Consider the following 72,089-nt stretch of genomic DNA (forward strand, 5'->3'; position numbering starts at 1 on the left):
CAGGTATTCCACAAATTTGCATACAAAAAAGGATGCCAAACAATCTCATTGTGGTTCATGTCCCTTAGCTTCCGGAATGTGGGAATGGAATGTGACGCCCCTGGACTATCAGTACGCCACAGGGTATTGTACAATCTACCCTCCCGTGCAAGTATACACCTCCCTCTTGGTAATGGGTCCCTAACCACATGGTGTTTCCTACATCAGCTAATCAAAAGTCCTAGATACACCCTGCACCACACCCACCAGACACACCAGTGGACGGCTTGAGTGGAATAGAGTCGCCCACCTGGGGGGAGCCAGGAAGGGGAGGTGAGGAGTGTAGTCAGTAGTCAGTAGTCAGTCTGGAAGTAGCCCTCGAGCAGTAAGGAGCTCTGAGGAGGTCGGGAGTGGGAACTCCCGTTGGAAACTGTCTAGGTGGCAGACGGTGGTCTGGGCCCAGAGGAGTGGACCCCCGGTCGCAGGGGATCGTGGCAAGGGGTACGGATCTGTCGAGGAGGACATCTGGCAGCCTTGAACTATCACCGGGCTGGGACTAAGGCACGACTGGGTACATGGACCCTAGGTCGGGGAGTAGCTTCAAGCAACCCGATAATTTACCCGTGGAGAACGGAAGCTTCAAGATTTGTACCCAACTGCTCCAAAATCGGGGTACTAGCGCAACGAGGGGGATAGGACTTTCCACTCAAAACGGTCCAGAAAATCCCAAACGTGAACCCTGAGAGCAAGCTATAGTGGGGAGTGGGACCCGACTAGTTTTATGCTACCGGGACCAACAAAGAAGTAAACTTAGTGCCAGGAGGCAGGTCACAGATCACATCCCCCCTACCCATGGAGGGTCCCAACATCTGGCTGCCCCCGTCACCACCCCGGGTACTCCCCAACGGCAGCGGTGGTATCCCCCTCTAGTTACCGTGCACCACGGGTGGCATCATGAACTCTATAACAATCCCCTGTAAATATCCCCCTTCAATTGAGTGGCCGCACGACCCCCGGGTCCGGAGACCCTCGAGCTACCGAGAACCTGGATCCGAGCAGCCCCGGCTGCTGCCATTGGGGCGGCACACTTCCATCTGGCATAATTAAGAAAAGTTCAATTCCGAACAAGTGGTGAGATTTTCCTCACTGACGCTGAGATGTCACAATACCCACATAAATACCCCGCAGTTAATTCCTCAACACAAACTGCCCCCAAGGTGCCCCTCATTTGTACATTATGAGGACGGTAGAGTGCTCCAATTTCAGTACATTGCTGCAACAGTGACTCAAAGCAGTAAGAGTATGGCCACAGTATGGCCAGTATACATTCCACCATAGTTCCACAACACAGTATGATGCCCCCAAAGTAATCGAAACCAGAGAATGATGGGCCCAATAGTCCCCTATCTACAGTATAATTGTGCGACTCCTCCCACACAGTATGATGGGCCTTACAGCCACCCCCTACAAAGTAGGATGGCCCCCACAGCTACATACACAGTATGATGTCCTCACAAAATCTTCACACAGTCATGGCCCAACAGCCCCCCACACATATCCCCAGTGCCCCCACACAGTATTATGTCCCCACAAGCCTCAAATATTATGATGACCGCACAACCCCTCACACAATATGATGGCTCACATCCCCCCACGCAATATGATTCCTTAACAGCCATTCCCCTTCCTGTATGCAGTATCATGGCCCCCACAGCCACCCCTACAGTATGATGGCAAAAATAATTAAAAATGCTGTGAGGTAAACTGTTTACCCTTAAGGTTCTTTTCAGGAATTACTGCAAAGTGGAATTACAGAACTGAAAAATTATATTTATAACATTAAAAAGTCGCTAACATTTGCATAGGCCACTATATCTGGCAGACTCTATGGTCATTCTTTGGCCTTTGATTGAGATGGCAACCATCAGGATCACACAATCGCGATCTTGGGGTGTCAACTGGGTTAAATCGGGAGCCCCCAAGTTCTGTAAACCACCTAAATGCTGCTGTAGCAATTGCCAGCAGCATCTATTGGATGAAACAGCCATAGTCGGTGCCATCACTGATCGTGACCAATGTAGCAGGGTGTTAGCTGTAGCGTACAGCCGACAACTGCTGCACATTCATTCATCAGAAGATATTATATTCTTATATCTCAGGTCTGTAAAAAGGAGAATTGGTGGTCATTAAGTGGTTAAAGCCTAAATCTGGAGTGCATGCAAAAAAAGGGAAGTATAAATATAAATGTTTCCATTATATTTCGTCTATGTTAACCTGACTTTTTTGAATTTCTACCTTAGATTTAGCTTTTTAGTATTTGCTAACATAAAAAGCAGGGGGGGGGGGTTTAAGAGGGATTGTTGTCATTGGTTTTTGCAAGGGTAGATGCAACCCTGGGAGCTGTGATGGACACGGACACAGCAGAGGACAGCGTTTAATCAGGGCACAAACTGGACGGTTACTCAAGAAACATGGTACAACTCATGGAGGTTCCACTAAAATACTGAGGCACCGAGTCTGGTGGTCACAAAACAAACATGGTTGGGTTACATGGAACAAATCGTTGAGGTTACAGTAAGTAGTAAGGCACTGAGTCTGTTGGTTGTACAACAAGCATGGTACAAATCATGGAGGTTACACTACTATATGAAGACACTGGGCTTTGTGGTTGCACAGTAATTAATCATGGTACAGATCGTATAAGTTCAATAAAAATACTAAAGCAATGAGCTATGTGGTCACACAACAAACAAAGTGCAGACAGGTTATGTGACGCCTTGGACTAACCAAGTAGTCACAAACACAACATCACACCCCCCCCCCCTCCCCTGGATAGTCAACAACAGTCAAACAAAATCCTTGTTGCCTCCTACAGGGTCTGATGTCCACACTAGGTGGGGCGGAACCAGGCGGTTGGCCCCACCCACCGAGGAGTTCACAGGCCTGGAGGCGGGAAAAGCAGTTAGTTTAGTTTGGAGTGGAGTGGAGAGGAGTTAAGTTTGGAAGTTCAAGTGCAGTGGAGTGGAGAAGTTGAGTAGAGAAACTGTTGGTGTCTGGGTCGGAGCCCAGGCACTGTCAGCAAGGTCGGCAGACGGTGGTGGCCGTCTGCAGGAGTTGGCGCAGGTCAGCGGAACCGTAGGACCGGGGATGGGCGGTGGCCTACTGGTACCGAGTCGGGGAGCAGATCTAAACCAAGCACAAAGGCAGGGCCATCAGACCCCGACCAGGCTAGGAGCCGCCAACAACGGTCAAATCAGATAGTGACCGGGACCTCAGGGGGTTCCCTCACACCCAAGACCTGACAGGAGGCAACCGTCCACACAGTGAGGATAAAAAGCCACCGTCATAGGCTAGAGATCCAAGGGCCAGCGCCTGCGGGCAACACGGGCTCCTTTGTTACATACACGCCTGGGAGCGGACTACCAGTGGGAAACCATCGGAGTCAATACATTCTACAACGGTGCAGGGAAAGACAGCCACCATCAACCTGTCCGGGGAGAGCAAAGACACTGCAGCCGGCTGCGGGACCCGTCCATCCAGCAGTTTGGTTTAATAGAGACTCTGTGAATCTGTGCCTGAGTGAGTACAACAGTGCCATCCGGCACCGCGCCGCGCTGCCTCCGCAACCCTGCACCCCAGCTACCCTGCCTCCTCGTACCACCACCGGGCCCCGGGATCACCAACCTCTACCCACAGAGAGGGAACCAACATCCTAGCTGCTCCCTGCCATTGCTCCCGGGATCCCCGTCACCAGCAGCGGTGGTGCCCATTATCACCACGACCCGTGGGTGGTGTCACGAACTATCTCCCCAAACAAACCATCCCTTTTCACTCATGGGCGAGGAGCGCTGCTCGAGTCCCCGGGTCCGGCCCACCGCTCGAGCCACCGAGCAGCAGCAGCCCCGGACCCGAGCGTAGCGAGCGCGGCCCCTCCGCCCGCGAAAGTTACACTGCTGTATTAAGGCATTGAGCTTTTTGGTTACACAACAAACATGATAGAAATAGTTTAGGTAATACTACAGTACTAAGGCATTGAGCTTGGTGGTCACCTAAAAAACAGGTTACATCATACAGATCAGTGTGCAGAATTATTAGGCAAATGAGTATTTGATCACATGACACTTTTTATACATGTTGTCCTACTCCAAGCTGTATAGGCTGAGAGCCAACTACCAATGAAGTAACTCAGGTGATGTGCATCTCTGTAATGAGGAAGGGTGCAGTGTAATGATATCAACACCCTATATAAGGGGTGCTTAATTATTAGGCAACTTCCTTTCCTTTGGCAAAATGGGTCAGAAGAGAGATGTGACGGGCTCTAAAAAGTCCAAAATTGTGAGATGTCTTGCAGAGGGATGCAGCAGCCTTGAAATTGCCAAACTTTTGAAGCGTGATCACCGAACAATCAAGCGTTTCATGGCCAATAGCCAACAGGTTCCCAAGAAGAAGAAGCGTGTGGGGCAAAAAAGGTGCAAAATAACTGCCCATGAATTGAGGAAAATCAAGCGTGAAGCTACGAAGATGCCATTTGCCACCAGTTTGGCCATATTTCAGAGCTGCAGCATTACTGGAGTATCAAAAAGCACAAGGTGTGCCATACTCAGGGACATGGCCAAGGTAAGGAAGGCTGAAAAACCACCACCTCTGAACAAGAAACATGAGATAAAACGTCAAGACTGGGCCAAGAAATATCTTAAGACTGATTTTTCAAAGGTTTTATGGACTGATGAAATGAGAGTGACTCTTTTTGGGCCAGAGGCTGGATCAGTAAAGGGCAGAGAGCTCCACTCCGACTCAGACGCCAGCAAGGTGGAGGTGGGTACTGGTATGGGCTGGGATCATCAAAGGTGAACTTGTGGGACCTTTTTGGGTTGAGGATGGAGTGAAGCTCAACTCCCAGACCTACTGCCAGTTTCTGGAAGACAACTTCTTCAAGTAGTGGTACAGGAAGAAGTCGGTATCGTTCAAGAAAAACATGATTTTCATGCAGGACAATGCTCCATCACATGCATCCAACTACTCCACAGCGTGGCCGGCCAGTAAAGGTCTAAAAGATGAAAAAGTAATGACATAGTTCCCTTGTTCACCTGATCTGAACCCCATAGAGAACCTGTGGTCCCTCATAAAATGTGAGATCTACAGGGAGGGAAAACAGTCCACCTCTCGGAACAGTGTCTGGAGGCTGTGGTGATCGTAAACAGATCAAGCAACTGACAGAATCTATGGATGGTCGACTGCTGAGTGTCATCAGAAAGAAAGGGGGCTATATTGATCACTATTTTTGGGGGGTTTTGTTTTTGCATGTCAGAAATGTTTATTTCTAAATTTTGTGCAGTTATATTGGTTTACCTGGTGACAATAAACAAGTGAGGTGGGAATATATTTGGTTTTTATTAAGTTGCCTAATAATTCTGCACAGTAATAGTCACCTGCACAAACAGATATCCTCCTAAGATAGCCAAATCTAAAAAAAAAAACCCAATCCAAATTATAAAGTAGAATCTGTGAGTAGGACCTGTTGAAATGCACCCATGAGAAATACAGCCGCTGGCCACAACGTCATCTGTCCGCTTGCACCTGCATCCATGTTTTTACAGAGTTGTGAATAAGAAGTTTATTTTCCTTCTTTTTACTTTGTTATAGTAGAGATCGTTGACAGGAATGAGCAAACCCAAACTGTACAGTTTGGGGATCATACTGGACACCTAATGACTAGTGCTTAAATTCGAACTCATACTTTTCACGGACATTTGTATTCAAGTTCTGAGTTCAGATGCTGTTCGTATGTTAATAAAGTTTGTTAATAAACTGCTGCGCTGCCAATCAACAATCTTTTTGGCATAGAAAAGATGCCTGTACACTGCTGTGAACAAAATAAATAATAAAAAAATGACTTGGAGACCCCCCCCCCCTCTTTTTCATAATAAGACAAAGTAAAGCAGACAGCTGGGGGCTGTTATTAACAGGTTGGGAAGGCCCATGGTTATTTGTCCCTTCTCAGTCTAAAAATAGCAGCCCACAGCCACCCCAGAAGTGGCGCATCTATTAGAAGCACCAATTCCGTTACTTTCCCGACTCTTCCTGATGCAGTGGTAATCTGGGTAATATTTTGGGGTTGATGCCATCTGTTAATTGACAGCTGGCACCAAGCCCAGGGGTTAGTAATGGAGAGGGGTCTATCAGACACACCTATTACTAAGTGTGCAGTTAAAAAACACAGACACACGGAAACTATAATTTATTTGACTAAATGCTTTCCCACACCTTGCCCACCTTGCGTACCCATCTAGGACTTTTGAGCTCAGCTACCCATGTACCCACCTAGAACAAAGTGAGCTCAGCCAGTCCATGGACCCACCTACAACATGTGAGCTCAGCCAGCCTACATACCCATTTAGAACATGTGATCTCAGCCACCGATGTACCCATCCAGATAGAACATGAGAGCTCTGTCAGTCCGCATACCCACCTAAAACGTGAGCTTAGCCATTCCCCATACTCACCTTCAACACGTGAGCTCAGCCAACCTGCATACCCGTCTAGGTCACGCGAGCTCAGCCACCCATGTACCCATCTAGATAGAGCATGTGAGCTTAGCCAGCTTGCATAAACAAATAAAACATGTGAGCTCAGATGCTTCTGTACCCACTTAGAACATATGAACTTAGCCGGCCTGCGTACACTTCTAGAACATGTGAGCTCAGCCAGTCTGAGTATCTACCTAAAACATGTGGCCTCTCTTAGCCCACGTACCCACATAGAACATGTGACGTCAGCCAGTCCACATAGCCACCTAAACCATGTGATCTTGGCCAGCCAACTTACCCATCTTAAACATGTGAGCTCAGCTAGCCTGCACACATATATAAAACATTTGGCTTCCGACCTCCAGCACCCTATGTACACATTGCTCACAAAACCAATGAACCACAGTGCCCATAATTGTGCTCTGTCCCAAAACATAATATGTCAAATAATAATCACTATGACCATCAACTTGTTACGTCACCGCCGGAGTCTCCTCCAGCGACTTCTGCTCCGATCGCCAGGCGACGCCGTGTTCCTGCCGTGGATAGTGCTGGTGATGGGAGAGGAGTCGATGCCAGTGGCACCAGTGGGCACAGGTTCCGATCATCCACTGGGCTGGGTTATCTTGGGATCTGCAGTACCGCTGGCTGACAGTGGGTGGCGTGTGTCTTCCAGCTGAAGTTGCCAGCGTTCAGCTACAGCCAATGGGAAGACACCACACCCATGCTCTTGGAGGACATTCTGGTACCATTCTTTATTCATGGCTGTGTTTTAAGGCAAGACTGTGAGTGGTGCGATTCCCTTGGCTGAGAAGCAACCCCACACATGAATGGTTTCCGGATGCTTAACAGTTGGCATGAGACAAGACTGGTGGCAGCGCTCACCTCTTCTCCTAATAAGCTGTTTTCCAGATGTCCCAATCAAAAAGGGGATTCATCTGAGAAAATGACTTTCCCCCAGTCCTCAGCAGTCCACTCCCTGTACCTTTTGCAGAATATCAGTCGGTCCCTGATGTTTTTCTGGAGAGAAGTGGCTTCTTTGCTGCCCTCCTTGAAACCAGGCCTTGCTCAGCAGTCTCCGCCTCACAGTGCGTGCAGAAGCACTCACACCAGCCTGCTGCCATTGCTGAGCTAGCTCGGCACTGCTGGTAGTCCCATCCCGCAGCTGAAACAGTTTTAAGATACGGTCCTGGCATTTGCTGGTCCTTCTTGGGCGCCCTGGAGCCTTTTTGGCAACAATGGAAGCTCTCTCCTTGAAGGTCTTGATGATGCGATAGATTGTTGACTGAATCTTTGTAGCTGCGATACTCTTCCCTGTTAGGCCATTTTTGTGCAGAGCAATGATGGCTGCACGTGTTTCTTTAGAGATAACCATGGTTAACTGAAGAGAAACAATGATACCAAGCACCAGCCTCCTTTTAAAGTGTCCAGTGGTGTCATTCTTACTTAATCATGACTGATTGATCGCCAGCCCTGTCCTCATCAACACCCACACCTGTGTTACTGGAACAATCACTAAAACAATGTTAGCTGCTCCTTTTAAGGCAGGAATGCAATGATGTTGAAATGTGTTTTGGGGGTTGAAGTTCATTTTCTTAGCCAATATTGACTTTGCAAGTAATTGCTGTTAAGCTGATCACTCTTTATGACATTCTGGAGTATATGCAAATTGCCATTAGAAAAACTTAAGCAGTAGACTTTGTAAAAATTAATATTTGTAGCATTCTCAAAACCTTTGGCCATGACTGTGTGTGTATATATATATATATATATATATATATATATATACACACATACAGTACAGACCAAAAGTTTGGACGCACCTTCTCATTCAAAGAGTTTTCTTTATTTTACTTTATTTAGCATTACATTGAAGGCATCAAAACTATGAATTACCACATGTGGAATGAAATACTTGAAAAAGTGTGAAACAACTGAAAATATGTCTTATATTCTAGGTTCTTCACAGTAGCCGCCTTTTGCTTTGATTACTGCTTTGCACACTCTTGGCCTTCTCTTGATGAGCTTCAAGAGGTAGTCACCGGAAATGGTTTTCCAACAGTCTTGAAGGAGTTCCCAGAGATGCTTAGCACTTGTTGTCCCTTTTGCCTTCACACTACAGTCCAGCTCACCCCAAACCATCTCGATTGGGTTCAGGTCTGGTGACTGTGGAGACCAGGTCATCTGGCGTAGCACCCCATCACTCTCCTTGTTAGTCAAATAGCCCTTACACAGCCTGGAGGTGTGTTTGGGGTCACTGTCCTGATGAAAAATAAATGATGGTCCAACTAAATGCAAACTGGATGGAATAGCATGCTGCTGCAAGATGCTGTGGTAGCCATGCTGGTTCTGTATGTCTTCAATTTTGAATAAATCCCCAACCGTGTCACCAGCAAAGCACCCCCACACCATCACACCTCCTCCTCCATGCTTCACGGTGGGAACCAGCCATGTAGAGTCCATCCGTTCACCTTTTCTACAAAGGCACGGTGGTTGAATCCAAAAATCTCAAATTTGGACGCATCAGACCAAAGCACAGATTTCCACTGGTCTAATGTCCATTCCTTGTGTTCTTTAGCCCAAACAAGTCTCTTCTGCTTGTTGCCTGTCCTTAGCAGTGGTTTCCTAGCAGCTATTTTACCATGAAGGCTGCTGCACAAAGTCTCCTCTTAACAGTTGTTCTAGAGATGAGAAGGTGTGTCCAAACTTTTGGTCTGTACGGTATATATATACACAGTATATACTGTATATGCTGATAATTATATGCTGAGAATTCAGCTCTTTTATTGACCGTTGTGTCTATTTTTTCTAAACTTGGTGTCTTTCCATGTATTCACTCCACTTTATATATATGCAAGGCTTGGTTGCCAGTGTCCTGGTTTGCATTTTTATATATCTTTGATTATTTGCCACATTTTATATGTGTATTTTTAATTGTTTTAGCCATAACAATGCATTTATTTTGTTTTTATTTTCACCCCCTCTACATGTAGGAGTCATGAGCTGCGCTGCATACAATTCTCCGGTTTGTATTTCTTGTATAATCCGCACTCTTTTTAGTATAATTTTAGTCTATCTTTCAGTATATTTCCTTTGAGTCATCCGACACAGGAAATGGTGTAGAAATAATTATTTCGGGTCTACATTGGGGATTCTCGCCAGCACGAAAAGTCTTATCTTAAAGAACAGAAAATGGAGATGTTATTTATATAGTGAAGGGTGTTAAGAAAAAAATGACGAGTTTTTGCTCACAGCTGCGATCTTAGAAGTCAGCAGAAGACCGGAGGATCAAATATGAGGCGTCAGGAGCAGACGCGTTTCACTCCATGGCTGTTTTTGCTTGTTTGTGTGAATAAGGTAAAGACAGGTAAGACTAATAATAATAATAATAATAATAATAATAATAATAAATAATAATAATATTTTGCTGTTAACTGTTACTACTATTTCCATTGAGATTATTACTAGAATTCCTTCCATTGCTACTCATCATCAAAATTACTATTTCCACTGTTAATGCTAATACTAGTTATTTCACTGCGACCAGTATATAATTCTACTAGACCTGATAATCATAATACTGATAATACTAATTATTTATTAATACTAATATTCCATTTGTTAATACTACTTTTGTGACTAGTCTTCATTTATGTATTATACAGTATATGACTAGTAGAGATGAGCGGATAGATTGCAAAAAAAAAGACTTCTCCGGCACCATTCCCCACTGCTGAAGCATCAGTGAGTGGGATAATGTCATTTTGCATTGATGCGCGTCCATCCCATAATGCCCTGCAACTGTGACTAAAGGCTACTTTACACACTGCGATATTGGTCCCGATATCGCTAGTGTGGGTACCCGCCCCCATCTGTTGCGCGACACGGTCAAATCGCTGCCCGTGCTGCACAACATCGCCCAGACCCGTTACACATACTTACCTGCCCGGCGACATCGCTGTGACCGGCGAACCGCCTCCTTTCTAAGGGGGCGGTCCGTGCGGCGTCACAGCGACGTCACTGAGCGGCCGCCCAATAGCAGCAGAGGGGCGGAGCTGAGCGGGACGTAACATCCCGCCCACCTCCTTCCTTCCTCATAGCAGCCGGGAGGCAGATAAGGAGAGGTTCCTCGTTCCTGCGGCGTCACACATAGCGATGTGTGCTGCCGCAGGAGCGACGAACTACATCGTTACTGCTGCAGTAACGATATTAGAGAATGGACTCCCATGTCACCGATGAGCGATTTTGCACGTTTTTGCAACGATGCAAAATCGCTCATCGGTGTCACACGCAGCAACATCGCTAATGCGGCCGGATGTGCGTCACAAATTCCGTGACCCCAACGACTCCGCATTAGCGATGTCGCAGCGTGTAAAGCCCCCTTTAGCGGATTAACATACCTTGTACAGAGATGGTTAATACCAGGACAACCATAGATCAGTGGTTCCCAGTGGAGCACAGTTTGTAAGGCAGAATCATTTTCCATCTGTAGAGTGTAAGTTCTCATGGTCAGTGGGATCTTCTCTTTCCTCTAGAGTCTAAGCTCTTATGGTCAGTGGGGTCCTCTCTCCTGTACATTGTAATTTCTTATGGTCAGCAGGTTCCTCTCTCTTCTGTAGAGTGTAAGCTCTCATGGTCAGTGGAATCTTCTATCTCCTGTAGAGTGCAGGTTCTTATGGTCAGGTCAGTGGTTCTTCTCTTTCCTGTAGAGTGTAAGCTCTTATGGTCAGTGGAGTGCGCTCTCTCTGTCCTGTGGAGTGTAAGCTCTTATGGTCAGTGGGGTCATCTCTCTCCTATAAAGTGTAAGCTCTTATGGTCGTACGGGGTCCTCTCTTTCCTCTAGAGTCTAAGCTCTCATGGTCAGTGGGGTCCTCTCTCTCTCCTGTACAATGTAATCTCTTATGGTCAGTGGAATTCTCCCTTCCTCTCTCTCCTGTAGAGTGTAAGCTCTTATGGTCAGTGGACTGCGCTCTCTCTGTCCTGTGGAGTGTAAGCTCTTATGGTCAGTGGGGGTAGTCTCTCTCCTGTAGAGTATAAGGTCTTATGGTCAGCAGGGTCCTCTCTCACCTATAAAGTGTAAATTCTTAATGGTTAGCAAGGTCATTTCTCTCCTGTAGAGTTTCAGCGCCTATGGTCAACTGGGTCCACTCTTCCCCTAGTCTAAGCTCTTATGGTCAGTGGGATCCACTCTCTCCTGTACAGTGTAACCTCTTATGGGCAGCAGGTTCCTCTCTCTCCTGTTGAATGTACGTTCTTATGGTCAGAGGCTCCTCTTTTTCCTGTACAGAGTAAGCTCCTATGATCAGTGGGGTCCCCCCCACTGTATCTCTCTCTCACCACCATGTATATTTTTCAAGCAATTATAAGCTTTCCAGTATTGAGATTTGTATAAAGTTCCCTTAGCCAGTAAAAGACTAGGACCAGTAAGGAGGACAGAGAGAGGGACATAGACAAAAGAATATAAAAACGAACTTCAAGACTTCAACCAGACACCATGGCTGCAGTAGACATGACCCCAAACAATAGCACAGCAAAAGCTCCAGCAGCAGATCACTAGCTAGAGAACTTCCATCCTCCAAGATAGTCAGAAACAGAATAAATTATTTTACTGGCATCAGGTGATGGATCATGTGACTATTTAAAGGAGATGGGAGTGGTCACAAACCGGCTGCATGTGAGGAGAACTAACCAGGAGCTCCAAGCAAGGAAAATTACATTAACCCTTGCTGCACTAAAAGAAAGCAAATACATTTAAAATCCAGAGCCTCACAAAGCAATGTGAGACTCCGGTCCCAAATCTCCTAATGACGTGAGACTCACATGACAGTACTTTCTACAAGGGGCCTCAGGACCCTTAAGACCGGACTAGTCTGGATAACTCATACAGAAGGAATGCCCCAACTTACTCGCGTTCACTTCCATAGTGTCATGACCTTCAAGGTAATCAATGACATAGGCTCCTTAGACACAACATATCCCCTGAGCTACGACCTGTGAAAAACTTTATGGTTATTCAGAACTGGAAGAAGCTCCAGCCAAAAGGCCGTAGGGTTAATAAAGTCCGCTACTAGATATGGACCGATAAATCTTGAGCCCAGAGCCCCAGACACACCCCTCCGCTTGAGCTTATTAGTGGACACCCATACGTAGTCCTACACACACAAGTCCAGATCTGAATGCTTATTACCAGTCATATGTATGTTAAAAAAAGGTAATTTCCTTGAAGGACCAAAGAGGGTTCTCCCTGTGACCTCCAAACCTTGATGTCAGGAACAGGATACTCAATTGGCACAACCACCCCTCCTCGACACCTCGTTGAGGAGACACCAAGACCTGCTATTAACCTGTAGAGAGGGTAAGATATTGTACCTTCTCTCTACCAACACGTTGGCCACCTCGGCCTGGAAAAAAGGAGTAACGAAGGAAATGCACACACAACCTAGGATGCACAACTTTTTAGATGGTGTCATATGGTTAGGTATTTGTTGATAAACCCCAATGTAATGACCATTGAAACTACAGTAGATACATGCCCCAGACCCATGGCAAACCGCAAGCGACCCAGTATAAGGGGAGGCTCCCCCCAACTGCATGGGTTCGACAAACTGCACCTGTGAGATTTCCTTTCTAGGCAGAATAACAGGGGACAAGGTTTTAGTAGATCACCACTGAGGCATCTATCCACACTGATAGCAAGGGCCATGGTGGCTTCCAACGACTCTGGAGTAGAATATTGAGCCAGAGAGTCCCTAAGCCTATCTGATAGATCCTGACAGAAATGACTCAAGTGCAAGGGTCAAAGCTGCAAAAAACTCATCCAGCGACCGTAACAACTGTGAGGGTATTACCCTGAAGAAGGGAGACTATAATCCTCACTCTCTGTTCCTCATTTTCTGAGGAATGAGGACAAAGGCTGAAATATAGCTTACAGGTCTCTCTAAAAACCATAAATTTAACGCCTTTCCCAGAAAATCTATTCAGGAGGGCAATACTGGGATAAGGCTTGAGTCTGGGCATGAGCCGACACTAGCAGTCCCGCAATTCGCTGCAACTGCTGCTTGTGACCGCAGATCCATCACTGGCCAGCATGCTGAGGACCTACTCCTTCAGTGTATGTGTACACAGTGTTCAGTTGTGAATGCTGCATGTGAGTGCTTAGAGTGCATGTTGGGGATTAAAGGGCAGATGGCAAGACGTGGCTGCCGCTCGAGCACTGCGGTTCCCGGGAATTTAGAGGGAAAACACTCAGGTAGTTGACTACATTCACATGCCAGTTAAGGATAATCCGTTACCATGATGGTTAAGGGGCCTGGCTCCTAGAGTCCTGTCCTCCAGCTCCTATTGTCTGGGGCCACTCCGTTAGATCAGTCTCTCATTTCAAAACTGTTCACACTCTATATATCGGTCAATACTTGAGGTTCACACTAGCTCATCTTCCATCTCCTCTCCTCCTTGTGTTGCTACAAACCACCCACTGTATGCGACCGTCACTACCGACTGACTATACATCCATCACTTTCGCAGAACTCAACTCAGCTGACTCTTCTCGAATGAATCATCCCATACCCTATAAACTAGCCCCTCATATTGTGGGCTTGTGCTAATGCTTAACTGTTACTAACCCTACAGCCCCGGTAACTTCCTAAACAAGTGGTATGCAACATATTACCACATACAATACTTACTAAACATTACAATATATTACAATTCAAATGACGCGATATTCAAAAAGATGCAGGACATCATTCACATTACAATTCAAAAATCTAATTGGTGGCTTCAAGTGCAGGAACGTGCCAGCCACAGTCCACCACTCTTACACGCCATTAACTATAATGTCAGCTGCCAATAAATATAAATTAATCAGTCTCCGTGACTCTCCCCCCAATGAATTTTAAGGCTATCTGCACATGTTGTGTTTTTCTCTCAGAATATGCACAGCATTTTACAGTACAAGCAAGCAGAGTGAGATTCCTCTCATGTACAGTATGTGTAACCACTACAGCATGTCAATTCTTGCAGCGTTTTGCAATGTATTTTACCGCTACTAATGAGTAGGGAAAAATATGTAATAAAAGCACGTGTAAAAAGCACATATTTTACAGTGTTCTTCCTGCCAACACATCAGGTTTTGCACTAGCATTTTCTATTGCAAATCCTGAATGTCTGCACACAGTCTTAGTCCCAGTCCTGTGTCTTCCACCCCACAATCCATTATAAAGTCCCTGATAGCTTCATAGGCAGGCAAGAGAAGACACAATCAGGGCCTTGTAATAAATTGTGGTTTGGGGGAGGATGTCATCAGGGCTCTATAATGAATTGTGTGGTGGGGAGGACTCTATGAGAGCCATATAATGAATTGTGGGGTTAGGAGAATGCTATGAGGGCCATATAATGAATATTGGGGTAGGCAGAACACCATGATGGCCATATAATGAATTGTTGGGTGGGAGGATACCATAAAGGCCATATAACAAAGGACACTGTGAGGGTCATATAATGAATTGTGGGGTAGGTAGGATGCTATGAGGGCCATATGATGAATTTTGGGGGGAGGGGGATGCTATGAGGGCTATATAATAAATTGTAAGATTGGGAGGATGCTATCAAGGTCATATAATGAATTGTGGTGTGGGGATTACATTATGAGGGCCATATAGTAAACTGTCTGGGGGAAAATGCTATGTGGGCCATATAATGAATTGTGGTGTCTGGGAGGATGTTATTAGAGCCATATAATGAATTTAAGGGTGGGGAAGACACCATGATGGCCAAATAATGAATTGTTGGGTGGGAGGATGCCATAAGGGCCATATAACAAAGGACACTATGAGGATCATATAATGAATTGTAGGGTAGATAGGATGCTATGAGGGCCATATGATGAATTTTGGGGGAAGGGGGATGCTATGAGGGCTATATAATAAATTGTAAGATTGGGAGGATGCTATCAAGGTGATATACTGAATTGTGGTGTGGAGATTACATTATGAGGGCCAAATAGTAAACAGTGTGGTGGGGAGAATGCTATGAGGGCCATATAATAAATTGTGGTGTGTGGAAGGATTGCTATCAGGGCCATATAATGCATTTAAGGGTGGGGGGATGTTATGATGGCCATATAATGAATTATGGGGTGGGGAGGACGCTATGAGGACATATAATGAATTATGGGGTGGTGGAGGAGGCACTATTAGGGCCATATAATTAATTGTAAGGTGATGCTTTGAGAGTCATATAATGAGTTGTGGTGAGGACTCTTTGAAAGCCATATAATGAATTATAAGGTGTGAGGATACTATAAGGGCCATATAACGAATTGTGGGGTTGGGGAGGATGCCATGAGGGTTATATAATGAATTGTGGTATACATTTTGTAGTTGCAATTGATCATGATGGAACTGGTTTCCAATATTTGAAGGACAATTTTAACACACTGAAAACAGGCTAAAATAAAACCTGGAATTTTTATTAGCCTTGAAAGCAAAAAACTAATGCACGATGACACATTCAGAACAAAACTCAATCCTCTGGACCTTGAAGCTCAGGATGCATTTGTGCTCACAGTGCAGAACTTCCTTGGAAACAAATGAGCTGCAAACCGTGCTGAACCAGTAGAGAACATGCTTACAGCAGATGAACAACTTGGCTGCTGACTCCAATGCATTTCTATGGGAGTTCCACAAATAGAGTAGCACAGCTTGGGCGGTCTCATAATTCCCCTTTGATGGCCACAATCTAGACGGAATGGTTTACACCTCAGCAATGAAAGGCAGAAATGGGAATAACCCTACAAGTGAGGTTAAATATATTAATGAATAAGCTAAATAAATCTTCAGAGTTGTGCAAAAAGTGTTACAAAGAAGGATGATGAGGAGGAACAAAATCATGAGACATGTCTGACGCCGACTCAGCCTTAGCTGATACATCACTGGTACTAAATTAAACAACATTTATGGCTTTTGGTAGAATTCCCCTATCAGAGGATTGTGTCTGGTTTCAGTTTCCCCCATGACTCAGTGATCTCTTCCCTGGAGGCGGTCGTGCTTTACTGACCTAGATATTTCAAGAAGTTCAAAAGTGTCAGGCAGGTCATGGATCTGCCATTGGGCCCTTAGCGTGAAGAACTCCAACCACGACCGGTCCGGCTCCCAACACATCTGGTAAAACCCGCGCAGGACGTCTTTCTGCAGAATTTCTAATTTTATCCAATGGAACAGAAAATAGAGAAGTTATTTGTACACTGATGGGATAAGACAAAAATGAGGAGCGATTACTCACAGCTGCGAACTTAGAAGTCCTAGAAGACTGGAGGATCAAATATGAAGCGTCAGGACCAGATGCGTTTCACTCTATGGCTGTTTTCACTTCTTTGTGTAAGCAAGGTCAAGACAGGTAAGACGTAGCGCACCCCTATCGAGAGTGTGGTAACACCAGGGTGTCCTCTAAATTAGAGCTCACCTGGAGAATCGCAAAACAAGTACTCTTCAGGAATGTTTGTTATTACTTCTACTTATACGATTACTTGTAGTATGATTAGTAATAATAGCATTACTACTCCTGCTAATGCTACATAATTCTACTCATCCCACAGCCATCACTACCACTGTTAGCACGGTTCCTCCTGTTAATAGTAACCCTTTACAGTTTTCGTTTTTTCCTCCCCTTCTTCCAAGAGTCATAACTTTTCTATTTTTTCGGCAACATAGTCATACAAGAGCTTGTTTGGTTGCGGGACCAGTTGTGCTTTTGAACGACACCATTCATTCTGTTCCAAATTGTACTGGAAAACAGGCATAAAAACTGCAATTGCATAATTGTTTTGTTTTTTGTTTTTTTTTGCTATGTTCACTATATGGTATATCTGACCAGGCATTCTGATTCCCCAGGTCGTCACAAGTTCATAGATACCAAACATGTATAGTTTTGCTTTTATCTAAGTGAAAAATTCTGAAATTTGTCAAAAAAAAAAAAAAAAAAAGAATTGGGCTTTTGTCGCCATTTTCTGAGACTCATAGCGTTCTCATTTTTCAGGATCTAGGGCTTAGTGATGATTTATTTTTTGCATCTTGAGCTGACAATTTTAATTGTACAATTTTTGTGTAGATACGATATTTTGAACTCCAGTTATTGTATTTTAATGCAATGTTGCGGTGACCCAAAAATAAGTAATTCTGGAGTTTTGATTTTTTTTCGCTACGCCGTGTACCAAACAAATTAATTGATTTTATATTTTGATAGATCGGGCATTTCTGAATGCGGATATACCAAATATGTTTATTTCTGTATTATCATTATTAGTATTATTATTGTTTTTGTTTTATTTCAATGGGGCAGAAGGGGGGTGATTTGTACATTTAGGTTTTTTTTCCATATTTAAAACTTTTTTTTTTTACATTTTTCATTGATTTTACTACTAGTCCCCCTAGAGGACTATATAACTGTAGTAAGTGATCGTTTCTCTTGATCAGAGTGATGCATCATCATCAGCAGCAGCAGCAGCAGCAGCAACGCACTGATCAGCAACAACGCACTGATCAGCAACAACGCACTGATCAGCAACAACGCACTGATCAGCAACAACGCACTGATCAGCAACAACGCACTGATCAGCAACAACGCACTGATCAGCAACAACGCACTGATCAGCAACAACGCACTGATCAGCAACAATGCACTGATTAGCAACAACGCACTGATCAGCAACAACGCACTGATCAGCAACAACGCACTGATCAGCAGAAATGCTGTGTTCCTGTGAGTGCTGCGCTTTGCCGGCTCTCATGACTCATGGTAGCATCAGGGGTCATCAACTGATCACACACTGTCATGCCAACCCATTGGCACCCCGTGATCGCAAGCCTGCATTAAAGGGCCATACACGCCCAATGTATAGATACATCATTGGTTGTGAAGTCGTTAACACTACAACTTCTTATAATAATAATAATCTTTATTTCTATAGCGCCAACATATTCCGCAGCGCTTTACAATTCAGGAGGATCATATACAAACAAGTAACAGTTATAGAAACACAATATTTAGAGGGAAAAAAAAAAGAAAAAACACAACCCTGCTCGTGAGAGCTTACAATCTACAATGAGATGGGGGGAGGGGCAAGGTACAAGTGCTTATTTACAATGACAATCCAGCCATCTCACGGAAATGGGGCTAGATAGTGGTTTCCTGGACCAGTGGGCCTGAGCCTTGAAATGCCTTTGGGTGCCATGGAGTTTGATGTGGAGTTATGTTGTGAGAAGTTGTAGAGGGACTATGTGAATCGAATCTGATTAGGGAGTGTGATAGGCCGCCCTAAAAAGATGCGTCTTTAGGGTGCGTCTGAAGCTGAGTAAGTTGTGATTTGTCCTAACTTCTTGGGGTAGAGCGTTGCAGAGGATTGGTGCAGCTCGGAAGAAGTCTTGGATCCGGGAGTGGGAGGTTCGAATTAGTGTGGATGTTAGTCGAAAGTCGCTTGCAGAGCGTAGAGAACGAGTAGGGTGATAGACTGAGAGTAGGGTGGAGATGTAGGGGGGTGCCGCACTGTGGAGAGCTTTGTGGGTGAGAACAAGCAGTTTGAATTGGATCCTGTGATATATGGGCAGCCAGTGCAATGACTGGCACAGAGCAGAGGCATCCGAGTAGCGGTTAGCCAGATAGGTGACCCTGGCTGCTGCATTAAGGATGGACTGTAGAGGGGAGAGTCTAGTTAGGGGGAGACCAATTAATAGAGAGTTACAGTAGTCAAGGCGAGAGTGGATCAGGGCCACGTTTTGTCGTTTCCATTGTGAGAAGGGGCGGATTCTAGAGATGTTCTTGAGGTGCAAGCGGCAGGATCGGGTCAGAGATTGTATGTGGGAGGTGAAGGAGAGATCAGTGTCAAGTATAACCCCCAGACAGCGGGCCTGCTGCCTAGGACTTATCGTTGTGCCACACACAGAGAGGAAGATGTCAGGTTTAGGAAGGTTGGGAGATGGAGGGAAAAGCAGAAGTTTAGTTTTGGAAAGGTTAAGTTTCAGATAGAGAGCAGACATGACATTGCAAACTGCAGTCAGGCAGTCACTTGTGTTCTGTAGTACAGCGGGGGTGAGCTCAGGGGATGAGGTGTATAGTGGTGTGTCATCAGCATAAAGATGGTACTGAAAGCCAAATCTGCTGATGGTCATTCCAATTGGGGCAGTGTAGAGGGAGAAAAGAAGAGGGCCAAGGACTGAACATTGAGGGACCCCAACAGTGAGAGGGAGAGGAGAAGATGTGGAGCCAACAAATGATACTGTTAGGGCCAGATGGATGGGCAGACCCGGGAGGTGGATCCACTGGGCCGAACTCCCCGAAGAGGGAACGGAGTCCGGTAGCCGGAGCACTTTAGGTAGTAGAACAGTCCGTGCACTTAGAACACAATGGAGAAGTCCCTGGGACCACGGGGTCACTGATGGTGGTCCGGGTGACGGAGCTCAGGTTCGGAAGCCGGGATGATGTCAGGCGGGGTCCGGAACCGTTGGAGCAAGATGACGGGTCACCGCAGGGAACCGGGATGGTACGGACTGTCAGGGCTGTTTTACTCTGTGTTTGGTCTTTCTGAAGGTGAGGGGCGCTACTTGGTCTAGTGTACTCCTGAGTGTGTCATTGTAGTGCTTTACAGCCAGATGAGGACAAGAAAGTGAGGAGATAGGGGACAGTGATGCGTGTAAAGAGTCTGAAAGTGTCTGAGAATCGATGGCCTGTAGGTTTCTGAATGTGTGATTGGTGGGAGTGTGCTGGGATGGGCAAGGGTTTGTGAGTTTGAAGGAGAGGATGCTGTGGTCAGAGAAGGGAAGAGGGGAGTTGTCAAAGTCAGAGATTGAGCAGAGGCGGATAAAGACCAGGTCAAGGGTGTTACCATCTTCATGTGTCTCAGAGGATGAGAGTTGTGAGAGGCCAAGGGAGGTGGTGAGAGATAGAAGCTGGGATGCAGATGGGGAGGAGGGGCTGTTCATGGGGATGTTAAAGTCTCCTAGGATGAGGGTTGGTGATTCAGAGGACATGAAGTGTGGCAGCCAGGCTGAAAAGTGGTCAAGGAACTGAGTGGGTGAGCCTGGTGGACGGTATATGACAGCTACTCTGAGGGGAAGGGGATGGAAGAGCCTGATGGTGTGGACCTCACAGGATGGGAATGAGAGTGATGGAGCTGGGGGGATGACCTGGAAAGTGCATTGTGGGGACAGGAGTAAACCGACTCCACCACCATGTCTGTTTTCAGGTCTTGGTGAATGGGAAAAGTGTAAACCACCATGAGAGATGGCAGCAGGGGAAGTAGTGTCAGAATCCGGAATCCAGGTTTCAGTGAGGGCTAGTAGATTAAGAGAGTTATTGAGCAAGTGGTTGTGGATGTAAGGAAGCTTGTTACATACAGACCGTGGATTCCAAAGAGCACAATTAAAAGAGGGAAGTGAGGGTATACAACTAATGTTAATAAGGTTATCAGGGTTTCTATGGGAGGTGGGGGAGGGGGTAAAGTTAGCATGGGGTGGCCCGGGATTGGGAGAGATATCACCTGATAGAAGTAGGAGTAGAAGGAGAAAGATCAGATGGTGTTTGGACTTGTGGCATGGCTTTTTGTGTAAGTCCCTGGAGCTTGATTGAATGAGATTATTAAGGTAGGTGAAAAGAGCCTGGGAGCTTTGCATAGGAGAGGGGAGGAGAAAAGGACTGATGTGGATGAGTGGTGATGGAGGGGTGACAGGGCGGTGAATGTGGACAGTAAAAGCATATAGAATGATGGAGATATAAATAATAGTCATGGTTAAAACAGACGGTGTCAAAGATTAGTTTACCTTCCTCCTGCCCTGACTAACTGCCATTGAAATAACTGCCAGGCACTTCGCAATGATGGCACTTAGCAAGAGATGGCACGCATGCAACACCCCGCATGCATTCTACACCTACTAATTCAAATCATACCACTATAAAAATACTTCTACAATATACTATAAATACTACTACTTCTACACTCACTAGTGATAATACTACTATTAATCCTATGATTTATAATACTACTAATACAACTCATTTCATGAATACTAATATCACAAATGTTAATACCACTACACCTCAGACTAATACTGATACTGCTGCGTGTAAAACTTTAATACTGCTCATTCAAAGAATGCCAAAGTGCCACTGTTTATGTGATTTCTGCTGTGACACGTTCCCTGTGTTTCCCTGAAAATAAGCCGTAGTAGGATTTCCGGAGCTTTGAGTATGCTTAGAATATAAACCCCACTCGAAAAATAAGACCTAGTTATGGTTCCAAACAGAAGTGTCCAAGCAGCTAACAAAGTAAAAGAATAAAGCAGGACTCTTCGTCAAAGAAAAGAGAATCCCCTGAAAGAAAGCAGACACTCCCAAAAGAAAAAAGACCCCCACCCTCCAAAAAAAAAAAACAACAACAACAAATTGGACTCACCAAACCCCAAACAATTACAGTTGGCAAGTGCTGATGGTGGATGGGCTCTCACACAGATCTGTGTTGCTGTCCACTCCCTCGCTGCTCTAGCAGCATTGCACTGCAGCTTTCACACACAGATCAGGTTCTAGAATCACTCTATGCAAGTGGTACTGCTTCCAGCCACCAGGGGAAGCCAACTGCTGTACAACGCAGGGGCATCGGACTGAAACGCAGATTTGTACGTGAGAGCCCATTCACTTTACAACTCTAAAGGCTGCTTTACACACAGCGACAATTGCTAGCGATGTCGCTCGTGAAAGCACCCGCCCCCGTCGTTTGTGCATCATGGGCAAATCGCTGCCCGTGGCGCACAATATCGCTAGGACCCGTCACACGCACATACCTTCCTAGCGACATCGCTGTGGCCGACGAACAGCCTCTTTTCTAAGGGGGCGGTTCGTGCGGCGTCACAGCAACGTCACAAAGCAGGCGTCCAATAGAAGCGGAGGGGCGGAGAGCAGCCGCATGAAAGTCACGCCCACCTTGTTGCCGGAGGACGCAGGTACGGTGTTGTTCGTCGTTCCCGGGGTGTCACTCATAGCGATGTGTGCTGCCTCAGGAACGACGAACAACCTGCGTCCAAAAGCAGCAATGATATTTTGGAAATGGACGACGTGTCAACAATCAACGATTTGGTATGTATTTTGCATTGTTAGCGGTCGCTCGTACGTGTCACACGCAACGACGTCGCTAACGAGGCCAGATGTGCATCACGAATTCCGTGACCCCAAAGACATCTCTTTAGCGATGTCGTTGCGTGTAAAGCCCCCTTAATTGTGTGGGGTCTGGTAAGTGCGATTCTTTTAGGGGGTGTCTGCTTTATATTGGGTGTAAACTTAACAGTATAGTGAGAATTATACATTTAAGCAGGTAATTTAATCTGTACCCTCCACTATAACACTGGACCATGAAAACAGCAGATCAGATAAGAAAATGTGCATCTGGCCCAGTAATAAGAGCAGTAACACAAAATATTGATATTCCATAATCTGATGACGATTAGATTTTAATAAATGTTGTTCAAGAATAAATGTGGATTGTTGTTCATGGGAAAATATAAGACATCCCCTGACAATAAGACCTAGCACATCTTTCGGAGCAAAAAATTGTGACGGGGTATCAGTTAGAACAGGCATGGACAGCGTGCTGGGGAACAATCCAAAAGAACTTTATTGGGACTGGGAGAAGATACCATCAAACATGGATATATTTCCTTAAAGTCTGCAAGGTCACTACAACAAAAGCAACAGATCCAGGGGCGCCACCCAGAAATCTGATGCCAAGGTCAAACAATAGTCCTTAGATTAGTTCCCCAAATCCAGCAGTGTGGCCGAGATAATACAATCCCACGTGGCAACTGATCTCCAAAGTGTAGCAGACCATACACAGGCACCAGAACCTGGCCACAGCAACAGATCCAGAGTCCTAGCCCCTCACCACACACAACATCAACTAGCAAGCCAAACGTGGCTTATTGTTCTGCCTCTCTTGGGATCAGCCCCCTGGATGGGCAGAAGTGCTCACATCGTCTACAGGTAGCTCAGAGTATATAGAAGTCTCCAGAAACAGTCTCCAACCTGTCTACATGGGTGGATTAGGGAAACTCCATGCAGAAAGGAACATTGGCCCCCACCAGCTGCAGGACAGGAAATGCTAAAGTAGGCCTGACTATAGTACGGTCCATGGAAACAGGCTGGGGGTGACACTGTTACAGAAATAATATAAGACACTGTCTTACTTTTGGGTAAATGTGATACTAATATCATTACTCTTCCTGCTTTTTATAATACCCCTAATAATACTCAACTAATATGTCAAATGTTAATACTACTTCTCTTCTCACTATTACCAATACTACTATATAGTTGAATTTTATAAAACTACTAATACTACCCATCCACGGAATTCTGATATTACCTCACACATGAACTTCTTATACTAAGAATGTCCTTCTTTGCCTATAGAAACCAATCACATCACTTATTAATGACCTGTGGCTCCCAGCTCCATTGACGTTAATGGAGGCAGGTTTTTAGGAGAATAACTGTAAAGTGCGGGGTTAAATTTTCCCATCAAAACATAGTCTATGACGTTGCGTGAGTCAAATGAGGCAAAATTTCATGATTGTAAATGTGACAGTGTGGACTTCTTTAGCGGACAAACACACACACACACACACACATTCATACACACACACGTTGGTCAGATGTATGGGTCGTTGTAGCGTTCTAAATTATATAAAGACATACGAGCTGACCCCCCATGCCCTTCAATGTGTAGTACTGACTCCCATCCTGTACTAATGTCCCCCATCCTGGGTCACTTCTTTGTAAATATGTCTCCCATCTTGGTGTATGACCTCATCATGGTTATATACTGGAATATGTGGGCCCCATGCTGGTATATATGGCCTCATCCTGGTATATATGTCTTCATCATGACCCCATCCTGATGTACATTATGTCTCCATCATGGCCACATACTGGTGTATGACCCCATCATTACTATATCCCGGTGTACATGTCCCCATCATGGCCCATCCTGGTATATGTCCACATCTGGCCCCATCCTGGTATATATGTTCCCATCATGTCCCAATAATGGCCCCATTCTGGTATATATGTCCCCATCCTGGTATATACTGTATGTCCCCATCATGTCCCAATAATGGCCCCATTATGGTATATACGTCCCCATCGTGTCCGCATCCTGGTACACATTTTAGTCTTGGGCACCGCACAGTAATAAAAAGAAACCATTTATACTCACCTTCTCCCACTCCCCCGATGTCCTCCTTCGATGATAGCATTCCGCAATTGACCAGCGTGTAAGTGGCGCAGCGCATGACGTCTCATGCACGGCACGCCAACTTACAGCACAGTCAGCTTCTGGGTGCCGGCATAGTCTCTTCTCTCCATTCTCTGGATTATGGGTGTGGGGAGCAGTGAATATTCATAGCCTTAATAGGCAGACGCAACATAGCAGTGCAGGGACCCAACGGGTCACTGTGCAGCAATGTATTTCAGCAGGATGTGAGTCACAGGGCGCATATCCAGCTGAAATACATTGCTACAGGGCCCCCTGCACCCCCAGGCCCAGTCGCAATCGCTGCGACCATGATCATTACTTCCCTGTTTAGGGGCTTTCATCTATCTACTACCAAAGATAAGCTGATCTACAATTAGATAGCTGTCATCCAAACAATTGTCCGACCAACAAATAACTCTCCCGACTCCCCAAACACAGGAACACTTGGTGCTAACGAGTCAAAGAGTCGTCCATTTTGTCCTTATGTTAACAGATGTGTTGGGTACATTCATTAGCGGCATTTACTGATATGAAAGTATAACAGGTTCTCCTCCCTTACAGAGCACACCGTTTTCCTGTTCTGACAATGGCCACTGATGGACGACCATGTGACCAGACTTGTCCATCAGCATCCAAAATGGGAAAAACATTGCACCTACAAAAGTTGTCTTTCAACTGGAGGTGGGTGATGGACAGGTCTGGTCAAATGGTTGTCCATCAGCGGCCATTGTGAGATCATGAGAGCTGTACAGTCAGTAACAAAGGAGGAGGAGCACCTAATAAATATTTGTTAAAATAAAAATGACCAACCCCTTTAAGGATCAATTTTAACTAGATATAACTGCAAAACTGCACATTCATAAACAATAAGTTCTAATAATACAGCAGAAAATCATTGGGAACATAGAAGGATGCACGGTTACTGCTTGCCACGTGGGACCCCAGCCCAACAAACTTATGGTAGAGCCTTCGTTTAGATCTGCAACTGACATAATAAAGCAGCAAACCCCTCGTGTTGCAGAGAAGCATGGAACTGACAGAGTGAGCCTTAGGTGCTGTGGTCATTATAGAATGTGGTCTCTAAGGGGGTTAAATGATCAGAGAACTTTATTGGTCTTCAGTCCTTGACTAGTCTCGAGACTGCTAGAAGAAGTAAGGACATCAGGGGTCTCAGTAGTGGACCAACCCCTTATTAATAGCTTTACTTCCAATCATAAAATAAAAATTCTCCATACTTTTCTTGTGCAGTGACTATTGGGGTTCCACCAGGTATAAGGGAATTTCTGGCAAGCGCCGCAACACAAAGGGTACACCAGGAACACAATACAACAATGAGCCCTGACACTAGGGGGAACAAAGCAGGGTCACCTCCGAACACTCACCTGAGGCCGATCACTGCACTCCCTAACGTCCCTAGATGAGTCCTTCCCCCCATCGCCGATCACGTGTCTAGGCCCTCACTGGCCCTGAACGTCACCCTGACAAGTGCAGGCCAGCGCTACTGACATAAGACAACACAAGGAAAGGCAACAAGGGGAAAGGACACATAAAACTACGGCAGAAACTTCTCACCTGGAATTGAAGTGACCCTCAGCTTTTTCCAGAGACTAAAGGCAGCGTTACACGGTACGATATATCGTGCGATATGTCGTCGGGATCACGGAATTCGTGACGCACATCCGGCATCGTTAGAGATGTCGTACCGTGTGACACCTCCGAACGACTGTTAACGAGCAAAAATACTCACCTTATCGTTGCTCGTTGACTTGTCATTCATTTTCATAATGTCGTTCCTCCTTCTGCGCGCCGGTTGTTCGTCATTCCCGTGGCAGCACACATCGCTACGTGTGACACCCCGGGAACGACGAACACAGCTTATCTGTGTCCCACCGGCAATGCGGAAGGAAGGAGGTGGGCGGGATGTTTACGTCCCGCTCATCTCTGCCCCTCCGCTTCTATTGGGCGGCCGTCGTGTGATGTCACTGTGACGCCAAACGTCCCTCCCCCTTCAGGAGGAGGATGTTCGCTGCCCACAGCGACGTCGTTAGGGAGGTAAGTACGTGTGACGGGGGTTTAACGACTTTGTGCGACACGGGCAATGAATTGCCTGTGACGCACAAAAGACAGCGACGGATGCAATCGCTCATGCGATCGCACGATAAATCGTCTCGTGTAACGGGGCCTTTACTCTTTCCAAGTGGACAGCATAGGTATGAGCTATAGCCAACCTAGGACTGAGTGAGGAGCGGATATTTATAGCAAAAAGGAGTAGCTGCAATTGATGTTACAATTGCCTGTTAGCTCACTGCAGGATAGAAATCACTGTTAACCCCTTCAGTACCGGATGAAATTAAATACGCTGCAACTCAGGGTAAATGGTGAGCGGGCACTAAAGAGGATCTGTGACCTTCTGATCCAAGATCACCCCGAGGTCACATCAGGCCGTGACACACTCGTGACAACTTTCCTCACACACTGGCACTGTTCCTGCAATGTTGGTGCTGTGTTCCCCAGCAGTCACATGACATTGTAAGCCAATCAGCATCCGCTGATTGTCTGCAGCCACTACCATTCTGACAAAATACTGAAATGTTGAAACTAAGTGGAGTTGCATACAACACATAATCCATACAAGTCATCGACAATGGAGCTTGTATCTTATCATTTTCCATTTCTTTTGCAGATTTCTTGAGGGTTCGAGCAGGAGATGAGGCTGTCCTACACTGCAACCACTCCATAATGAACTTCACAATGATCACCTGGAAGGTGCAGTTTCTTCATCAGCCTTACTGTTATCTGTCAGCTATGGAGAATGATAACAAAACAAACTGCAGCCGTGAAATGCATCTGGATATAGATAACAACCAAATGTCTCTGAGAGTACCCGATACCATGGCAATCGATGATGGAAATTATACTTGTGAGATTGTCAACACATCAGGAAACTTTTTCTACTGGAATTTCTTACAGGTACTAGGTAAGAGAAGACGTCCATTTTGAACTCCGCTCAATCTAACCTACAAATTAATTGTAAAGAGGTTGCACCAACAAGCATTGCAACAACCCCTTACAAAAGATCAATCCTTGAACTGTATTATTGAGTTGGACCAAAGAAGTATCTAGCTAAGCCGGGTTATAAGGAATTATCCGAAACTGTTATAATTTTTCTCTATGGGGCCAAGAACTAACAGGTAGGTACGGTAGCTGCTAACTACCTGGCTGTTCTGCACGGTGCCAAAATCCGCTGGCTCAGAGGGGTCACGTACTGCTCCTGCCGGTGCATCTGCAGCTTCCACTGAGATCAGGTCATAAGAAGGTCTTCTTCTTCTAGGCTCCTTGTTGTTGGGGGCGTCAGTGCTAATGTCATGCTGATTGACAGCCAACTTCCCTCTCCTTAACAGCGTGGAGCCAACTGTCAATCAGCATGACATCAGCAATGACGCTCCGTCAACTGAGCAGAGAGGAAGAGAAGACGCTGCTCTGTTTACAGGAGGTGAAATAAAGCAGGGCAGTAGTCAGCTAAGCCGTCAGACCCTGCTCCCCTCTCCCTACCACCAGGGCCTTCTGTTTTATTTTTGTCCTGGTGTTCCCCATGTGTTACGTCTCTCGCCACGTGTATTACTGGCCCTGGTGCAACAGTTGAAGTCACGCCGTGTCACTAGTAATCTGGCTAACACGGTACCAAAACCTTACTGGCTAACACTAGTAATCTGTCATACTGTACATATTAGTTTGAAAAATTGTTGACCATGTACATCATGTCTTCCTACTCTCCGTACACTAGAACGTCAGCATGGCCAAGCCTACCTGTGCCCGTCCTGAAACAAAAGGATCAGGCGAAAGGATTCTAATTACCTGATCCTCATGTCACCCAACTTCTATAATAATGGAAAGTCGTTTTGAGTTATGCAAGAAAATGTTGATATTTTGGAAGCAGGCACTGTGTGCGGTGGTCACTCAGGCTAGCTGAGGTCACCAGATCAGGATGCCAAAGTGTGGCATTGCACAATCTCTTATCAAGGTGGGTAAAGTGTTTAGAGGCAGCAGAAGATAGGTAGAGCATGCTATTGAACGTGACAAGCCGCAATCATTAATTATTGCAGGGATTGCTGCTAAATCTAGACTACCAAGAAAAGAGGGATGGAAAGTGAAGAGCAGCTCTGAACATAATGAGTGGTAATGGACCACTTCCAGTTATGATCTCACTATGGAAGCTGGTGAAATGCCGTGATTAAAGGAAGGAACCTTGAGTAATAGATTGTGCCAGTCTGCGAACCTGAGACCCCCGTCAGTAGAGTGTAGTAGAGACAGCTGTGAAGATGTCATGGCCTGCAACCTTCTGTGGTGCTGTGGGCTGAGATACTGTAGGATCTATGGCCGAGGATAACAAGATTATATCAGTCCTTTATGATCTGAGATATCAAAATTACAACAGTAGCCTACAAGAAGCCTGTTACCAGAGTGTTCTTCTTCAAGATTTGTTGTGCTTTGCATGATTTCCTCAGTGAGAAGTGTCAAACATGTGAGATTTTCGCTAGGTTAGCCGTGATAGTCCACCTTAAGTTTGCTGCCTTAGTAAGCCTCACTCATTTTCTGCTGGTACTGCAACCACCAAGCTCAGTGCCTCCCAGTAGTGTAACCACCAAGCTCAATGCCACCCAGTAGTGTAACCACCAAGCTCAGTGCCTCCCAGTAGTGTAACCACCAAGCTCAGTGCCTCCCAGTAGTGTAACCACCAAGCTCAATGCCACCCAGTAGTGTAACCACCAAGCTCAGTGCCTCCCAGTAGTGTAACCACCAAGCTCAGTGCCTCCCAGTAGTGTAACCACCAAGCTCAATGCCACCCAGTAGTGTAACCACCAAGCTCAGTGCCTCCCAGTAGTGTAACCACCAAGCTCAGTGCCTCCCAGTAGTGTAATCACCAAAATTATAGCCTTTATGTTCATTTGAAACTGCCAAAAAACGTTTGTGTGTAACCAACAGGAATTGTTTTTTCTTATCACTTTGTAACCATTGGGATTTTGCTCTCATTCAGACTATACACACTGTGCTTGCCAATGAGGTTATCCCTGGTGTTATATGTGTCCATTCTCGTGACATCCCCAAGTTCAGAGCATTGTTTTGGGTCAAAGAGCTGCAACATGCCTCAGGTTAATAGCCATGGATGACGTATTCGTCTTTGTCACGATACCCATTGTGTGCCATGTGTCTCATGACAGGCTCAGGGCCATTGTCTCTCTAAAAGCATCTTTTACTTTTGGCACATGTACAGTAGAGTTTGTCGGTTTGTGCTGCAACAGCAGACTCCACAGTGATTATCAGCTGTTCCAATTGATTACCACTTCCGGGCTGGACAAAAGTCTTCTTCCAGCACAAGGCGCCGGTTATTGAGGATTCGTGCTGAGACTTGGTCTGAAGGTGGAAGGACACATCCTGGGAGCTGCTACTGTCATCCGTTGTTTGGTTGAGTGGAAGTTACTTGCTGTATTGTAACCTTCCTCTATTCTTTGTTGTTTCTTTCACCTTTTGTAGTCCCCTGGTATTGGTTGTAGTTGTGCATGTGTTTCTGTTGTACCTCCTATCTGTCTTTATTTATTGCTATGGTCTGGAGGTTCCTGTCCTGGCCCAGCCCCTTGGGTGGTAGATGTGGAGGGCCTCTTACCATCAGGGCTAGAACAGGAGACAGGGAGAGGTTGGGGGCTCAGACCTTGCTACCTTCAAGCGTACCTCTGGGATGAGGGATAGCCTAGGGTACCCCCCTTAGCTTAGGTGTAGGCGGAGGGCCCCCCATCCAGTCACCCTCTCAATCAGTCATGGATCATGACAGTCTTCGATGCACGCTACAGCAAAACGGGCTCTTGACTGTGCATATGTGTGTAGTTGTGTTTCAGTTACAGATACCTCCAAGTTCTGGTTTTGCCAACTTTGCGTGGGGCCGACTCCCCACAATGAGGAAATAACACCAGCTCGTAAAAACAAAAGTCCTTTTTACTGATGACCAAACTTATATACAGAGAGTAGCAGGCAATGAACATTCCCTATGGTTATGGACAGCGACACAGTACTGGAAAGAAAGATTACTGTAGGATCCCAGGTTAAGCTGAGGACCTTCATAATCCCATTATATGAGCTGAGGACCTCCATAATCCCATTATATGAGCTGAGGACCTCCATAATCCCAGTATATGATCTGAAGACCTCCATAATCCCGGTATATGAGTTGAGGACCTCCATAATCCTGGTATATGAGCTGAGGACCTCGATAATCCCAGTATATGAACTGAGGTCTTCCATAATCCCATTATATGAGCTGATGACCTCCATAATCCCAGTATATGAGCTGAGGACCTCCATAATCCCAGTATATGAGCTGAGGACCTCCATAATCCCAGTATATGAGCTGATGACCTCCATAATCCCAGTATATGAGTTGAGAACCTCCATCATCCTGGTATATGAGCTGAGGACCTCCATAATCCTAGAATAGTATTGTGTGGGAGCAGGGGCGGACACCGACAGCTTGGGGCCCCTGTGCAAGAAATTGTGCCTAGGCACCCCCCCTTCTATGGCAAGTAGGGCAACGCTGGCTGCTGCGTGGCCAGCTGTTCTGGCTGCTGCATAGTCAGCTGTGCTGGCTGCTGAGTGGTCGGCTGTGCTGGCTGCTGACTGGTCGGCTGTGCTGGCTGCTGAGTGGTCGGCTGTGCTGGCTGCTGAGTGGTCGGCTGTTCTGGCTGCTGCGTAGTCGGTTGTGCTGGCTGCTGCGTGTCGGCTGTCCTGGCTGCTGCATAGTCAGCTGTGCTGGCTGCTGAGTGGTCGGCTGTGCTGGCTGCTGAGTGGTCGGCTGTGCTGGCTGCTGAGTGGTCGGCTGTGCTGGCTGCTGAGTGGTCGGCTGTGCTGGCTGCTGACTGGTCGGCTGTGCTGGCTGCTGAGTGGTCGGCTGTGCTGGCTGCTGAGTGGTCGGCTGTGCTGGCTGCTGAGTGGTCGGCTGTGCTGGCTGCTGACTGGTCGGCTGTGCTGGCTGCTGAGTGGTCGGCTGTGCTGGCTGCTGACTGGTCGGCTGTGCTGGCTGCTGAGTGGTCGGCTGTGCTGGCTGCTGAGTGGTCGGCTGTGCTGGCTGCTGAGTGGTCGGCTGTTCTGGCTGCTGCGTAGTCGGCTGTGCTGGCTGCTGAGTGTCGGCTGTCCTGGCTGCTGCATAGTCAGCTGTGCTGGCTGCTGAGTGGTCGGCTGTGCTGGCTGCTGAGTGGTCGGTTGTGCAGGCTGCTGAGTGGTCGGCTGTGCAGGCTGCTGAGTGCTCGGCTGTGCAGGCTGCTGCGTGGTCGGCAGTGCAGGCTGCTGTGTGGCCGGCTGCGGAGGATGTCCTGGCTGTGTGAAGAAGGGCGGTGCAGCTGCTGTCCCGGATACTGGTGGTGTTGGCTTCAAAGAAATGCTCCCGGAATCGGCGCCTGCGCAAATTGAGCTCTTGGCTGAATGACAATCCGAGATTTCATCTGCGCACGCGCCGACTCCTGGCAGCATTATTTGAAGATCACATCACCAAAAGAGCATCTCACCTGCCGCACCGCCCTGCTCCACACCACTGATAGAGCATCTTACATGACCCATCACCCTACTCTACACAGCCCCTACCACAGCCAGCACAGCCGACAGAACATCTCACCCGACACAGCCAGCACAGCCCCGCACTGCCAACAGAGCATCTCATCCACTGCAGTCAGCACAGCCCCGCACCGCTAAGAGAACATCTAACCCGCCGCAGCCAGCACAGCCCCGCACCCCCAAAGGAACATCTTACCCGCCGCAGCCAGCACAGCCCCGCACCGCCGACAGAACATCTCACCCACCGGAGCCAGCACAGCTCCACACCGCCCTGCTCCACACACCCCCAACTGCAGCCAGCACAGCGCCCATTCTCCACCTCCAGGTAAGCTACATTCGGATTTTAAGACAAACCCCTTGCTTTCCTCCCAAATTTTTGGGAGGAAAAGTGCATCTTATAATCCGAAAAATATGGTATATATATATATATATATATCCGGGGTGGTCGTGGCTCGAGGGGTCCGGACCCGGGCTCAGCAGACATTCAGATCCTTGAAAAGGGAATTATTTACAGGGGAGAAGTTTGTGACGCCACCTGCGGGTTGCGGTAATGGGAGTACCGCCGCTGCTGGAAGGAGTACTGGGGCAGATGGTGGGTAGCAGCAAGGTGTCAGTCCCTCCGCAGGTAGTGAAGGCCCCGGACTCTAGAGTTTTGGTGGATATTTGGGAGCGCAGGGTGCAGGGAACCAGAGTGCTCACTGTGGGTAGTCGTGGTGCAGGATGAGGATTATAAAGTAGACACTCACACTGAAGATAAACCAAAGTCTCTGTGCCTCAGGGTCACTACAGGGGGAGCCCATCTAGGTTTCCGCTCCCACCGGTGTCACTTGGTAATCCGGAGCCGCCTCCGTGCACAAGTTAGTTCTCTGTGTGGCCCCTCGGCTTGAAGCTGTTAGGGCTCCGCTCACTATGTTTTTGGTGTAGCTGTGCTCTTGATGGCTGTCACTTGGGATTTTAGTGGGCCGCGTTACTGGAAAGCCGTATCCTCCGCAGTGTGCTGATGCCTTCAATCTCTGAGCTCCTAGGGAAGTTCATAAAGAGACTCTCCCTCCCAGTTTAATTATCAGGATGATGAATTACTCCTGACTTAGGGTCCTGTACCCCGTCGTGCTTGGTACAGGTCAGTTCTTTGTGATGTCTGATGCCAACAGTCCTCCTACGCTATGTCTGTCACACCCTTTCAATGTCCCTGCCACCGGTCCTCGACTCCTCTGGTCCTGTCTGCGACCAACCTTGGTCGAGCTCCCCGGGAGCTACTACTCCCCAGCTCCTCACTCCTCGAGGGTTCTTACTCAACTCTCTACTGAACTCCAACTCTAAACTGACTTCCTTCCCTCACACCGGTCTGCCTGACCCCTAGGTGGGTGGCCTTATTCTGCTTAACCAACACACTGGTGTGTCTGACAAGACGTGATGTGAGGTGTGGTTGGGATTTTGCTGATGTTAGTGACACCGGCTTGTTAAGAACCTGGAACCATGGGGGGGTAGATCCTGCACCCTGGGGGATGCAGTACCCTGTGGCACCCTGATATACTCAGGGGCACCACACATATATACAGTGCCTTGTGAAAGTATTCGTCCCCTTGACTTTTTCAACCTTTTCCCACTTTTCAGGCTTCAAACATAAAGATAAAAATGTTAATGTTCTGGTGAAGAATCAACAACAAGTGACACAATTGTGAAGCTGAACGATATTTATTGCTTGTTTTAAACTTTTGTAAAAAAGAATAAACTGAATTTTGGTGCGTGCAATATTATTCATCCCCTTTACTTTCAGTGCGGCAAGCTCACTCCAGAAGTTCATTGACCTTGAGGGTCTGGCCACATTACTCTGGGCTTTTCTAATTATACCTCCCTCAGGTACAGCTTCTTCCCAATTTGACCAATCCTAACTGTCAACTCACTGTTGCTGGGCAGATTTAACCTTTAACTCAATCAGCCCAGCTCTCCATCCCAATCCCAAGCTAAGGGACCAGGGAGCAGTGACACCTAGTGGTGCGTGAAAACAGTGCACCTGAGAGCACACACATATAACAACATATATATACAATATATACAACATTTCCCATACATAAATACACAAAATAACCATGACATCTTCAGGGGGGTTGCAGGGCACCAGTCACCCTCCTACATAACATGAGGCTACGTTCTCACTTGGCGTCTTTGTTCCAATTTTTTTTTAATATTGTTTCTTATTTTATTTTCATTGATTTTATGCAAATAAAAAACTGCTTTTTACAGCTACAGCAAAAGCTATGAGACTCCAGAAATCTCCAGCACACGCACACACCTGCTTTTTTTCCTGACTGAAATGGAAAATTGCTGCATTTTTTGGCTTTTGTGGTGAATGAAACTAACTTTATTTAAACATGTACTGTAGATAAAATGCACACCAAAAATTCAGCTATAAAATGCAACAACAACACAAAAAAAAATTCAGGGTAAAAAATGCAACAAAAAAGCTGAATAAAAAGCGACAAAAATATAGAAAAAAACACAGGAATAAAGGCAACAAAAACATGGAATAAAAATGAATAAAAATGGAGAAAACAAACCACAAGAATAAAGGCAACAAAAACGGAGAATTAAAAAGCAATAATAATGCAGAAAAAAACTGGGGGAAAAAGGCAACAAAAACACAGATAAAAAAGCAACTAAAGTACAGCAAAGAAAACACAGGAATAAAGGCAACAAAAACAGAGGATTAAAAAGCAACAAAAATACAGAAAAAAAACGGGGGGAAAAAGGCAACAAAAACACAGATAAAAAAGCAACTAAAGCAGAGCAAAGAAAACACAGGATAAAAGGCAACAAAAACACAGGAAAAAACACAGGAAAAAGGTCAAAAAATGTAGCATAAAAAGCAACAAAAATGTAGAAAAAAACAGTTAAAAAGGCAACATAAATGTAGAATAAAAATCAACAAAGATTCAGAAAAAAATGGGGAAAAAAGCAACAAAAACACAGAAAAAAAGCAACAAAAAGACAGAAAAAAATACAGAAAAAAGGCAACAAAATTGCAGAGAAAAAGCAACAAAAACACAGAAAACATACAGGAAATAAGGCAACAAAAACGCAGAAAAAAACCACAATAAAAAAGGCAACAAAAATGTAGAAGAAAAATCAACAAAGATTCAGAAAAAAAAAGAGAAAAAAAAGCAACAAAAACAGAAAAAAGCAACAAAAACAGAGAAAAAAAGCAACAAAAAACAGGGAAAAAAAACAGGATAAAAAGCAACAAATGCAGAAAAAAAGCAACAAATGCAGAAAAAAACAACAAAAACGCACATAAAAAACAGGACAAAAGCAACAAAAACGCAGAAAAAGCAACAAAAGCACAGGAAAAAGACACAGGGAAAAAATACAACAAAAATGTAGAATGAAAAGCAACAAACGCAGAAAAAAACAACAAGAAAGCAGAAATAAGGGGGGGCGTGGCCTGCACGCTGATGGCGAGGGCTGCTTGAAGGAGAGCTCTGTGCTGACAGCAGGATAAACCGGCTCTTATCAGCTCACAGATAACAGGATTACCAGCTACAGGAGGTGTGAGTAACCCCAGCCCCCAGCTATGCCTAAGGGGAGACCTAAAAAAACTGGCACTCCAGCCAAACTGACAGACTTCTTCCCCCTGGATAGGGATCTCTCCTCACCAAGCAAGATGGCTTCCCACTCAGCTTCTTCCCACTCCTCACAGGGAGAAACAGGCTGCTTAAGAGGCTGCACAGCCATTCCTCTGACAGAGGAAACAATGCAAGCTCTGCTGTAAACGCTGAGGGCTTCCTTGCAGGCTGATCTCAGAGAAATAGTAAGAGAGCTGAAGGAAGAGATCAGGTCTCTAGGGGTTCGCACAGAGCATGTAGAAACTAAGATGGCTGAATTTGCAACATCACATAACAATCTGATAGATGCTAACACAGCTTTGGAAAAGGAGGTGGAGGCACTAAAACGTAAAATCAGTGATATAGAGGACAGATCCCGAAGAAATAACCTAAAAATCAGAGGGATTCCCTCATCAGTAGCAGATAAAGACCTCCAGGAATACTTCCACAAGTTTCTGCAGCTTATACTCCCTGGATGGGACACCAGAGACCTGATAGTGGACAGGATTCATAGAGTCCCTAAAGCCAAAGGCATAGATCCAGCTCTGCCTAAAGATGTCCTGGCTAGACTTCATTTCTATAAAACAAAAGAAGCTGTGCTGCACACACTGAGGGGAAATCCAGCCCTGCCAGACACTTTCATGGGACTAAAAATCTTCCCAGATCTTTCTGCTGCAACTCTTAATAAAAGAAGAGAATTTGCCCACCTTTCTAAACTCCTTAGAGATCAAGACATCAAGTACAAGTGGGGGTTTCCGGTGAAGATGATAATTTTCAAAGATGGAGGCACTCACATATGTCATACTCCTTCTCAGCTGGGCAAATTGCTGGATGACTGGGGAATAGCCCACCCACCAAACCCTGGTGGGCAGGAGAATCATAGAGGCCCTCCAGACAGGATTAACCCTGAATGGTCAGTAGCTTAGCTGGGACTCCTTCCTGCTTATGGCACCTGCTGTCCCTGCTCCTGTGACACGGGATGTCACGTAGCCCCCCTGATGTTCTCGCCTATGGCGAGCGGTTATACACCGGGCACCCTACTCGGGGCAAACCGGTGTTGTTGGAATTTTTTTGTTTTTGTTCCTCTTCTCACAAATGTTCCTTAATTTTTTCTGGAAATTTCTCTCAATTCCTTGCTGGTCTAGCCCCTCTCATCCCTGATGGCGTTCCTAGGAATTCAACCCCCCCTGCGGCTCCAATATGAGAATTAAGATATTGTCTATTAATGTGAACGGACTCAACTCCCCAGCAAAAAGGTCAATGATGTGGAGAGAGGTGAAGGCATCTAACTGTGATATAGCGTGCATTCAGGAGACCCACCTTCTTTCCACAGATAATAAACGGCTACTTCATCCAAGCTTCCAACACACCTTTTTTGCTAATGACTCAAAAAAAAGAGGAGGAGTGGCCATTTTAATAAAGAACTCAGTGGCCTTTAAATTGATAAATGTCAGTTATGGAGCGGATGGAAGATATATTATTTTGTCTTGTTATATCAACAGCGTCCCTTATACATTGGCAACGGTCTACTCCCCAAATTCATCACAATTGACCTTTGCTAGGAAATTTTTCCAAGCATTCAAAGATACTGCCACAGGGGCGTAAATCATCTGTGGAGACTTTAATATACCTGTAATACGCTCCATGGATTGCTCCAACACCAGCATCCCACATGCTAAGGAACTTAAGCATCTCATCAATGAATTCCATTTTCATGACATCTGGAGATATTTGCACGCATCAGAAAGAGACTATACGTTCTTCTCTTCCAGGCATCGCTCATACAGTAGAATTGATTTTTTTTTGGTCGACAGCAAATCTATAAGTAATTGTGTGGCAGCTGATATTGGTTTAATTACTTGGACAGATCATGCGCCGATCTCTTTGTCTGTTCAGGGTAGCTTTAATGTTCAAAATTCCCCTAGGTGGAGACTGAATACCAGCTTGCTTGGTAGGCAGAAGGTACATGATGAAGTAGAGTCAGTGTTAACAGAATATTTCAAACTTAATAATAATGGGGAATTTTCTGACGAGACCCTGTGGGCTGCTCATAAAGCCGTAGTCAGAGGGCAGCTCATAAAAATAGCCTCCATCCAAAAAAGGAAAAAAGACGCAGATATTAAATATATATTAACCCGTATTCATCACCTTGAATCCCTGAATAAAGCCAAAGCATCCCCTAACTTGACTTAAGAAATTGTAACCCATAGATTCCAACTAAGATCCCTACTCCTGCAAAAATACGAACATAATCTTAAAAAAAATAGATCGACATTTTATGCTATGGGGGATAGAGCGGGGTCCTTATTGGCAAGAAGGACGAAAAAACGTGAGATCCAATCTAAAATAGAATTCCTGAGGGACCCGAACGGAACAATCACTAGACATCCCATTGAAATAGCAGAAGCATTTGCGAAATACTATGAGGCCCTGTATAATCTAAAATATGATTCCAATACGTCACAGCCGACTCAAGTGGATATACAGGGTTTCCTAGACACCCTGGATCTTCCCCGGGTCTCAGATGAGCAATTAGAGGAACTTAATCTTCCCTTTACTACACATGAAATCCTAGGTGCCATCAAAATGACTAAGTCTAACTCTGCCCCAGGCCCCGATGGGCTGCCATACGAATATTACAAACAATTTACATCCACTCTGTCCCCCTTTATGTCAAAAACCTTCAATTTTTGGCAAAATAAAGGGTCAATTTCCCCAGACAACTTAGAAGCGATAATTATCACGCTACCAAAGCCAGGGAAACCTGCAGACACCCCGGGTAATTTTAGGCCCATTTCACTCCTAAATTGTGATGTTAAAATTTATGCCAAACTAGTGGCAGATAGACTTCATAAAGTGATCCCGACCTTAGTGGCTCCAGACCAAGTTGGGTTTGTGACAGGCAGGCAATCTAAGGATGGCACCAGACGGATGCTTGACTTGATTGGACTGGTGGAGATATCGGGTGAACCCAGTGCATTCCTGTCTCTTGATGCTGAAAAAGCCTTTGACAGGGTGCACTGGGGATACCTGGAGAGAGTTCTAACAAAATTCGGGTTCTTGGGGAACATCAAGTCATCCATTCTAGCCCTCTACTCTTACCCAAATGCGTCAGTGTTGGCATCGGGGTTTCTGTCATCTAAACTTCAAATAAGTAATGGCACCCGCCAGGGGTGTCCATTGTCTCCCGCTATTTTTGCTTTAGTGGTAGAACCTCTGGCGGAAGCTATACGAAAAAACATAGCCATTTCTGGTATAAGAGTTGGGGAATTTGAACATAAACTTGGTTTATACGCAGACGATGTGATAATTTCCTGTTCTAACCTTGCAGTGTCGATTCCAGCAGTGGTGAACACATTATCAAACTTTTCTAAAGTGTCGTATTATAAGCTTAATGCGGCAAAGTCTTTGATACTGCCGTTTAATGTACCGGTGGAGGCCAGGAGTGCGCTGGAGGGGGCCTTTCAATTCAAATGGTGCGACAGGGGGATACCTTATTTGGGTATTAAGCTGACACCATCGCAGATGTTAATTAAAGAAAATTTGGAACCTCTGATCCAAAATTTAGAAAAGGAATTGGGAAGGTATGAAAAAATATCATTGTCCTGGATGGCCAGGATACAGTCCTTTAAAATGGTTTTCTTACCCAAAATATTGTATGTGCTCAGATGCCTTCCCATCAAAATTTCTCACAAAACCCTGATGAAACTTCAATCGTTGACTAACAAATTTGTCTGGGGTAATAAAAGGGCTAGGGTCGCAGGTAAAGTGTTATACCCCCCATATGACTTAGGGGGATTGGGCACCCCAAACATAACGGCATATTATAAAGCCTTATTAATTGAATCACTAAAGGAATGGTGGCGTCCAGGTAATTCACATAGATGGGCTCAGATTGAAAATTTCCTGTCCCGCCAGGGCTCGGTCAGAAGAATGATGGAAGCAGAATATTTGAGCCGTTCACGGTTCTCCCCGTGTGTTCCCACCATGTCAGCCTCCCTGGAGGTCTGGCGAAATGACTTGATTCATAAGATTCAGATTCCTCTTTCAGAGATTTCCCTCAAGTCGTTGGAATCTCAAATCCCCTTTTTGAATCTGGCCAGGTGGGAGGGATCGGGCATTACAGTGCTGGCGGATCTATACTCTGATTTGGGTGTTAACCCCTTTAATGAAATAGTACGGGAACACCCCTCTTTAAAGGGCTGTTTCTATCAACACATCCAAATTAGTCATTTTCTGGCCTCTAAATTTCCTCCAAAGTCAAAGCCTCTGTTACCTACAACAAAGGCTTTGGTATTTAAAAAGATAATTAAATCCAAAGGTATCTCCTCGACATACAAATGGCTCAATAACCCCCCCGAAGAGCAAAAATCTCCTTATATGAATAAATGGGACGTGGAGTTGAGTGTCTCTACCTCACCTTCAAACTGGCACTCGGCATCAGCAAATATCCAAAAATATTCCAAGTGTATAAATCATCTGGAGCAACTGAAAAAAGTACACCTGCGATGGTATCGGTCCCCAGCCAACTTAGCACAGTTCCTCCCAAATTATTCGCCACATTGTTGGAAGGGCTGCCTCCAAAGGGGTACTCTTGGTCACTGCTGGTGGGCTTGTCCCAAGGTTTTCTCGTTCTGGTTGGAGGTGTTTGGCCTGATGGGTGAGCTGACAGGCAATCGTATTAATCCGAATCCGGCTCTGGCAGTGCTAAACGTGGGTATAGAGGAGTTCTCTTGGGAATCCAGGGGTTTATTAGTTCACATTCTAGTAGCTGCCAGATATTGCATAAGTTTGCACTGGAAATCCCCAAAGACGCCTACATTAGTTGAACTATATAACCGAATTAATCTCCAATGCCAATACGAGTTCTGTCTGGCTCACTCCATCCGCGCCAAAAACAAAATACTTCAGATTTGGGACACGTGGCTAAACTCTGTATATGCATCCCCTGTCAGGCATCTGTTTCCAGGGCAAACTGTTGATAATTAAAAACGGGTCAAATAGGCTCAAAGTGTGTGTTACGCAGGGAGTTCACCCATACCACATGTCAATAGTCAAGGTGTTTAAATCTCTGTTGTTGTTACTGCTCGGGCTGCCCCAAAACACCATCCAATTCCCTCCCTCCCCCCTCCCCCTCCCTGGTTGCTTCCTTGCAACCATCCATGGTCCTCCCCCTCTCCCCCACCTGTCTCTCCCCTCCCTTTTCTTATCTTCCTTTCTTACTCTCTGGTTCTGGTTGTTTGGATCCCTCATTTTGAGGATTAAAGAGTAAATTGGTAGGTTGACTCTATACGTATTGGGTATTGATTAACCTAAAAAAGTTGCAACTTGCATCAGACATGATTGTTGGTGGTGTGACAGGAAATGTGAATCATAATCAAAGGTGACACTACCACATGTTACAGCGTTGTTTTCTTTGTGTATTATTGCCAATGATACCTGAAGTTCTCCTTTTTTTTGTAATGTAACTTCCTACAATAAAAATTGATTGGATTAAAAAAAAGAAAGCAGAAATAACACAATAAAAAAGGCAGCAAAAACGTAGAATAAGAAGCAACAAAAATGCAGAAAAAAAACAGGAAAAAAAGCAACAAAAATGCAGAAAAAAGAAACAATAATGGAGAAAAAAAAACAGAAAAAAACAGGAAAAAAAGGCAACAAAAATGCAGGAAAAAAACAGGAAAAAAAGGCAACAAAAATGCAGAAAAAACCATAGGAAAAAAGGCAACAAAAACATAGAATAAAAAGCAACAAAAACGCAATGTGTATTTGTGTCTAGCCTATAGGTGTGTCTAACCTATGACTCAATTTTATTTTTTGTTTTTAAAACAAGCTGTGTAGGGGGATACAACTTTTCCTAAAAACAGAAAAACCATTGTTTCTGCAAATGTTGATGTGTTCGATAACAACTACGTTTTTCTCTGCTGCAATTCACAGTGGAAGGGAGCTATTATATCAGACTTCTACCACATTAATAATTAATTACATATACTGGTAATTCAATGTAATAAGCAACGGTTGCCATCAGCCTTCAGTAGGTGCCAACTTCTTCATCTCTCCATTACATCTGCAGCATTATGAGTGCAGCTCTGGAGAATAATACTTGTACTCGGCTTGGAGCATGGTGTCAGGAAATCATAACAATGGCAAAATGTATTTTAGAATGTATAACTTTCGGTGGACGTGAAGCTTGAAGATCATGAAACTCAAAATATATTCCGAGGCTGCCCCCTACTGCCATAATGTGTAATTATCATGATATTCACTTCTTTACTAAGCAGAGTACCCGTGTCTCCCAATGTGGCAGAATGGCCTTGGGCTGCTCGATCACTGGGGTTCAGATTGAACTTTATATTCATTTTTTATTATTTTTTACTTTCAGTGAAACCTTTTGTAATAATAAAGATGGATGAAAATCGGCATCCGGAGTGTCAAGCAATCGGTGGGAATCCAGCGGCCAACATCTCATGGACCCCAGAGCCTAGAGATGCAGTAAAGACTTGGCAAAAAAGAGAAGATAACGGAACCACGACCGTCTTCAGCTCATACAACACATCCAACGTCACAGAATTCACCTGTATCGTGTCTCATCCGACTTTGACAAATCCCATAGAAAGACAATTATCGACCCTTGCTTTGGGTTTGTATCAGGTGTTCCTCCATGTGTTTGTTATTCCCTTAAAGGGGTTGTCCACTACTTGCTCAGCCTCTTAGATGCTGTACCCAAACGCCAGACATACTGGTGACCTGAGTTGTCTGGCAGGTCATTAAGGGCTATCACTTGGGTGGCGTGTGCAGTATGTGTATTGTCGGATACAATAACCTTGTTGACACATTTAAATCCCACTTAAAGTAATTTGTCACATGCCATAAATATGTATTTTTTCTTTAAGTGGTGTAAATGCCGCTGTTCTCCTGAATCCGGTGATGTGTTTCTTGGCTTCCTGCGCCTCTCTGTTCCTGAGATAAGGCCTCTTCTTCCCAGAATAATAAATCTAGGGAAGTGGGCGTGGTCATCAACTCTGGGCGGGTTTATGAAGACTACACCCACTTGGCTAACAAGAGTAGATTTCTATTCAGAAAAGATGAGGCCATATCTCAGGAACCCAGAGGAGCAGGCCGAAAAGAAAAACATCGCCGAATTCAGGAGAACAGCAGCATTCCCACTAACTAAAAAATAAATACTTATTTATGACAATCGACAATGTTTATTAAGTATACTAACATATGTTTTATTTGAAACAAATTGTTCAACAGCTAAAAATTATTATATATTTGGCTAACACGGTTCAAAGATATATTTTACCTATATATATTTAACACTAGAACTACTGAGGTAGTCATTTTGACTACTTTGCACCATGTATTTCTATATAGGTGTCACGAGTCCAGTAGTTCTAGTGTTAAGGTGTCAAGTCCTCTCTAAATAGAGTATGAAACATATAGGAAAACAAAATAAATCCCAGAATCATGCCAAGATTAAAAACAAAATATATAAAAAATCTAATATCTAATTTTTTTAATGTTCCTGAAGCCCAAAATGGCACCAGAGAGGGTAAATAACAACAAAAATGAGTAGAATAGGCTAGCTATCTTGTCCTAATATACTGTAATTGTACTGGTGATGGTCATGAGGACACAACTTCTTGCCCCGCAGTTGAGTGTTATCATGTGGATCCCAACATCAGAACAACCAGTATGATATTGGAGTCTGGCTTTTATGGAGGTCAAGTGCCCAGTGGCGTAGCAATGGGGGGACGGAGGGGGCGGCACGAGTCAGGGGGGGCAGCATTTTGGGGGTAAAAAGTAGAAAATACCGAAAGTACTGGGTACATCATGGCTCCCTGGTACTTAAGGACCCATGACGTGCCCAGTACGTCATGGCGAAATCACAGCCCCGGTGGCTGCGATCGGTGTGCAAAAACCTTAGATTCAGCGAGGAGGGAACCTCTGCCTGACCTCAGGAGGGGTGGTGTCTCACCCCCCCAGAGCTATGGAGGCTGTGATTGGCTGACAAACGCCGCTGTGATATTTCAACCATTGAAAATGGCTGAAACATTGAAATCCAGCCATGATCAGTGCAGCTATAGCACTGATCATTGGCTGGAGCTGGGTGATCGCTGCTTCACCCGCCCCCAGATCTGATTGGAGAGACCGGCCTTTCATCACTTTACTAATTTCTCAGATTTACTAGTAACTAGTGATGATAACTCTAGCATGCTCGTGGAAGTGCCCGCTCATCACTAGTTACCAGTACCGAGCACCCGAGCATGGTAGTGCCAGCTCATCACTAGTTACCAGTACTGAGCACCCGAGCATGGTAGTGCCCGCTCATCACTAGTTACCAGTACTGAGCACCCGAGCATGGTAGTGCCCACTCATCACTAGTTACCAGTACTGAGCACCCGAGCATGGTAGTGCCCGCTCATCACTAGTTACGAGCACTGAGCACCTGAGCATGGTAGTGCCCGCTCATCACTAGTTACCAGTACTGAGCACCCGAGCATGGTAGTGCCCGCTCATCACTAGTTACCAGTACTGAGCACCCGAGCATGGTAGTGCCCGCTCATCACTAGTTACCAGTACTGAGCACCTGAGCATGGTAGTACCCGCTCATCACTAGTTACCAGTACTGAGCACCCGAGCATGGTAGTGCCCGCTCATCACTAGTTACCAGTACTGAGCACCCGAGTATGGTAGTGCCCGCTCATCACTAGTTACCAGTACTGAGCACCTGAGCATGGTAGTACCTGCTCATCACTAGTTACCAGTACTGAGCACCCGAGCATGGTAGTGCCCGCTCATCACTAGTTACCAGTACTGAGCACCCGAGCATGGTAGTGCCCGCTCATCACTAGTTACCAGTACTGAGCACCCGAGCATGGTAGTGCCCGCTCATCACTAGTTACCAGTACTGAGCACCTGAGCATGGTAGTACCCGCTCATCACTAGTTACCAGTACTGAGCACCCGAGCATGGTAGTGCCCGCTCATCACTAGTTACCAGTACTGAGCACCTGAGCATGGTAGTGCCCGCTCATCACTAGTTACCAGTACCGAGCACCCGAGCATGGTAGTGCCCGCTCATCACTAGTTACCAGTACTGAGCACCGGAGCATGGTAGTGCCCGCTCATCACTAGTTACCAGTACCGAGCACCCGAGCATGGTAGTGCCCGCTCATCACTAGTTATCAGTACTGAGCACCGGAGCATGGTAGTGCCCACTCATCACTAGTTATCAGTACTGAGCACCGGAGCATGGTAGTGCCCGCTCATCACTAGTTACCAGTACTGAGCACCCGAGCATGGTAGTGCCCGCTCATCACTAGTTACCAGTACCGAGCACCCGAGCATGGTAGTGCCCGCTCATCACTAGTTATCAGTACTGAGCACCGGAGCATGGTAGTGCCCACTCATCACTAGTTACCAGTACCGAGCACCCGAGCATGGTAGTGCCCGCTCATCACTAGTTACCAGTAAATCTAAAGAATTAGTAAAGTAATGAATTTTTTTTTTTTTTATTTCACATTTACAAAATAAGCTAAAAAGTCTTTGAAGTTTGGTTTAATTTGTTTGGCACGGAAAACCTCTAATACAGATGTATTTCATATTTCCTTTCTTTTTTCTTAAAGGTGCTGGACCAAACAATGTAATCCTAATCGTAAGCTTAATATTAGTCTTTGCGCTGATTCTTGGGATGCTTTTGTTGTGGCAGCGATCAAATATCAGGTATTTATTTTAAATTGTAATGTTTTTAAAAAATGTATTTTTTTTATTAACTATTAATAGTGATGAGTGAGCGCTGCTGTGCTCGTTACTGGTAATGAGGAATGAGGAGTGTACATTGCAATGCTCGGGTGCTCTTTACTCGAGTCAAGCTTTTCAGACGCTCTGTTGGGCTAGGCTCGAATAAAGAGTATAATAGAAGTCAATGACTGGTCAGTTCAGCTCTCCGCTGACAGGCAGCCTCCTTGTTGTAAAGTTTGCAAGTGCTAATCTGAAGCTGGCCAGATTGCTGGATTTGACAAGCTTCAGTGCAATAGGGCTGCTGATCCGAACTATCAATTATTAGCAGCACCCAACCAGGAAGTTGGGAGACTGGGGAGCACTGTGCTCCTGAAGAGTAAAAATGAACAAAGACATTAAAGGGATTGTGTCAAGTTACTAAATTATCCTCTATTAAAAGGATAAGGGGCAATTTACTGATATCTGGATGTTCGACCTGTCCTGCCACTGCAGCTCTCTGCCCAGGCATCATCACTCAGCACAAATGTAGCACCCAGGTATATGGGATACGCAGTGTCTCTACAGGGAATGTCATGGGTGGCCGTTACCTAGTTCCGTGCCCTGGGCCCTTTTTGTAAAGGGGATATTTACAGAGGATTGGTGAATAAAGTTTATTCATGACGCCAATTGCGGTGTTGCGGCTATATATATAAGAAGCCGCTGCAAAATGTCTCTGTGCCGCCCCCACGTCAGCAGCTGGGCAGCTCGGATTCGGATCCGTGGTGGCTCAAGGGGTGTCTTCATCCGGCGGTAGTGCAGCCACTCAAATGATGGGGGGGTATTTACAGGGGATCATGAATTTAGAGTTTGTGACGCCACCCGTGGTGTGTGGTAATGTGGGGTACCACCGCTGCCATTGGGGAGTACCCAGGGTGATGACGGGGGAAACCAGGTGTGGTAACCCTCCACGGGTAGGGGGATGCCCCGGGACTCGGTGATGGAGCCAGGAAGTGCCGTTGGGGGATGACAGGGTCAGTAAGTTGCGTACTCGCTCAGTTCATGAAGCTGACACCTACAACTTGGTAATCCAAAGTTCTGGACACCGCTGCCGCTGAGGGGGAGCTAGTTTGGGTTCTGTCCCCGATGGTGTTGCCTGATGATCTGTGACCTCTTCCCTGGCACTTTGTCTACTTCTTAGTTGGCCCCGGTAGCATAAAACTAATCGGGTCCCGCTCCCCAGTGTGGCTAACTGTGAGAGCTTGCTCTCAGGGTTCATGCTTGGAATTTCCTGGACCGTTTTGTGGAATGTCCTATCCCCCTCGTGCTAGTATCCCGATTTTGGAGTGGGTGGAGAGCGGATCTTGAAGGCTCCGTTCTCGTCGGGTGAATTTTCAGGTAGCCTGACGCTACTCCCCGACCTAGGGTCCACGTACCCCATCGTGCCCTGGTCCCAGCCCGATGATGGTACAAGGCCGCCGGCTGTCCTCGACAGTTCCGTGCCCCTTGTCACGATCCCCTGCGACGAGGGGTCCAGTTCCTACTAGGCCCAGACCACGGTCTGCTACCTAGTTACTTCCAAGGTGCCCGGCTCCTGACCTCCTCTCTCCTTCACCTCCAACACTACACTGGCCTACTCCTCACACTCCTGACCTCCCCTTACCACCCCCCCAAGTGGGCGACCCTATTCCACTCAGGCAGTCCACTGGTGTGTCTGGTGGGTGTGGTGCAGAGTGTTCCTAGGATTTTGATTAGCTGGTTTTGGCAACACCACAAGTTGGGGACCCGTAACCAAGGAGGAGGTGGATATTGCACAGAAGGGCAGATTGCACAATACCCTGTGATGACCTGATAGACCAGAGCGTCACATCTCCACTAGGGCTAATGGTATTGGCAGCTAGTGTGGTAGTCCCTCGGCAAGTAGGATATTGCCCCAGCGGGTGTATGGTACAGTGAGCGTTAGAAGGAGTCTAGACAGGTATTCAGTGCTACTGGTTTACTCACTTTATGTAGGTATTAACTAGTTGCCCGAGGCCGGCTGGTTTCGCCTCCAGGTCCCCTTCGTCCCAGTGCCAGTCTGGTTCTCTGGTACTTTCTTCCCCTGCACCTGGCTCTGGTAAGTGGGTCCCCGTGGTATGGAACATTGGGGGTCCCCAGTTTGTGGTTTGTCCACTTCTGTCCGTCTGACGGTAGCGTGAACCCTTTGGGGTTGGAGTCTCTGGTCCTGTCCCCGGCTCTCTTTGCTACTGAGTCTTCAGATTCTTTAGGGTCAGCAAGATCCTTGATGGTCCCCTTTGCTGTACAGGTGATAACAGGTCGGCTTGAAGCTCTTTCCTGTCCTAGGGTCCTGTACCCTGTCGGTGCGTAGTTCCGGGAGTACTCCACTGTACTCCACCGGCAACCACTTCTCCTGGGTACCAGGTCACTGTTAACCCGAGTCAGGACGTTGTTCAGTCACACCTTTACTCCTCGCTTGTCAGACACCATCCACTGACTTTCTGTGTTGTCTGTGTCCACATTCTGCCCCTCCCACCTTATCAACTAGTGGACTGGAGTGGCTCCACCTCTAGGCAGCTATCCATTGGTCCCACCCTAGCTTGGTACCATTATATGAGAGATTGTTGAGGAAAACTGGGATTGCCTGGGTTTTTGGTGGTAGTGTCACTGGGGTTCTGGGTCACTAAGGGGGTAGGCCCTGCATCCTGGTGAAGATGCAGAACCTTGTAGCTCCCTGATGGCTTCAGCGGTGCTACACGAAGGCTGTCACCGATGATAGAATATGCAAGGAGACCCAATGAGAGTCCATGTATATGAGCCCGGAGGAAGCTGTGCAGAGGACCGGATAGGGGGCTGCACCAACCTGGCCACTCATAATATGTTTATTATGTTCTGAGATCACTCATTCAATGGCAAAATTTGTGTGAACTGACAAATTTGACTTTTGGCAGATTCGCTTATCACTATTATAGATACTTATACATTCAGGGGCTTTTTTTCCACTTAAATGTATGTATATAATTAACAGCTCTTCTTCATAAATATAAATATAAATAAATAACTAATTTAATAATATATTTAATCTATTATAATATAATATAATATATTATAATAAATTTATAATAATAAATACATATAAATAAATAACTTTATTTATTATTAGCCTTCATTAAAAATGTTGCACCGTTTACCTTCTATATCCTCAGTGTCACTGCAGAAAGCGTTAACTGAGATTACAAACAAACACAAATAATATCTGAAGGTCTTCAGATCCTTTGTCTTTTTCTACACTTTTTCTCTAGTTTCCTTATTCATTGCTTTTATTTCCTTCCCAACATAACTTAGTTTGCCCGGTCTGCACCTGCACGGTTCATAGATCTGTCTCTTTTTCTCCATTCTATAAACATGTGGATACTGGGGGCCCCATTCTTAGAATTTTAGGGGGTTCCAAGTGGTAGGACTTCAGCCATCCTATGGAGAAGTGATAGTCTCAGTTATGGCACAAAACTATTAGGCTAGTTTCACACTTGCGTTGAACGGTATCCGTTGCATTGCGTTGTGTAACGGATGCAACGGATGTGTTGCATATAGTGGCACAACGGATGCAACGGATGCTGCAAAACAACGCAATTAGTTTTTATTTTTTATTTTTTTTACAGTTTTACCAGCGGCAGACTATTGTAAACGATCAGCTGATCACTCCCAGTAGCCGGCCGCCGGGTGATCAGCTGATCGCTCCCTGTAGCCGGCCGCCGGGTGATCAGCTGATCGCTCCCTGTAGCCGGCCGCCGGGTGATCAGCTGATCGCTCCCAGTAGCCGGCCGCCGGGTGATCAGCTGATCGCTCCCTGCAGCCGACCGCCGGTGATCAGCTGAGCGCTGTCACTTGCCGGCCGCCGGGTGATCAGCTGATCGCTCCCTGCAGCCGACCGCCGGTGATCAGCTGAGCGCTGTCACTTGCCGGCCGCCGGGTGATCAGCTGATCGCTCCCTGCAGCCGACCGCCCGGTGATCAGCTGAGCGCTGTCACTTGCCGGCGCCCGGGCATGCCGGCGGGCGGGCGCTCAGCTGAGCGCTGTCACTTGCCGGCGGCCGGGCATGCCGGCGGCTGGGCATGCCAGCGGGTGGGCGCTCAGCTGAGCGCTGTCACTTGCCGGCGCCCGGGCATGCCGGTGGCCGGTCGCTCAGCTGAACGTTCGGCCACCGCGAGCCAAAGTAAAGTTTGATTTAAAAAAAAAAAAAAAAAAAAAAAAAAAAAAGAGCATGCGCAGTGGAATCCAGAGGATTCCGCTGCTCAAAATAACGTTACATGCTGCGTTCCTCCCGCTCGGCGGAAGCAACGGAGCGTCGCCCAGCGGAAGCAACGCAGGTCCTTTTGGTACAATCCGTCACCCATAAAAGTCTATGGGAAACAGCGGAATCCGTTAACGGATTCCGCTGTTTTCCAAAAGGGCGGATTGTAACGGAAGGAAATAAACGCAAGTGTGAAAGTACCCTTAATCTTTGATTGAAACATTGCATGGCCAGGTCCAAAAATTAACCATAATTTCGTTCTCCCCAGAATTTGTCTCAGCGTAAACCGCAACAGTCCCGAAGCGCAACAAAATTCCAACACGGTGAGAACTTATTTATTATATAGTATTGTCATTTTTCTCAGCCTGTAATCTGCTCACTGATCATCACACATTATAAACCATTGAGACTCACATTTCCAAATAATTTTTAGGCAAATTGAAGAAACCATTGTCCGGAGCCACTAGCGTTCTGCCCCTGAGGTACCTGAGCCCTAAGGGTCATTTTGCACCCCATGATTTTACACCCACCAAACACTTAGGGGTACTTTGCACGTTGCGATATCGCTAGCCGATTGTAACGATGCCGAGCGCGATAGTCCCCGCCCCCGTCGCACATGCGATATCTTGTGATAGCTGCCGTAGTGAACATTATCGCTATGGCAGCTTCACACGCACTTACCTTACCTGCGACGTCGCTCTCCTTCCTAAGGGGGCGGGTCGTGCAGCGTCACAGCGACGTCACACGGCAGGCGACCAATAGAAGTGGAGGGGCGGAGATGAGCGGGACATAAACATCCCGCTCACCTACTTCCTTCCTCATTGCAGGCAGGATGCAGTTAAGGAGATATTCCTCGCTCCTGCGGCTTCATACACAGCGATGTGTGCTGCCGCAGGAACGAGGAACAACATCGTACCTGTCGCTGCAGCGAAATTATGGAAATGACCGACACTACACAGATCATCGATTTACGACGCTTTTGCGATCGTTTATTGGTGCTTCTAGCCTTTACACGTTGCGACGTCGTTACCGGCGCCGGATGTGCGTCACTTTCGATTTGACCCCGACGAGATCGCAGTAGCGATGTCGCAACGTGCAAAGTACCCCTTAGGGCTGATGTGTGCTCTTACTGTATGAGGTGGGCATAGGAACTGAGACAGCTCCATATAGCACAGGTGTCAGCTGTGTAATACAGTCAGCACCAAAGAGTAACTGCTGTGATCGTCGGATGCAACCTTTTAGCCTCTTAAGGCCCTGTTACACACAACGACATATCTAATGATATGTCGTTGGGGTCACGGAATTCGTGACGCACATCCAGCCTCGTTAGCGACGTCGTTGCGTGTAACAGCACCGAGCGACTGTTAACGATCAAAAATACTCACCTAATCGTTGATCATTGACACGTCGTTCATTTTCAAAATCTCGTTGGTCGTTGTGGGCGCAGGTTGTTCGTCGTTCCTGAGACAGCACACATCGCTACGTGTAACACCCCGGGAACGACGAACAACAGCTTACCTGCGTCCTCCGGCAACGAGGTGGTCGTGTCGTTAATGCGGCTGCTCTCCGCCCCTCCACTTCTATTGGTCGACCTCTGTGTGACGTCACTGTGACGGCGAACGAACCTCCCCCTTAATGAAGAGGTTGTTCCCCGCCCACAGTGACGTCGCTAAGAAAATAAGTGCGTGTGACGGGTACTAGCGATATTGTGCGCCATGGGCAGCGATTTGCCCATGACGCACAAACAACGGGGGCAGGTACTGTCACGAGCGACATCGCTAGCGATGTAGCTGCGTGTAAAGCCCCCTTTAGTTGTTGATATCAATGGTGACAATCACATGTCAGAAGGTAGGAACGTTGGAGTTGCCTCTGACTCTCATCACCCCCCCCAAAATGAGACTGGGGAGGTGCTAATGGGTTATCTTTTTAGCCTATTGAAGTCATCCTCAACTGCCATCTTTGAACACCTCGGCTCAAAGGGAATCGTCAATTTTAAAATACACTGCAAATTCTACTGTGCAGATGATTAAGCAGTCACATAATGCTTAAGGGGATGAACTACAAATGTAAAAAACATTAAAAAAGTATTTAAAAAATGATATGTATATATAAAAACATAAATTTCATACTGCTGACGTATGTAATTGTCCAAACTAATCAAATCTAAAAATATTTATCCCATGCGGTAAATGCTGAAACGAGAAACAAAAATTGAAATGTCATGATCTCTAGGTTTTTTTGTTATTTGAAATAACCAAGCTGTGTCTGTAGCTGTGAGCTGCCATTAACCCCTTATTACCCCGAATTCCACTGCACCAGGGAAATCGGGAAGAGCCGGGTAAAGCGCTCGGCTTGTCACATCTAATGGATGCGATAATTCTGGGTGGCTGCAGGCTGCTATTTTTAGGCTGGGGTGAGCTGCCATTAACCCCTTATTACCCCGAATGCCAATGCACCAGGGCAATCGGAAGAGCCGGGTAAAGCGCTCGGCTTGTCACATCTAATGGATGCGATAATCCTGGGCGGCTGTAGGCTGCTATTTTTAGGCTGGGAGGCCCAATAAGCATTGGTCTCCCCAGTCTGAAAATACCAGCCCTCAGCTGTCAGGCTTTATCATGGCTGGGTATCAAAATTGGGAGGAAGAGCACATAGTTTTTTTAAATTATTTATTCAAATAATTAAGAAAATCCAACAAAACCACATGCGGTTCCTCTTGTTTTGATACCCAACCAAGATAAGTGCACGGCTGGAGGCTGCAGCCTGTTGCCATATGCTTTATCTGTGCTGGGTATCAGAATATGGGGAGACCCTATGACAATTTTTTTTTATTTATTTATTTTTATATCACCATAGACACATATAGCATCTGTGATTGGAAGCAGTCAGACGCTGTCACTCAGAGTGGGGTGCGTTAGACTGCATCCAATCACAGACGCTGATGGGCGGTAAAAGCAGTGTATATGCATGAAGGCTAATGCGGGGCCCCGGAAGTGAATGAGCAGTCACGGGAGCAGTTACAGCCTCGCCAAAACCTCGGTAAGTATAGCACCATTGCTCCTATCCCCCTATCCCTTCTACCACCATTTTTTAATGTCTAGATTCTGGTCTCGATAGACTTATATGAGGACCAGCATCTGGCCAGATACGCGGGATCAATCCCGCATATGTTTGTTCAAATATCTTAGTTTTTCAATTTTATCACTGAGCAGCGGTAATGTCACATAAAGGTTTGGGCTCTGGAAGTTGACGTGACATCACCAGCTCGTGCAGACGCTCACTCTGAGTGACTGGGCTGTGGGTTGTGTTTCACAGCCTAATATGGAGCGCGCACTGCATAGACTTTCAGAAAGAGTCCGGCTTACAGTGCAGTCCCTGCGCTCCCAGCAGGTGAATGCCCGGCCTCAATGCGGTGTGCGGGTAAGAAGATTCAAAGGAGCTTATCCTTCTGCCACATCTCAGCGCCTCAACCCGGCTACATCTGAGTATCTCAGCTCTTCTACATCGGTGCGTCACAATTCTCCTACATCTGTCTCAGCTCTGCTACATCTGAGCATCTCAGCTCTGTTAAATCTGAGCATCTCACCTCTGCTACATCTGAGTGTCACAGCTGTGCTACAGCTATCTCAGTTCTGCTATATCGGAGTGTCACAGCTTGGCTACATCTTAGCATTACAACTCTTTTAGATGTGTCTCAGCTCTCCTACATCTGAGCATCTCAGCTCTGCTACATCTGTCTCAGCTCTGTTACATCTGAGCGTCACGTCTCTGCTGCTTCTGAGCATTTCAGCTCTATTACATCTGAGCATCTTAGCTCTGCAACATCAGTCTCAGCTCTGCTACATATGAGTGTCTCAGCTCTGCTACATCTGAGTTTCTCAGCTCTGCTACATCTGAGTTTCTCAGCTCTACTACATCTGTCTCACATCTGCTACATCTGTCTCTGCTTTGCTACATATTACCTTTTCACTAACATGTAGGAGAGCTGAAACAAATCTAGCAAAGCTGAGACAGGTGTAGTTGAGCTGTGATGCTCAGATGTAGTAGATAAGCTCCTTTGAATATCCTTACATGCGCGCCGCACTGAAGTTGGGTATTTCCCTGCTAGGAGAGCAGGGACTCCTCTGTCAGCCGGACTTTTTCTGAGCTGAAGAACTTTTGAGAACTCTCTCTGCTACTTTTGAGCACCTTAGCTGTGCTACATCTGAGCATCTCTGCTCCGCTACATCTGACGGTCTCAGCTCTGCTACATATGTCTCAGCCCTGCTACATCTGTTTCAACTCTACTACCTCTGAGTGGCACAGCTTTAATACATCTGCCTTAGTTCTGCTACATCTGAGCATCACAGCTTTGCTACATTTGACTCTCAGCTCTGCTACCTCTGTCTCCTTTCTGCTACATCTGTCTCAGCTCTGCTACATCAGGCTCAGATCTGCTACATATGAGCGTCATAGCTCTGCTACATCTGAGTGAAATGACCTGATGTAGCAGAGCAGAAACAGATCTCTGACTGCATCTGCTGTGCTACATCTGTCTGATTGTGCTCTGCTACATTTGTTCATTTCAGCTCTGCAACATCTGTTTATCTCAGCTTTGCTACATCAGAGTGAGATGGTCAGATGTATCAGAGCAGAGACATATGTAGCAAAGGTGAAAAAGATGTAGCATCGCTGTGACACTCAGAGGTATCACAGGTGAGACAGATGTAGCAGGGCCGTGACACTCAGATGTAGCAGAGATGAGACAGATGTAGCAGGGCCGTGAAACTCAGAGATAGCACAGTTGAGACAGATGTAGCAGGGCTGTGACACTCAGATGTAGTACAGGTGAGACAGATGTAGCAGGGCCGTAACACTCAGAGGTAGCACAGGTGAGAAAGATATAGCAGGGCCGTGACACTCAGAGGTAGCACATGTGAGACAGATGTAGCAGGGCCATGACACTCAGATGTAGTAGAGGTGAGACAGATGTAGCAGGGCCGTGACACTCAGAGGTAGCACAGATGAGACAGATATAGCAGGGCCGTGACACTCAGAGGTAGCACATGTGAGACAGATGTAGCAGGGCCGTGACACTCAGATGTAGCAGAGGTGAGACAGATGTAGCAGGGCCGTGACACTCAGATGTAGCAGAGGTGAAACAGATGTAGCAGGGCCGTGACACTCAGATGTAGCACAGATGAGACAGATATAGCAGGGCCGTGACACTCAGAGGTAGCACATGTGAGACAGATGTAGCAGGGCCGTGACACTCAGATGTAGCAGAGGTGAGACAGATGTAGCAGGGCCGTGACACTCAGATGTAGCAGAGGTGAGACAGATGTAGCAGGGCCGTGACACTCAGATGTAGCAGAGATGAGACAGAGGTAGCAGGGCCGTGACACTCAGATGTAGCACAGGTGAGACAGATGTAGCAGGGCTGTGACACTAAGATGTAGCAGAGGTGAGACAGATGTAGCAGGGCCATGACACTCAGATGTAGCAGAGGTGAGACAGATGTAGCAGGGCCGTGAAACTCAGATGTAGCAGAGGTGAGACAGATGTAGTAGGGCCGTGACACTCAGATGTAGCAGAGGTGAGACAGATGTAGCAGGGCCGTGACACTCAGATGTAGCAGAGGTGAAACAGATGTAGCAGGGCCGTGACACTCAGATGTAGCACAGATGAGACAGATATAGCAGGGCCGTGACACTCAGAGGTAGCACATGTGAGACAGATGTAGCAGGGCCGTGACACTCAGATGTAGCAGAGGTAAGACAGATGTAGCAGGGCCGTGACACTCAGATGTAGCAGAGGTGAGACAGATGTAGCAGGGCCGTGACACTCAGATGTAGCAGAGATGAGACAGAGGTAGCAGGGCCGTGACACTCAGATGTAGCAGAGGTGAGACAGATATAGCAGGGCCGTGACACTCAGAGGTAGCACATGTGAGACAGATGTAGCAGGGCCGTGACACTCAGATGTAGCAGAGGTGAGACAGATGTAGCAGGGCTGTGACACTCAGATGTAGCACAGGTGAGACAGATATAGCAGGGCCGTGACACTCAGATGTAGCAGAGGTGAGACAGAGGTAGCAGGGCCGTGACACTAAGATGTAGCAGAGATGAGACAGATGTAGCAGGGCTGTGACACTCAGATGTAGCAGAGGTGAGACAGATGTAGCTGAGCAGAGACATTGCTGTGATCTCACTCTTATCATAAGTCGATGCTTGTGTCACGGTAAGATGTAACAGATTTAGGATCATACATGGCCTATATGGACATATCAATAATCTGTAACTTTTTATTGTGTTTGTTATCTCATCAGATCGAGGAAGTGGAGCCATACGCGAGTTTTACTGAAAAAGTCAACACCATTTACAGCACAGCCGGTGACGTCACCGAATATAAAGGAACCCAACAAAGAGGAGCAAAAAAACTACCGAACAGACCTTAAGGGTGTGCTCACATGTGGTGAATTTGCAGCGTTTTACAAGACCAGCAGAGGGAATGGGATTTCGGAAATGCTTTTATTCATGTGTATTTTTAACCCTTCTGCATTTTTTCCAAAAATTAGCAAGTCCATGCCTCCAGTGTTCCTGCAGCATTTTCCTCCCATTTTCAAAAAACACTTATACATCATTATGTATATTATGCATCATGCTTCACTAATTTATTTGTTGCTTTTTTTTATATTATAAAAAAATATATATATTTATATATTTATTTAGATGATCAAAAAGAGATCTCAGGCTCAAGTTTGCTAGGCAGACTAACAGACACAATAAAAAAATAACTAAAATAAATATAAAATCAATCAAAATATAAAAAAAAAAAAAAAAGAATATATATATATATATATATATATATATATATATATATATTACAGTCGTAGCCAAAAGTTTTTCCACCATTGAAATTGTTATAGAAAATGAAGTATTTCTCCCAGAAAATTATTGCAATTACACGTTTTCTTATGCATCTTTATTTTGTTTGTCTTTATTGGAAAAATCACAATCAAAAGAACAAAGCAGAGAAAAAAAAATTTGGACATAATTTCTTACAAATTCCCAATTATAGACTGGACAAAAGTGTTGTCCACATTCCAGATTGTGGGTAAGCAACTTTGTTTCCAGAGAGGCCGTACTGGGCACAGCCTTAAAAGGGAGGCCGACATGACTGGGTTAGGTCGGGAATAAGAGAGGGGGTTTTTAAAATGACGGGGGTTAGGCAGGGGTTAAAGATACTTAGATGGGGCAGGAATAGAGGAAGTTTGAATTGTGCATTATGGGCGTAGTTAGTGGGGGCGGGAACAATTAATGGGTTTATAAGGGGTGGTCAGTTAGTGGGGTCATCCATTTTGGCACAGAAAACGGTACAATCTCCCACCCACCCTCCCAATTTTCTTTTCTTGTCATAGCAGCATAGCGAAGGGGAGGAGGGTCCTCGAAGTTGGAATTTGCGGTTTGTGGCGGAACGGTGGGGGGGAACCCGTCAGGTTCTGGACCCCTCATGTGCACTCTTTATATGCCGGCGGGTAGAGGAATCCCGTGGTAGGCCTGGTGGGCCGCGGGTTGGGGACATGTGTTCAGATGAGGCCAGGTTGTTGGTTAACTGGTGCCTCCGAGCCGGTGCTTGAGCGGCTGGGGGTAAAACAGCAGTCTGGCTACAGTTTGGGTAGAATACCCGTCGGCAGGTTCTTGGGGCTTCGAGGACCACCCTCCGGTTCTGTTGAGTGGATTTCTGTTATTTATGTTGTTTTGTTATAATAAAAGGCTGCTGTGGCCAATAAAATCCATATTGGTGTGCAGTCTGTTTATTTTAGATAAGGTAATGGTGGGGGGTTTATGTAAAGTCTTCAAGAATGACTCGACCATACCCGTTGTCAAGCATGTAATGTTCTCTCAAACTCACTTGTTACAAGTAACACGTGTGGGCAATATGAAAATCACACCTGAAACTAGATAAAAAGGGGAGAAGTTGACTCTATCTTTGCATTGTGTGTCTGTGTGTGCCACACTAAGCATAGAGAACAGAAAGAGGAGAAAAGAATGGTCTGAGGACTTGAGAACCAAAATTATTGAAAAATATCAACAATCTCAAGGATTGCAAGTCCATCTCCAGAGATATTGATGTTCTTTTGTCCACAGTGCAACATAATCAAGACGTTTACAACACATGGCGCTGTAGCCAATCTCCCTGGACATGAACAGCAGATTGATGAAAGGTTGGATAGTCTGGATGGTGGATAAGCCACAATCAAGTTCCAAGCAAATTCAAGCTGTCTTGCAGGCTCAGTGACATCAGTGTCAGTGCAAACAATCCGTTCACATCTAAATGAAATTAAACCCTATGCAGGAGACCCAGGAGGACCCCACTGCTGACACAGAGACTTAAAAAAGCTGAATTGTGGTTTGCCAAAAGATGCGTAAGCAAGCCAACGTCCTTCTGGGGAAGCAGCTTGTGGACAGATGAGACCAAGATAGAGATTTTTAGTAAAGCGCATAATTCTACTGTTTACCGAAAATCGATTGAGGCCTACACAGAAAAGAACACAGCACCTACAGTCAGGTATGGTGGAGGTCAGATATGTTTTGAGTTGTTTTGCTGCCTCTGGCACTGAGTGTCTTGATTGCATGCAAGACATCATTAAATCTGAATATTACCAAAGGATTTTGGGTGGCAGTGTAGAGCCCAGGGTCAGAAAGCTGGGGGTGTACCCTTATGTCTAATTTGCCTTTGTTGCATTGATGCAGGAATTCGTGCAAAAGGAGCCCGGACCAAGTATAGAGGCATCTGGGACCAGCACCTAGAACAGGGATGGATGGGGAACAGCATCTAGAGCAGGGATGGATGGGGACCAACACCTAGAGCAAAGATGGATGTTGACCAGCACCTAGAGCAGAGATGGATGAGGACCAAAACCTAGAGCAGAGATGGATGGGGACCAGCACCTAGAGCACAGATGTATGGGGACCAGTACCTAGAGCAGAGATGGATGGGTTCCAGTACCTTGAGCAGAGATGGATGGGGACCAGCACCTAGAGCAGAGATGGGTGGAGACCAGTACCTTGAGCAGAGATGTATGGGGACCAGTACCTAGAGCAGAGATGGAAGGGGACCAACACCTTGAGCAGAGATGGATGGGGACCAGCACCTAGAGCAGAGATGGATGGGAACCAACACCTAGAGCAGAGATGGATGTTGACCAAAACCTAGAGCAGAGATGGATGGGACCAGCACCTAGAGCACAGATGTATGGGGACCAGTACCTAGAGCAGAGATGGATGGGTTCCAGTACCTTGAGCAGAGATGGATGGGAACCAGCACCTAGAGCAGAGATGGGTGGAGACCAGTACCTTGAGCAGAGATGTATGGGGACCAGTACCTAGAGCAGAGATGGAAGGGGACCAATACCTTGAGCAGAGATGGATGGGGACCAGCACCTAGAGCAGAGATGGATGGGAACCAACACCTAGAGCAGAGATGGATGTTGACCAAAACCTAGAGCAGAGATGGATGGGGACCAGCACCTAGAGCACAGATGTATGGGGACCAGTACCTAGAGCAGAGATGGATGGGGACCAGCACCTAGAGCAGAGATGGATGGGAACCAACACCTAGAGCAGAGATGGATGGGGACCAGTACCTAGAGCAGAGATGGATGTGGACCAGCACCTAGAGCAGAGATGGATGGGGACCAGCACCTAGAGCAGAGATGGATGGGGACCAGCACCTTGAGCAGAGATGGATGGGGACCAGCACCTAGAGCAGAGATGGATGGGGACCAGCACCTAGAGCAGAGATGGATGGGGACCAGCACCTTGAGCAGAGATGGATGGGGACCAGCACCTAGAGCAGAAATGGATGGGGACCAGCACCTTGAGCAGAGATGTATGGGGACCAGTACCTAGAGCAGAGATGGAAGGGGACCAGTACCTTGAGCAGAGATGGATGGGGACCAGCACGTAGAGCAGAGATGGATGGGAACCAACACCTAGAGCAGAGATGGATGGGGACCAGCACCTAGAGCAGAGATGGATGAGGACCAGCACCTAGAGCAGAGATGGATGAGGACCAACACCTAGAGCAGAGATGGATGGGGACCAACACCTAGAGCAGAGATGGATGGGGACCAGCACCTAGAGCAGAGATGGATGAGGACCAACACCTAGAGCAGAGATGGATGGGGACCAGCACCTAGAGCAGAGATGGATGGGGACCAGCACCTAGAGCAGAGATGGATGAGGACCAACACCTAGAGCAGAGATGGATGAGGACCAACACCTAGAGCAGAGCAGCTGAGGAGGCAAAGAGGAACACCAATGAGGCAGAGGAGACTTCTCATCAGAGGGCAGTAGACAGGGGGCTCTTGTGGATTCTTGTGTACTGTCCTGTGTCTCTGTGCTCTGTAGGCTTCCACCCCATCTGCCCATTTTCTGACATTGACATTTGCACACACATTTCCTTCTGCGGCTTCCTTCATCAGCACAATGCCCTCTGGGTCACTGTGTTTAGTATTTCTCAAATCAATTCTAAGCAACTTATGCAAACTTTGAGGTTGTGCATCTCCTCTCTATCCATCTGTGAGCACAAGAAAATGTGAAACCTCTTTTCATCTAAGCCATCACCATTTACTAGCCACGACTTAAAACCACAATGTTATTATGAGTGGTACGTGGCTGATTGTATGTAAAAAGGATTTATCTATAAAAAATAGAGCAAGTTACAGTAGATCCAGGGTCATGTTAAACAATTGCATCAGGTCCAGGAACTTCAAGTGACTACTGTTACACATCTATCTACAGAGTTTCCCCAAAAATAAGACTGGGTCTTACATTATTGTTTGCTTGTTATCAGGGGACGTCTTATATTTTCCAGTAAACAACAATCCACATTTATTCTAGAACAAAAAGTCAACATTTGTTTAAACATAATCCTGTCATCACATTCTGGAACATCAACATTTTGTGTTTCTTCTACTACTGGTTCAGATGCACATTTTCGTATCTGATCTTAGGGCAGAACCTGTCCTATAGTGGTGGGTACAGACCAGATTTACAAAGGCTTAAATTACCTGCTTAAATGTATTATTCTCTATGTACTGCTAAGTTTACCCCCAAAAGAAAGCAGATACCCCCTAAAAGAATCACACTTACCAGATCCCAATCCATTAGAGTTGGCAAGTGAATGGGCTCTCACATACAGATCTGCGTCACTGTCAGGTCCCCCAATGTTGACTCCCCCTGGTGACTGGAAGCAGTATTACTTGCACAGAGTGATACTGGTACATGATCTGTGTGTGAGAGCTGCAGTGCAATGCAGCCGGAACGGCGAGAGACTTGACCGCGACACAGATCTCTGTGTGAGAGCCCATCCACCACCAGCACTTAACAACTGTAATTGTTTGGGGTCTGGTTTTATTTTTCTTTATTTGATAGTGTCCTCTTTCTTATAGTGATGTCTGCTTTCTTTGATGAAGAACCCTGATGTATTCTTTAACTTTTGTTGCTGCTTGAACACCTCCTTATGGAACCTCAACTAGGTCTTATTTTTGGAGTAGGGCTTATTTTTTAGGCATACTCAAAAAAGCCCCAAAAATCCTACTGGGGCTTACTTTTGGGGAAACCTCAATTATAAGAAAACATGTTTTTGTGGGCTTCCCATAGCTTGGCATAAACAGGCTTACAGCGGTAAAATTCCAGAGGGCTCAGAGCCGCGGATAGTAGCAGCACAGGCCTGATTCCAGTCATGTGTCAATCATTGGATTTCTTGCTCTAATTTTGATAAAACACTGATTTACCTGATGCAGCTCGGTTAGGCTTCTCAATGATACGCTCATGCTATGTAGTTTTCAATAGTCATGAGATCCGGCTAATGTGCCGCCCTCGTGTCAGCAGCCGGGCTGCTCAGATCCGGATCCGCGATGGCTCGAGGGGCGTCCGGCCACTCAAATGAAGGGGGTTATTTACAAGGGAAGTTGTGGAGTTCGTGCCGCCACCCCTGGTGTGTGGTAATGTGGAGTACCACCGCTGCAGTTGGGAGTACCCGGGGTCGATGGAGCGGGGCAGCCGGATGTTGGAACCATCCATGGGTAGGGGGAATGCCCCGGGACTCGGTGATGGTGTTTGGGGGGTACCGTGGGGAGCGAAGAGAGACACTTTCGTACTCACATAGTCCATAAAGCTGACACAGACAACTGGGTAAGCCAAAATTCTGGACACCGCTGCCACTGAGGGGAGTACGTTTGGTTCCCGTCCCCGATGGTGTTGCCTGATGATCTGTGACCTTCTCCCTGGCACTTAGTTTACTTCTTGGTTGGCCCCGGTAGCATAAAACTAATCAGGTCTCGCTCCCAAGTGTGGCTAACAGTGGGAGCTTGCTCTCAGGGTTCACGCTTGGGATTTCTGAACCGTTTTGGTGGAAAGTCCTATCCCCCTCATTGCGCTAGTACTCCAATTTTGGAGCGGGTGGAGAGCGGATCTTGAAGGCTCCATTCTCGTTGGGTAAATTGTCAGGTTGCCTGAAGCTACTCCCTGACCTAGGGTTCACGTACACCGTCGTGCCCTGGTCCCAGCCCGGCATTGGTACAAGGCCGCCGGCTGTCCTCCTCAACAGTTATGTGCCCCTTGTCACAATGCCCTGCGACCAGGGGTCCAGCTCCTACTAGGCCCAGACCACCATCTGCCACCTAGTTGCGTCCAAGGAGCCCAGCTCCTGACCTCCTCTCTCCTTCACCTCCTACACTTCACTTCTCAACCTTCACTTTCAAACTCCAAACTTCAACTCCAACTCCCAACTCCAACTGACTGACACTCCTGACCTCCCCTTAACCAACCCCCCAAGTGGGCGACCTTATTCCACTCAGGCCGTCCACTGGTGTGTCTGGTGGGTGTTGTGCAGAGTGTACCTAGGACTTTAATTGGCTGTTGTTGGCAACACCATGTAGTTGGGGACCCATAACCAAGGAGGCGGTGGATATTGCACAGAAAGGCAGATTGCAAAATACCCTGTGACGATCTGATAGTCCAGGGGCCTCACACCAGCGGTGACGATCTTCCACAGGTATTGTGTCCAGTCGCTGTCGGGGACCCGGCAGTGAACTACCCTGAACCAGGTAGCGGGAAGTCAGCAATCGTCACCTGGGAGCGGACCCGTGTTGAGGAGGACACCCGCGGGGGGGTGCCAGGCCATCATTACCCAGCTGGCCCGGCAGCAGGAGCAGCAGGAGGTGCGGCGGGCGCAGGAGAAGGCCAGAGACCTTTCAGGAGAAGCAGCGCCTGTGTAGAGCCCCTGAGCTACTCAGGGCACTACAAGGAACTGCATCATTTTGGGGATGCAAGACCTACCCCCAGGGACCTGGAGTACCAGTGCCGATACCACCAAAGCACAACCAAAATCCTAGTTCTCCACTCCACACCGGGCATAGAGGGTTAACCATGTAAGAGGATGGTCGCCATGGAAGGAACGAGTCCCGGGATTAGCCAGCCTGGTGGGAGGGGTCAGCAGTGATTTGAGAGAAGTAAAGCGCACAGAGAGGAGTGCGGACATGCCGGAGCTGGGTCCGTGCAGCGGTGTCCCCAGGGGCATGGGAGAGAGGTCACCAGGGTGGATACGGACAAGTACCGCTGGGACCGGAGCACGCACGGGGCACAGGGCCCTAGATCTAGTGCCAGTTCTGCACGGCTTGATAAATACCTGCCTGGTGAGGACACCTTCATAGACTTCACCGGACCAAATAATTCCAGGGGCATCAGCAGTAAACTAGGATCGGGGTCCGGATACTGAACTGCAACCCGCAGGTGGTGTCACGAACATTAACTCTTATCTCCCCTGCAAATACCACTTTTACAAAAGGAGCCCCAGAGTGGTATCCCCATTTGCAACAGCCCGAGTAACACCCTCCTCTGGGCGACACAGCTTCCTTTTTCTGGCTTCACGAGCAGGATATGAATAAGGCCCATTAACATGGGTGACGTGTGCCTTAAGGAACTGAATTTAATGGACTGTTTGTGCAAAACTGTCGCCATGTTTAATTCTGAAAAACTGCTGCGCCATCACTGTGCCCAAAAGAGCGCGAAAAGCCGACCCTGGGAATGGCAACATGCAAAAGTGAAACTAAGCACAGGAAGCCGGAAGGGAGCCTGCACAATGCACCCTGGCATGCGGAAGTGACACCAGCAATCTAAAGCATCAATCCTGCAAATGACAAGATGTCTGTCCCTCTGGCCCACGGAACTTTACCCTGGCTCGAAGTGGAGCTGGACCGGCTGTGTCTCCGGATGCGGCTGCAGATGATTCAGCATATCGAGGACTGGCGCAAGGAGATGATGGGGATGATGGTGGCAGTGCAGACCCAAGCAGAATGGGCTCTGCACAAGGAGTGGCACCAGGAGCTGGTAAGCGTGGGAACCTCCTCTGCCCGCTCATCCCCATGGTCGTGGAGCCAGTAACACCCGTGCCAGCTGACCCGCCGGTAACACTAGACCCTCCGACCGCGACCACACCAGGCCACAGCGCCTCCGTCCATGGCCAGACCAGACCAGGCCACAACGCCTCTATCCACGGCCAGACCAGACCAGGCCGCAACGCCTCCATCCATGACCAGACTGGACCCAGCTAGGCTACGGGACGTAGTCCTAGAAGACCCAACGACCACGAGAGAAGGCGCCGATAACCAGCCCAACCTGAAATCCACTAACGGTGATCCGGATGCGGGTTATTCGGGTTTGGGGAGCGTGAGGTTTGAGAGGGAATCCGGTATGGCCACTGTGGCACAGAGTGCTGTCGTTGATGAGGAGGTCGAGAGAGCCTGCCAAGTCACCATCCGGTAGCTGAACCAGGAGCAGCAGGCTCAGGCTGCCAAAAAAAAGGCAAGTGACGGCCTGAGATTTGCAAGGAAAGCAGAGCTTGCGCCAAGCCACCTGGGAGCCCGTGGGGTCCAGTACCAGGGCACCGTTGACAAGTGAGACAAGCAGAAAGGTTGGGGGTTTATTAAGGAGCCCGGTATGCATGTTGGCATATTTGTGTCCTGCAAAGATGTGCTGGACCACCTGAAACAGGGACATCCCGACCGTGACCTGCACCTGGGTGATGTGGTCACGTATACCAGGCACCACGGAGAGAGGGGCTGGTATGCTTTGGATATGCAGAAGATCCGTGATCTGTCCCTGCCAGCTCCTCCTTCTCCCCCACCATTTCCAAAGTCCCCCACGCTGTGGTAGCGGAGCCAGGCTACCCCAGCAGTTGAAAAGTTAAAATGTTGTATGTTTGCTATATGCTTTGAAAATCTGCATAATCATTTGAAAAATGTTTTGAAAAATGTGATAATTCCTGGAAAAGTAACCTGATTTTCTACAAGTTAATTTAAAAAAATGGACCCAGGCTGCAGGACCGGCAGCAGCCAACACAAACTTGTGTCTTGTAAATAGTTGCACCATGTGTGCCTCCCAGAGTAATCCTTTTTGCCATCAGGACACTGATACCGCCACCAAGGAGAGGTAGATTGGAGGAAAAGTCTGGGATAGAGATGGCCCAGACCTGGTCACTACAGTGATCGGTGACCTGCCTTCTTAGAGGGTTCTGGGGGCCAGGACCTTTTGGGTGGTGAGCTGATGGGGGATTACTGCAACGTTTAAGAAATGAGTCTCCCCTGTGTGGGAATAATGTTATGCATTAACCTGTTTACCTTTTATTGTGGTTAAATAAAAAAATAAAAACTCTATTTTTGCTTACAGCCCGAGGACGTGCTGTGTTTAACCAAGGGGGAATGAAGCTCCCCTGAGCCACTCAGGGCACTACAAGGAACTGCATCCTTTTGAGGATGCAGAACCCACCCCCTGGGGCCTGAAATACCATTGCCGATACCACCAAAGCACAACCAAAATCCTAGTTCTCCACTCTACACCGAGCATAGAGGGTTAACCATTGTAAGGGGATGGTTGCCATGGAAGGAACGAGTCCCAGGATTAGCCAATCTGGTGGGAGGGGTGAGCAGTGAGTTGAGAGAAGTGAAGCGCACAGAGAGGTGTGCAGACGTGCCGGACCTGGGTCCATGCAGTGGTGACCCCGGGGGCATGGGAGAGAGGTCGCCAGGGTGGGTACGGACAAGTACCACTGGGACCGGAGCACGCACAGGGCCCTAGATCAGACGTCAGTTCTACACGGCTTGATAAATACTTGCCCGGTAAGGGCACCTTCATGGACTTCAGCAGTAAACTAGGATCGGGGTTCGGACACTTACCTCCCCACAGGGTCCGCACTGCCTGCTGTACGGAGGAGACTGTACCCCAAAAGGGACAGTCAGGCTAGAAACGCTCCACGCTACGAGGACCCAACCAACAGAGAGTGCCAGGGACAGAGCAACCTGGGTCACTACATTGGCACGGATACTCCAAGGGACCTGAACCAGTAATCCAAGGGCCTGAGTGAGTAGGGACTGTTCAAGAAAACCTGCTGTGGTCTTGGTCTCCATTATTACCATGTCACATCTCCCAGACACGGCCCTACCTGCGGAGGGCCTAACACCATTGCTACAACCACCCCCAGCTCTGGGAGTACCCACATTCACCAGCAACGGTTCTCCATCATTAACCGCCTCCACCTCTAGGCGGCCATCCATTGGCCCAACCCTAGACTTGTACCATTCTATGGGGGATGGTGGGGAAAACTGGTCTTCTGGGTCCCTAGGGGGTAGCTCCCTGATGGCTTCAGGGGCACTACATTCCCCCTTGGTTAATTTCAGCACATCCTCGGCTGCAAGTGATACAGGTTACACTTTTTATTTTTGCATAATGAAAAACATAACAGGTCTTCCCACGCAGGGGAAGTTCAGGCTTTAACGTCACTTTAACTGAAGTACACCTCCCTGCACCTGTGACGCCCTGGGCAAGCCAGGGGTCACAGGTCATTGCACCAACAAACCCTACACCTCAGTTAGGTACACCAAAGCTAAACTAAAATCCTTGTTGCCTTCCTCCAGGGGCTGATGTTCACACCAGGGGGTGGGCCAGGCGGTTGGCTCCGCCCACCGAGGAGGACACAGCTCTGGAGGCGGGAAAACCCAGCAGATTAGCTCAGGGAGAGCTTGAGTAAACAGCTAAGATGAGTTAAGGAAGTGAAAGTAGAAGTGAAGTGGAAGTGGTAAAGGAGGAGTAGGAGAAGTTGAAGGAAGGTGAAAGGTGACAGAAAGAAAGCCTGAAGAGAGTCCAGCTGTGTGCAGGACAGGGTCAGCAAGGTCAGCAACGGCGGTGACTGTCTGGAGGGGATAACGTTTGGAACTCCATTCTATGTCTGAACTGGGTGCAAAAAACCTAAAAAAACATCACTATATGGAGATAAGGTATGTACACCAGTGACTATGCAAGGGGAATACATGTAATAGCAGAAACTGCTGTGTGAATACTGACATGAAAAATTCAATAGCTATGTGTAAGAATGAAATGTGAAAAATGGAACCTGCATTACTGCCATGAATATATGAATAAAGAGAAATTTAGCTACTGAATTGATCAATGCAATAGAGCCCCAACACTACGCCAAAGTATTTCTCTACGTTGGGGTCCCTAGCTCATGGCAGTAATGCAGGTTCCATTTTTCACATTTCATTCTTCCATATAGCTATTGAATTTTTCAAGTCAGTATTCACACAGCAGTTTCTGCTATTCCATGTATTCCCCTTCCATAGTCACTGGTGTGCATACCTTATCTCCATATAGTGATGTTTTTTTAGGTTTTTGCACCCAGTTCAGACATAGAATGGAGTTCCAAACGTTATTCCTTATTTGTTAGTTGTTTTTCGTTTGAGAACCCACCCCACTCACACCTATTGCCAATCCACATAATACGTATATATAGCCTGGGTCTCAGCTTCCCATACACGGTAAGTTTTTTAACTGCATGAGAGGACACACACAAGCTAGGGACCCCAACGTAGAGAAATACTTTGGTGTAGTGTTGGGGCTCTATTGCATTGATCAATTCAGTAGCTAAATTTCTCTTTATTCATATATTCATGGCAGTAATGCAGGTTCCATTTTTCACATTTCATTCTTACACATAGCTATTGAATTTTTCATGTCAGTATTCACACAGCAGTTTCTGCTATTACATGTATTCCCCTTCCATAGTCACTGGTGTGCATACCTTATCTCCATATACTGTCTGGAGGGGGAGCGTTTGGAAGTTCCTGGAAGGACCGCGGACGGGTAGTGGCCCGGCGGTCTGGAGCAGTGTACCAAAGGACAGTCAGCACCAGGGCAGGGGCCTCTCGGACCCCGGCAAGGCTAGGAGTCGCCATAATTTGCCGAATCCGTCAGTGAAGGGGACGTAGATCCCCCAACAACCAAGTCCCGATTGGAGGCAACAGTCCAACCATTGTAGCAGAAACACCGCCACCGCCAGGGCACCAGTTTCTCAGGGCCAGCGCCTGCGGGCAAAGAGTAGAGCTCCTCCGGTCCAGCTTGAAGCCGGGGAGCGGGTTACCGGTGGGGACCCATTGCTACCAACACAGAAACAAAGGTGCAAGGAAAAGGGACATCACCGTCACCTACTGGGAGAGCAAGTGCAGCCGTCCGTGGGAACCGTCTTTCCAGCCGTGTGGTTTACCGTAAAACTGTGTCAACGTCTCAGGCTGAGTGAGTACCACAGTGCCGCAAGGCACAGCGCTGCCCCCGCGTCCCTGCGCCCACCAGGCCCTGCATCCCCCATCTCATCACCGGGCCCCGGGATCACCAACCCCTACCCACGGAGGGGCAACACAACACCTGGCTGCTCCGCATCACCATCCCCGGGATCCCCATATTGAGCAGCGGTGGTGAAATCACCACAACCGTGGGTGGCGTCACGAACAATAAACAATCCCCACACCCAACAAACTCCTTTCACTCACGGGCGAGGAGTGCCGCTCGAGAACCCCCGGGATCCGGCCTACAGCTCGAGCCACCACTGAGCAGCGGCCGCCGGAACCGAGCAGAAGGGGGTGAGCGTAGTGTGCTGACACCCTCCTCCCCGCCCGCGACACACCCACCACCCAAGATCCTGGTCCCAGAACCTGTGAGGAGGAAGGTCACCAGTCCCTTTGGTGACCAGGTCTGGACCATCTCTGTCCTGGACCTTTCCTCCAATCTTCCTCTCCTTGGTGGCAATGCTTAAACAGGGTCCACTGGTGGGTTGTACTCTGCTCAGGCACAACTGATGCAACTTTTTACAAGGTAAGAGTTTTTGGCTGCTGCCAGTCCTGAATAGTCTTGAATGTCACCCATGTGCTGTACATGGTTTTCACAGACCCATAGACTTGTATTGGCCATTATCATCCATGCTGACTGTTAAAAATTGACTTATCTCCATGCGGACATTGTCACATGGTCTGTGTGAGAACATTTAGGTGTTAAGATCCCCATAGATTGTGATTAGTATTCTGTGAATGTGTCTCCAGTATGATAGAAAACAGACACCACACGGAGCAGAAACATGGAGGTGCGAAGGAGGCCTTACAAGACAACAATGAGACTTAAAATTGGTGTGTCCAAAATGCGTCCGCTATTATAAACCGTTCAACCCTTTACGGTACAATATGCAATCTACTAATTGTCCACTAGATGGCAAAATACATTTTGTTTTGTATTGTAGGCGTTATTCTCATTGCTACATTTTTGTAATAATAACAGAAGATATTTCCCTATTTTACCTGTTGTCCTAAAACCACAGATAACATTTCACAAAGCAGAACACCCAATCGTTCTGCACCCAGACATTGTCCCAGGAGGACTGCTGCGTGTCCTGCTGAGCCCCCGTAGTGACACCAACTACTCCCGGCAGCTTGTCCTTGCCAACACTGAGGACGGTACAGAACCAGTACAATGTATAAAAGAGTCTGGGGCAACCAGGCTGTAGTCATTGCCCGGCTTTACCACACAAGATCTACAGCGTGGGGTCCACAGCGCAGCGCCCCCTCTCCTTGTACCTACACTGATCAGGATCTGGGTCCTTGTGGAGTGACTGCATCAGAAAATAAAGGAGAACGTGCGGCAGCCCAGACACTTTATCCTTATTTGCATTTTTTCTTTATTTGCTTTTTGTTTTGTTCCATTCTTTCTGCAGCGAACAATCTTATACAAAAATGTAAAACATTTCAATGGATTTTTTTGAACCAAAACTCCCTTTAAACACTTTCTTCCAAAGTATAAAGATGTTGGATATCACATTAAGATTCCTGCCAACCGATCTGGTCAAGTGTAAGATTTTAGCCGTTCTCCACTATTTCGAGCCGTCTGCTGCATGTCCTATTACTACTCCGCTGCCTCTATCGCTGTGCTGACCGTGCGCCTGGATGGACGGAAGGGAAGGGCTGCTCCAGGGTCTATAAATTAAATCTCCTGCCTCTCCACCCTAGCCCTGCCTATGTCCTGTATTGGTCTTTGAGCCTCCTCTTCCAGCGGGGGCCGGCATGTGACCACCTGCTCTATATGAATGTCCAGGAGACTCCTATAAGGCCTCCTTCACACACCTGTGCCTACATGTACCGGAGACACGGACAGACGTAGACCTATTAAAATCAATGGGTCTGTGCTCACATTTGTGTTTTGACCTGGACCGTGTCTCTGTGTGGAACACATGCATGTCCGTATGCTCCACATGGCAACATGCTAGCAGCACGGGTGTCACATGGACCAAAAAATTATGATGTGATCTGTGTGACATCAGTGTGACACGTACCGGAAGAAAACAGAGGTGACATAAAAATAAAGAATTTTTATCCTTACCCATCTCCAGCACTGCTGTCTCTGCCTCTGCTGTTACTTCTGGGCCCGCTCATTATACCTCATGAATATTCACTGCGCTGACCATGGACCAAGAATTAACAGCAGCGCGGGAGACAGCAGTGCTAGAGACAGGTAATACCAGCTCATGCTGTCCGTGTGCTATCTGGCTGTCACACAGATAGCGCAAGGAGAGCAGACGGAGAGCATATCAGGTCAGGCACCACTGAGTACTGCACCCATGCTGGGGGCAGTACAATGCAGGTAATCCAGAAGTCTGACCGAGGTGTGACTACACAGGCGCATAGTGATCAGGTCTCACACATCTACCTTTGAGTAAACCCCTGGGGAATCCAGGAGGGGGCGTGGCCTCCATCTCCACTCAAGGGGTGTGGTAGAGAGCCTGGTTGCTAGGTTGCGTAGGCAAGAACAGGAGAGGAGGAAGTAGTGAGCCAGTCTGAAGTGGAGCTCAGGGAGAGCAGACGCAAAGAGGAACCCTGCAGGCTGTCACTAGTCAGACAACGTACGCGCAGTGACTACCAATGGGGGAGATCGGTCACCTGGTAGTGCCACCCAAAATGCACCCTAGGCTAGAGAGAGCAATGGGGTGGCAGAGTAAGGGGACTGCCAGGGAGGTACCAGGCCCGCAAAGGTAACAGGTCCCAGTGCAGAGATTTATTCAATTTTCTCCTGCCAAACCTGCCGGTGGGGGCTCTTCAGACCCACACCATAGCACCACAGAGTCCGGAGCCACGTAGCGAAGTGAGGGCCCATAGTTCACAGGAGGCAAGCAGCCGGAGTGACCTGGTCCAGACTACAAGCAAACAGGCCAAAAGAAGGGGAGAGAGGCATCAGCAACTTCCCTGGGCGACCCCAGCAGGACTTTAAGTAGGGGTCACCCCAAAACACATAGGGCTAGGAAGGCAAGTTGGTAGTCACCCTCATCAGCCAGCCGGAAGGATACCTGGTTCCAGCCTGGTTCATCCCAGCTACACCCGGGTTACTCACCCTGCCATCAACTGTGAGTAAAAACCCTTAAAGACTGCCTGGACTGTGTTTGAGTCATTCTGTGCCTTGTGGTTTCACCCACTCAAAACGGGCCCTGGGGCCAGCCTCACTCTCGGGAGGCCACTACAACTGACTGCACCTACCATCAGCCCCAGGCGTCCCTTAACCTGCAGTGGCGGTCCCCTGACCGCAATACCGAGAGTGGCGTCACGAAAATCCTAAAGAGAAGGTTCCCTACATGTGACCAGACCATCCCACGTGGAGTCTCTGAAGGTAATGCATCGACACAACACCTGTGGGGCTCCACACATATACACAGACAAACATTCTGACGTGCAAA

General features: G+C 47.0%; 1 protein-coding gene across 1 annotated transcript; it reads left to right on the forward strand.

Annotated features, from left to right (window-relative positions):
• Nucleotides 1-9,800: 9,800 nt before the first annotated feature.
• Nucleotides 9,801-56,729, forward strand: LOC142281480 (cell surface glycoprotein CD200 receptor 1-B-like). Its single transcript, XM_075332859.1, has 6 exons — nt 9,801-9,873; nt 27,482-27,775; nt 42,379-42,636; nt 45,628-45,724; nt 50,275-50,329; nt 56,311-56,729. The coding sequence occupies exons 1-6, from the start codon at nt 9,801-9,803 to the stop codon at nt 56,437-56,439; spliced, it is 906 nt and encodes a 301-aa protein (XP_075188974.1). The 3' UTR covers nt 56,440-56,729.
• The last annotated feature ends 15,360 nt before the right edge of the window (nt 56,730-72,089 follow it).

The sequence above is a fragment of the Anomaloglossus baeobatrachus genome, chromosome 2 (assembly GCF_048569485.1).
Source record: "Anomaloglossus baeobatrachus isolate aAnoBae1 chromosome 2, aAnoBae1.hap1, whole genome shotgun sequence".
NCBI classification, from domain to species: domain Eukaryota; kingdom Metazoa; phylum Chordata; class Amphibia; order Anura; family Aromobatidae; genus Anomaloglossus; species Anomaloglossus baeobatrachus.

Excerpts from the sequence above, each read along its gene's own strand:
- LOC142281480 (XM_075332859.1), top strand. The coding sequence starts at position 9,801 with ATGAGGCGTCAGGAGCAGACGCGTTTCACTCCATGGCTGTTTTTGCTT. Across the intron at positions 9,874-27,481 it reads TGTGAATAAGGTAAAGACAG|ATTTCTTGAGGGTTCGAGCA; the intron begins GTAAGACTAATA and ends TTTCTTTTGCAG. Across the intron at positions 27,776-42,378 it reads GAATTTCTTACAGGTACTAG|TGAAACCTTTTGTAATAATA; the intron begins GTAAGAGAAGAC and ends TTTTACTTTCAG.